The sequence below is a fragment of the Vitis riparia genome, unplaced genomic scaffold (genome assembly GCF_004353265.1).
Source record: "Vitis riparia cultivar Riparia Gloire de Montpellier isolate 1030 unplaced genomic scaffold, EGFV_Vit.rip_1.0 scaffold804_pilon_pilon, whole genome shotgun sequence".
Lineage (NCBI taxonomy): Eukaryota > Viridiplantae > Streptophyta > Magnoliopsida > Vitales > Vitaceae > Vitis > Vitis riparia.
This window is the reverse complement of record NW_023269792.1, coordinates 1-72089: the sequence shown is the minus strand read 5'-3', so window position 1 is coordinate 72089 and position 72089 is coordinate 1. Positions and strand designations below refer to the sequence as shown.

The following is a 72089-nucleotide window of genomic DNA, read 5'->3' as shown; positions in this document are numbered from 1 at the left end:
CTCATCTCCAATCTCTTATAATTGTGGATGTTGATCTGTATATGCCATCAAAATATAACAAAGAAGAAGAAAAAGGCGAAAAGATGCTGGTAAATCTAATTAGTATAGATTTTTTTGCAAAGAAAATTATGTATTGTATTGAAGGTCATGATTAAGGGAAAATTATATTGACTTTTATCCTATATAATTAATATTTTCTATTGTACAGCGGAAATGTTATCTCTTATTCTTGAAGGTAGATATAATTTGATTGAACCACATGTAATTTTGTGTGTTATTTATTTTATTTTTGTATTCTTCTATTAATATGTTTGCATTAACCTTTCGATAACACAACATGTTGAGGCTGTTAGAAACTCACCCATTAATGAAACACTTATAAATAGAAAATCAAAGCTCTCAATTTGACAACTGAAAAGTCATTCTCATATTAATTAAATTCTCTAATAGTGGACCTTAGTAGCTGGAAACAATTATGGTTTTTGGAAAATTTAGGTGTTGCTAGCTAGCAGTCAAAGCTCATGGATTAAAAGGATCGATATCTTCTTGGGTAAAAAATTCGCCCACCAAACTCCAAATAAAGAAAATTTGAGTGAAGTAATGGTTTAATCACATCCAGAATTTGATCTCTAAACAAACGTAGATTAATCAATTATGGGTTATGTCAAAACTGAAAGGTATAACAAAGACTCTCATTACCACCAGTTATAATATTACTGATGAAGAGCTGATGATGAATATATAGTAGGAGGCTTAGAGGTGAGTATGAAAGCTCTTTGACAAACTAATATCCTGGAGCAATTTCCTGGGTACCATTGATAATTGAGTTTTTGGCCCAAAAACCCAGATTCTTAGACCCTGGTCCGAACCATCTACCGGTTGAACCGGAAATCATTGATTTTCATGGAAAATGGCCTTTTACATGGAAGGTTTAAAGGAACTAGTGGGGTGGCCGCCCCCTCTGTCAAGGAAAGTTCCTCTGTAGACTTATGGGCAGGTCGCACCGTCCATGGTTAGAGTCAACAAGAAAACTAAGGTATAAAACATGGAATACAAAGAATAATTGTACAACAAACGGTAGCTCCGGGGACATCAGAGTTCTTCCGTCCATCATCCCAGCAATGTCCCAGCTGCTCCCACAATCAATAACACCGCAGCTGCCGGCGCCACCACCACCACCGACAGAAGACGTGGAAAGGGCAGCCGAGGTTGATGCCGGTCATAAGCCCTACCCTTCATCACCACTGGTGCAACATAATCTCAACTGGTCCAAGCTAGTTATCGCATTTTGCTTTGGATCAGCACTTGAAATAGCTCACCAGTCCCAACAATATTCTCAGTCTCAATTGAGTCAATTCCCTTCAACCTTGTACTTGGTGCTGTGCTTTGCAATCTCTGTTTCCTTCTCCTGTATATTTGTTGCCATATTTATTCGTTTCAAGTTCTCCATGGCAGCACAAGTGCTGGAATATGTTGGTGTCTTCTCTGCCGTCACAGCCTTCTTCCTTGCCATCACATCTCCGTTTCCACTGTACCTCAAGTGCACCATCTGGGCCCTCTATGGCGTCTCCTTGCTGGCCATAGTCATCTGCAATCTCTTGTAATCATCTCTTCATATGTCATCAAAATGATGTCGTAATTGTTAAAGAGCATGATGTGCATTCTAAGCCCAAATCCTACAAGCATAAACTCGTAAGGAAATGGGTATTTCAACATGGTATCAGAATTTCATTTGAAGGGTGGGTCTTTCCGCAATTTGTATATTTGTTTCTTCTTTTACATAGTTGTAAGTCCAAAAAATGACCATTTTCAGCTGTTTACTTTCGGGTCCATGTATCTTTCCACAGGCCTGTGTAGGAAAATGTCTAGGAATTTATATTTCAGAATTAAGAAGATATTAATATAGTTATATGTTTTTTATTAGAATCAAGATGTAGAAACTTGTATTCATCGAATAAGGAAAGAGAACTACTTTTTTTTTTTTACTTTTCTTTTTTTGTATGTGCTTTGCTAGATAATATATTTGGTTTTGCAAACCTGGGTTTGTAAATTAGATTATATTCCTATTACATTTGATTTGGATTGGAGCTTTAAATTTTTAACTGGTTCATGCCATGAAACCAAAGAAAAAAAAAATACTTGACTCTTTGATTATAAACAGATGTAATTTACTTATAAAAGTTAATGAAGAAAAATTAGTTTTTATTAAAATGCACTTGTAAATGGCTTGGCAAATTGAATTATAAAGTTTGAATCAATTTTATTACGTTTTATTTAAAATGTCGGGATAAAACAATTTGATTAAATGAAGCCCGAACAATTTTATTTGTTCATTTTAAATGAACTCTCCATCGATTTGGTTAAAGAATCCAATATGAAATTATCACCCATTTTAAAGAGAAATAATAACGACTCAAACAAAAATTTTGTTATCCCTTAATTATTAATCTAGATTGCGTCCCCACATACCCTTATCTAAATTCCTGGGTCCAAGCAACCTTCACTGATCTTTTTCTCAATCTTTTCTGCTTATATCTCTTAATGTATCTTTTGCCTCTCTAAAGTTCCACTAATGTAAAAATAATAATAATAATAATAATAACAACAATAACCATAATAATTATAATAATAAGTTAAGCTTCAAAGTGTCGTATGGAGGAGCTTAATTAGGACCTAGCCCGTGACGATCCGAGGCCGACATGTCCGTATCAAGTGTCAACTTTCAAAAATCATGGCTAGTTGTGGATAAGGTGTAAGTATCGCGGCACCTTGTGGATCAGAGCTCTTGAAGATAAGCTTCTCAAAGTCGGGTTTTAAGTCAAAATGAGAATTGTACGTAATATGTATTCCGCAACATCATTCATCCTATTCTAACCCATGTCCATTGTGGCATAATAAAGGTGTCGGTTTGAAATTCTAGTCCAATTCCCCTACATGTTTATATATATATATACCACTTGGATTTTTCTGGGTAGGGATGAAAAAGAAAGAAAGAGACAATTTTTTTTATATAATTTTATTCTTTCATTTACCTTAAATCATCTTTTTATAAAATTCTATTTCCTTGGTTATAGATATTGTCCACCATAATATCAATAGACTCTCACAATTTAAAAAACATATATGTATTTACATAAAATTAAGAAGAGTTCAATTATATATTTAATGTTGAAAACTTCTTCTTCCTATCCCTATGTACCTATGTGATGTCAAACAAACAAAAAGTTTATTCTTATATAAATATTATCCGTTTTAGGTACAAGAGCCACTCACACTACTAAAAAGTATTTATGTAGGAGTTTATTCCCCTATCTAATGCCTAACATTTAAAAGTTCACATAAAGGTTAAGAATGCTCTAATACTATTTGTAACAATCCATAATGGCAATTCAATAAACGTCAAATACTATTTGTAGGAATCCAGTATGGGGATTCAATGAGCTTTAAAATGTAACGCGACCAACTCCCTCTTTAAAAAAAATATATATAAAGTTAAAAAGAGTTCAAACATGTGTGTATATATAGGGTTCTTCTTTGGTACTCACTCTTCATTTTGGGGGTACCTACCCACATTTGACCCCAATAATAAAATGACGTGTAAAGTACATATCATTAAAAAATTTATAAAAACTTATCAAACCGATAAAAATGACTTGTTGGTAAGAAATAATCACATGCATTTCATACATATCTAAATATTACAACTTTTTTCATAATTTATTATTAAATATCAAATATAATTTGTTATTTAATGAATTACCTAACTCTATCTAAAAAAAGAAAATCCTACCAACTACTCTTATACTCTCATTATTCATATATACAAAAAGGAATAGTAATTTAATATGAAAATTAAATAATTTCAACTATCAAATTACAAAATATGTAAGATGTATTTTGATGAATCAAATTTGAAGATCAAGTTTAAAACTTTTTGAGAGAGAGAATTTAAAATTTGTATTATATGAAAAATATGAAGGATTTCGAGTGATTATAAGTGTCAAAGGTAAAATTTGATATATTTTTTTTATCCAAATATAATTTTTGTAGGAAGAAATGTGATGTTAAATAACAATTTTAGAATTTTTATGAGGTTATTATAAAATTTTGTTATCAAATTGTTATTAATATTTTTATATTGTATTTTTTTTGTTCATAGATTAAATTTGAAGATGAAGTTTTATATGTCTTGAAAAAGATATTATACGAAGGATGTCAAGTGATTACAAGTGTTAAAAGGTAACATTTGATTTTTTTTTTTCCATTTACATATAATTGTTGTAGGTAGAAATGTCATGTTAAATAACACTTAAATATGTAATGATTTATAACATCTAGATTTTTTAATTTTTTTATGAGTTATTATTAATCAAATTGAGAGAATTTAGCCATTTGTTATGAAATTGTCATCAATATTTTTATATTATTATTTTGTGTATTCGTAGACTAAATTTGAAGATGATGTTTTATATATTGAGAAGAGTTACGAAAATTGTGAGAGAGGATACGAACTTTGTAAGAGATGGTACGAACTTTCTAAGATAAGATACGAACTTTCTAAGAGAGGGTATGAACTTTCTAAAAGATGGTACGAACTTTCTAAGAGATGATACGGACTTTCTAAAAAATTGTACAGACTTTCTAAGAGAAAGTACGAACTTTGTAAGAAAATGTACAAACTTTGTAAGAGAGTGTACGAACTTTCTAAGAGATAGTACAAACTTTCTAAGAGATAGTACAAACTTTCTAAGAGATGGTACGAACTTTCTAATTAAGAAATGGTACAGACTTTCTAAAATATTGTATTGTAAAATATGGTACGAACTTTCTAAGAGATTGTACGAACTTTCTAAGAGATTGTACGAACTTTCTAAGAGATGGTACGCACTTTGTAAGAGATGGTACAAACTTTGTATGAGATGGTACAAACTTTGTAAGAAATGGTACAAACTTTGTAAGAGATTGTACAAACTTTGTAAGAGATTGTACAAACTTTGTAAGAGATAGTATAAACTTTATAAGAGATGGTACGAACTTTCTAAGAAATTGTACGAACTTTGTAAAAGAGGGTACGAACTTTCTAAGATATGGTACGAACTTTCTAAGAGATTGTATGAACTTTGTAAGAGATGGTACAAATTTTGTAAGAAAGTGTACAAACTTTCTAAGAGATGGTACGAATTTTGTGAGAGGTGGTACGAACTTCCATCATTTCTTTAAGAGAAATTCTTTTAATTTCTTTTAAGAGTAATTTTCATCATTTCTAAGCTTAATTAGTATCAATAAATAATATTCTTGTATTTCCATGTGGAAAAAATTTTGAAAAGTTTGAAAATTTGTAAAATTTTTTAGGGTAAAGAGAATGTGACGAAGGGTGCTAAGAATGTGAGGATTCCTCACATTCTTTGTACCATTCCTCACATTATTCGTACCTTCTACAATTACTTAATGTTTTAATTTTTTAATTTTCTTGAAAATAATTTTCATCATTTCTAAGCTTGATTAGTATCAATAAACAATATTATTTGTATTTTTAAGTGGAAAAAAAATTGAAAAATCATTAAATTTCAGGGTACAGAGAATGTAAGGTAAGGTATGAAGAATGTGAGGATTTCTCATAATCTTCGTACCTTTTCTAACATTTTTCATATCCTCTCTATTTTTTTACTGTTTTAATTTTCTAATTTTTTTTAAAGATAATTTACATTATTTCCAATTTTAAACATTATTTCCAATTTAAAATTTTTTTAATTCTTATTTTTTTTAACAATTCTATCAATAATAACTCAAAATAATATTAGTAAACTATGTTATTGTTATTTCAAGTTAAAAAGTAAATCTGAAATTTTAAAAATATAAATAATTTAGGGTACAAAAAATATGAGAACGGTACGAAAAATGTGATAAATACATGTTTGGTACTTTCATCACATTTTTCATATTGATTTTTAGTTTTAAAATTTTTGAAATTACAAATTTATTTTCGAAAATACTATCATTAGTAACTCAAAAGAGTATAGTAATTTATTTTATTGTAATTTAACTTTAAAAACCTTAAATTCAAAAAATATAAAACTTGGAGAGTATAGAAAAAAATTAGGACGATCTAATTACCTAAGCTTTACATATGATTATCAAAATGTTACCTAAGTTTTACATATGATTATCAAAATGTTGAATTTTAATGAAAATACTCATTTCATATTAAAATGTTACCATATATGATGATTCTTTTTTGTTAATAAATATGTTTTCAAATTTTATATCATTTTTATTTTATTTTTTTCCAATTCTATTTTTATCTCATATTTATTTTATTTAAACCCAAAATTGTTGAGAATGGAGGAAGAAAAAAGGTCACAATCGGTTCTTCCCTTAACTGGTTAAGTGAAATTTTTATTTCAAATTTAAAATGGATGGCCAAGATGTAATCTTTGATATCCAATGACTTGAAAAACTTTTTCGATAGGTACGAAAGAGGTACCCTAGAATTTTCCATATATATATATATATATTACTAAGAACATCTTCTCTGTGTCCCTATGTGATGCCAAACAAGCAAAAACATGTATATCGAACTTTTTTTTTAATATTGATATTGTCTGTTTTAGGATCAATAGATACTAAGTTTTAAAGAATATTTACATTAAAGTTCATAAGTTTGTTCCTCTATCTTGATCCCTATGTGATATCAAACAAATAAAAACAATATCGAGCTTCCTCTCAAGTAGACATTGTCTATTTTAGACACAATGGACACTCACATCTTTAAAAAATATTTATATAGAAGTTCATAAGTTCATTCCCGATCCAATGCCCGATATTTAAAAGTTTACATTGAGGTCAAGAATGCTCTAATAGTATTTATAACAGTCCTAAAAAACCATTTGCATAAAAGAAGAGTTCAAATATATGTGTGTGCGTGTATATATATATATATATATATATATATAGTGTAGTATCCCTATGCGATGTCAGACGAATAAAAAAATACATCAAGCTTCCTCTCATATAGATATTCTCCATTTTTAAGTATAATAGTCACTCAGTTTTAAAAAATATTTATATAAAAGTTCATTCGTCTACCTGATGCTTGACATTTAAAAGCTCATATCTAGGTTAAAAATGCTTGCTATTTGTAACAAACCTAAAAAACCATTTACATAAAATAAAAAAAATAAAAAAATAAAAAAGTCCCAAGCATATATATATATATTTCTTGTCCTTGATGTTTGACAAAAAAAAAAAATTGCATAGAAGTTCATTCCTATACTTGGTATCCAATATTTAAAAGCTCACCTCAATGTTAGAAATGCTCTTTTTAAAGAACTTGATGTCCTTAAACACATCAACAAAATTAAGACAAGTCTATATACATATATAATGTTAGGACCTCTCCTCCATCTAGATGGGATATCCCAATATTTGTAATGACTCATTCTCTTTATATGGATATTGTTTGCTCTAAACTTGATGGACTTCCATCACGACATTAAACGCATTACTTAATTAAAAATAATTCATACATATATAATAACTAGATTTTTTTCCCTAGGATATTATATTTTCATTTGCTATATATGTTAGATTTGCATACCATTCAAGAATTTTTTTTTTTTTTTCTTTAGTCCAAATATTGATCTGCGTCTACTTACTGCATATCCAAAATGAGAACTAGTTTTGTTTTTAAAAAATAAAATAAAATGAAAATGATATTAAAATATATATTTAGTAGCACATTTTAAACACCATGTGGCAAAACAAATTCTAAAAATCGATTATTTCCTGATAATGTCAAAATGTCAATCTCATGTTTTTTGTAAATATTAATATTTTAATAATTGTGGACTGATTAAAAAATGATATAAACTTCTTAAAAGGTGAGATTTTTTTTAGCAAGTCTTTTTCCCAAAATTTAGGCTTTAGAGGGAATATTCTTTTTCCCAAAAGTGAGTTCATGAGTGTGTCAATTTCTTATTTTTAAAGTGGTTTAAAAATTAGAAATTAAAAAATATATTACTTACTTTAAAAAAAAAAAAAAAAGCGTCACTTTTAAATTTTAAAAATAAAAATTGGAAAAGAAAAACGCATCAGAAGATACCATAATTCACAAGTAGCTAAAGTAGAGCTACGGCCATAGCAAAGAATCAATCATATAGAGGGTTTAAGAGGGATTTTTGAAAGATTTCTTTTGTTTGTATCTTGCAAGCTGGCCATAGATGCCTTCTGTTTAAATGAATGGTCAATTTGATTCTATTTTTGTTGTCTCATGTTACAGAGCTGGACGTTAACCACCATCTTTTTAAGGATAAATTATGGAAACCCATCTCATCTCTTGATCTTGTAAGTAACTCGAGCCAAAAAATGACCGAGTCCGTTAGCCTGGGACTCAACTCTAGCCAAAAGTCTTCCACCAGGAGCTCAAATTTCTCAACAACATCCAACCAAACAAAATCAAAACATGTAAAGATTTGTGAATCCGATGCATGAACTCAAAACCTAATAAAAATATAAAAATAAAAATAACCTTGTTGGACTTGGGTTTGTAGAGTCCTAGGTCGTTCATGCGTATATCTGAGTGGGACTCAAATCGAGATGAGACAGCTCGGGGTGGAAACCAAAAATCCCATTTTGAATAATCAAGAATTGCAAGAAAATTAAACTTCCTAAGATACTGAATTGGATGAAACTACTTAAAACCCATCTTTGGACCTAGACTTATAGACCATGGATGCTATGGCTAATCATCTGGGCCATGTTGTGGAAGGTAGGAGTTTATATAGCATATGTTTTTGGCTTACTTTGAAAGTTAAAACCTGCATTTAAATGGAAAATTTTTCAATATTTAGGGCGTAATGTATGGTTTACAACAAAGCTCACTATATATTTGAACTCATATTTGCCGGAAAATTTTCAGATTCGATGGAGTCTTTTGTTTGTTGAGAGATAGGGAGTTTTTGTTCTATACTCCTATACTTGTGGAATTTCTGTGAATATCTCATTTTGGCTACCTCTTATTTCTCCATTTTTCCACCGCAAATCGTTGCTATTCTTCTGTAAAGCCTCTCTCACCAAATCGCCCCCTTGGTGTCTCAACCATCTCTCTTCCCTTCACCATGTGTGTAGAGCAGTACTAGCTTTGGACTTGGGTTTTGAGTCTATCCCCTGGCCCATCTAGGGCATGGAATTTTTGCGTCCTTCTGCCTCTTGGAAGCCCAAGCCCGAGCTGACCCATGACCTAGTTCGCATTCCAACCTTTCTAAATACAGCCAACCTGCATGTCCATATCAATCTTGAAATCCATGGCAACTTGTGGATGAGGTGGTAATGTCGTGGAAACTTGTGGATCAGAGCTCTTGAATCTTCTCAAAGCCATCTTTCTAGGCTCCAAAATGAGTATGTGGTACAATATTTTTAAAATATATCTATTTATATATACCAACTATGGCTTTGGAGCGCTTGAGTGGCACTCAAAGCTATCCTCTCATTTTACTACTTGCTGGGGTTTTGGTGCAAAAGATTCAATAGATGGTTACACGTACAAGTGAAATGAAAAAGAGAATGTTGTATGCCTCTACCCTACAAGTGAATTAGAAATAAATAATTATTGAACAATGATGATATGAAAAAGGGCATATAGATGGGCATGTAACTAACGACTCAAGAATTGAATCATTCCTTCATAATGGGGCCATGGGTTGGGGGGTGCTGCAGCTGTTGAAGCTAAGGGGCTATGCATACCCTACCTTCATGGACATGGACATCTCAAAAAATGAAATAAGGAGAGAAGAGAGCAGCAGCAGAGAAGATTCCAAATCAGACCCTGCAAATTTGATAGCACGTAAAGGTGTTATATCATTCTATCACCATAGGTTAACCTAAAGGACAATAATCTATAGGGTATAAAACAAAGCTATATTATTGAAAGGACAAAGGTGTGAATGGAGGGAGAGAGAGAGAGAAGAGGGTAGAAAAGGAATGTAATAAAAGAACCGTACAGAGAGAGAGGAGGGGAGGAGAAAGAGAGAGAGACAAAGGAGAGGGGTGTGAGAGAGGGGCAGTTCGGATTTAGAATAAGTGTGAAAGGCACGAGACAGTGAGAGCAACAATAAATGAGAGAAAGAAGGTGATGAGGCTTATGATAACCCTCATGATCGTCACGTCGTTTTTCATTCGCTTCTCCCGATAACTCCCAGAATTCCACGCTTCCTCTCTCTTCTCTTCGCTTCTTCTCCTCCTTGCTTTTTTGCCTTTGCTTTTTGTCCATTTTAGACACACACACTCTCTCTCTCTCCCCCCTTTCTTCTCTCTCCTGATATAGCCCAGTCAACCTCATGTCTTCCTCACTTTGTTCCATTTTAAACCAACACCATTCTCTTTCTCCCATCCATTGGTCAATCTTCATCTCTGAAACCCTGAAACTCAAACGCTCTCTATTCGGCTCACCTCTCCCATTTCAACTAAATCACTTTTCATTACCATCAAATACATACTACTTGTGACCCATTTCTGGTTTCTCCTTCCAGAGTAAAAGACAGACTTGGTGGAGCATTATATATCTACAGTTGTAGACCACCTCCACGCCAATCCACCATTGCTTGCTCCATTCCCATTTGATCTGCAACTCAAAAACCTAATATTCAGCCCAATATCATATATCATATGATTATATGCTAGTTGGGAAACAAAAATCATTCATGATTAGACTCTCCTTCTTGTTCATTACTCATCTCTACACCCAAAATCCTTTCCTCTAGTTTGGTGCTCTTTACCCTCCACCTTCAAAGCAAAGCAACTTACAATGTGGATGATGGGTTACAATGATGGGGGAGAGCTGAATATGCCTGATTCATTCAATGGCAGGAAGCTTCGGCCTCTGATTCCAAGACCAGCTACTTCTACCAACGGCACTGCAACTACCACGTCTTCTTGTTTAAGCCGCATCCATGGGACTGATCTTTTTGGACTGAATCACCATCTGGGTATGTGTTCTCTTCCCTCTTTTTCACTCCCATTATTTGTGTCTTTCTGTGTTTTCTGGCCTATCTGGGTGTCGTAAGTATTTAGATGCATTGGCTCCATTACTTGATTTTGTTACATGTTGCATCAACTATGACAGAGCAAAGCAACATTAGAGAGTTCAATACAACTCCAGTCATAGTGAGCTCACGTTGGAATCCAACCCCGGAGCAGCTAAGGACCCTAGAAGAATTATATCGGCGCGGGACTCGAACGCCTTCGGCTGAGCAAATTCAGCATATCACCGCACAGCTCCGCCGATACGGCAAGATTGAAGGCAAGAATGTGTTTTACTGGTTTCAGAACCACAAGGCAAGGGAACGGCAGAAGCGGCGCCGACAACTTGAACCAGATGAGCAGAATCGGGATGTTGAAAGCACAGAGAGGAAGGAATCAGGTAAAAGCCACAAAAAATAACTTATATATTTTCCCTAATTTTTTATCAGAAAGTACTTGATCTCATGCAAGAGAGACAAGAGTGGGGGATGAATGATGAGGGAGAGGTGTTTGATCCAAAATGCTTTTTTTTTTCCTCCCATTTCATTTGTTGTTTTGAGATGTAAAGTTGCGTTCTTTTTGTTTTTCTTTTTGTCTACAGGAGGAAGTAGGACAGGTTTTGAAGAACAGACCAAGAACTGGGCACTCTCTACAAACTGCAGTATACTTGCAGAGGTCCATTTAACTTGCTTTTTGTCTTTCTCCGTAGACTAACACTCTTTCTCAGCTAAGATTACCTATGATCTCTAAAAGCCTATTAGAAGCAATTAATCAGAGATAATAAGCATATGATTACAAGTTTTTCATGTAAGATTTGTTTAAAAGCTGTGTAGGATGAAATGTAGGGAACAACAAAAGCTTTGTTTGTTGGGAAATGAAAAGGGTCTAAAAGCTGCATTCCTTCCTTTCTGTCGGGGCTGCTGTTTTGAAATAAGCTAGGTTTTTGGGTCTTGTGCTTATTCATACACATCTCATTCTTACTCTAAAGCTTGTTGCAATTCCCTTTGATGCTCATGAAAGGACAATGCTCTCCTTATTATAGGATGTACGCATGGCTTCTCATTTTTTTTCATGGACCATTGCCCTCATGAGTTTGGGTTGATTAATAATAAAATAATATCTCATATGGGGCGCCCATAATGGCTTTATTTCAGCTGCATGTGAGTTGGGTTTTCATGTTTTGCATGCCCTTTTGATTTATCAGGAATCTCTTTCAATACAAAGGGCGGCAAAAGCAACAGCTGCAGCAGCAGAATGTAGAACAGATGGATGGATCCAATTCGATGAAGGGGAATTACAGCATAGAAGAAGCTTGGTAGAAAGAAATGCCATTTGGCAGATGATGCAGTTGTCTTGTCCTTCTCCCACCACCCACCTCATAAACACGACTACTACTACAAGAACCAAAGAAGCTGCAGCAGTTAGAAGAATGGACCCAAAGCTCATAAAGACTCGAGATCTGAACATCTTTATAGCTCCCTACAGATCAGAAGGTCATAATCACTTGGCCGGTGTCGGCGCCGATCACTCCAATGAAGAAGAGGGTGGAGAATCCCAAACCCTTCAGCTGTTCCCCCTCCGGAGCGGCGATGGCAATGAAAACATTAATGAAAAAGAGGGCGAGATATCAGTTGCTGCCATGAATACCAACCTCACTCCTCACCAGTTTTTTGAGTTCCTTCCACTGAAGAATTAAACAAGGGGAAGTTAACCCCATGTGGGTTGCAGGCCTCCTCAGCTTACTATGTATGCAACATGATGATGGGTTGTGCTAGATTTTGTATTTTTGTTGGAAACTGAGACTGCTTTTATTGCTCTTGATGTTACATTTCATGGAAGCCATGCAATGTTAGCAAGTGGGTATGAAACAAGGTTGCCTTAAACTGCATTTGGACCATGTTGGCTTAATCAATGAACAGTAACATTAAAGAAAAATACCACAGAGGTTGTGGGTTTACAGAAACAGGCCTCCTTTCAGTAACCAGATGTGTCCTCATGCGTGTGAAATGTTGAGAGAGAGAGAGAGAGAGAGAGAGAGATGAGATGGGGAGATGGGTCCTCCCCCATGAAGGGATCTGAAATAGAAGCAGATGTGAGAGTTTGATGTTGAAATAAGGGATTGAAATGGGAAATGGATGTGAAAGACTTCTGATGTTGAAGTGACTTGGAATATGGCCTTTGAGCCTTCTCTTGTTCTTCTCTTACATATTTGGAATTAAATCCAAAGAAAACAAACTTGTCACGTAAATGACAATGGAAGAATACATAAAAGAGAGCTTTCCTTGTATCCTTTCTTAGGCATCCTATATACATCCTCTGCCTATAGTTTTGAGAATTCCAACACCTTGGGGGAATTCACACTTAAAACCTCGATGCTTTTAAGTTCATCCTCGTGAGGGAATTTTTGGCACAAAAATTCATTCCCTGCAATTCATTCTTCAATATATAGTAAACTCTTTATGCATTCATGCATGAGATTATAGAATATTTTGGATGAGCTGCCAAATGGATATGGAAGACAACTGATAAAGAAAAGAGTACAAGATGGACCTTACTCACTATTAGAACTTTCTTACTCCATGACTGTGTCAGCCATTGAGGAATAACCCTAATAACAAGTAGAAGAATATATTCTCATTAATTAATTAAAAAGTGAAAAATATATTGATCACTTGGCATTTATGTTCTATAACTAAAGCACTATCCCTTGCTCTCCAATTATGAAAATCTCAAAATTTATCCCATTACATATCTCCCAAGTGGGTTTTAAATTAATTCATATGTTGTATATAACATGTACAAAATTTATTGAGATGACATGAACAAAATTAAAAATAAGTAATACAAAATTTCAACATGAAATAATAAACATAGCTCATGAAATTTAAAAATTGGGTTACTTGATTAAAAGGGTGACTAAAAACTTAATTTTTGAAATTTAATCTTCTATCGTTTTCTTGTCTCATTTTAACAAAAATGTCCTCGTTATTATTATTATTTTTTTTTTTGTAAAATAACCTTTTATTTGAAAATTTACATATAAATACTTAAAATAGTAAATGACATTTATGTCAAAAATGGATTACTTTTCAATATAAAAAAAATATGGGAATGGTTGAATTCATAATTTGAGAATTATTTTATCCATTTTAACCAAATATTTCTTAAAATTTTGAAACTACACATTTAATTGAAATTCTTCGTGGGGATCATTAATATATAAATTTTTTTCTCTATTCAAGATTAACATACATGGGAATGTGATTGTAACCCAAGACGGCATTCATGAAAAAAAATCACTTGATCATCAATTCCCCGTAAAGGGAAAGCTGTCGTTCGGTCATTTACATGTTTGGATTCTATGATTGAAGTCACCATTTTTTGAATAAAAACTTGGCTCCAAAATTTCAGTGGCATTGTGCTTTAGGTTTCTATGCATGTGTGTTGTGGATTTAGATATCAAAATGAGTGAATTTTTGTACTGAATATAGGTTTTTACTCAGCCACGCACATACATAAAGAGGTTTTTATGCAGCTGTCGGGTTGTCTGGTCAATTATTAATGCATGTGACCTTCCTCTACTTGAATGAAAATAATTGTAGGGTGCCCATCTGCGACCTCTATTATGTTTTTGCCTCTTTGGACTTTCAATGCCCTTTGGGACCGCGATGCTTTCTGAAAAAGTTATGAAACAAATGCATGCATGGAGGGAAAAAAACATGACTCAACAGAATGATTGATCCAGAATTCGATTGATGAGTTTCACAATTTCAAACTTTTATGTCAACTCTAACTTTGTAATCCTGAAACTTCAATTTCGTGTAAAAGTGGAACTTTATTACCAAGACTGTTTGGTTTCAGAAAACTTGAGGAAAAGATGGGATGGAAAGAAACTAAAAAGGGAGATGAGGTTAGGGGAATTTGACCCCAAAGGAAAAGGAGAAGGAAGGAAAAACAAAAGAAATTTATATGTGTCAATTAATTATTTTTATATATTATTTCAAACTCATTTCATTTATTTTAACTCTTTCTTATTATATTTTATTTTTTCAATATTTTTATATTAAAACCAAACATAATAAAATAATTTTTTTATTTTTTCTTTTCTTTTCTTTAGAACTTTTCAAAACCAAAAATGGTCCACATATATTTTGCCCCACTATTTTTGTTAGCTCATAAATACTAAAACTTTTCAAAATGAAAACATGCATGTTTATATTTACTTATATTTCTCAAACTAAGCTCTTCTTTTCTTTTTACTCAAGTTTACTTGTCATGTGTTTAGACGATGGAAAGAATCAAAAGAAAATTAAGGAAAGACAAAATATAAGGGAATTCAAATCTATTCTTTGATTTACTCAGGAAATGAAATATGATGAATATAAAATACAATGAATATTATTTAATTTGAAAATTTATATATTTTAAAATTCTTCCTTCTAGAAGAAAAAATGAGAAATAATTTAGAAAAGCATGCATGAGAAATTTATTAAATTTTATGCCTCATGGGAAATATTAAGCAATAAAAAATAAAAGGAAGAATATTTGGCTTGATTTAAAATGAAAAATATGATCTAAAATAAAATGTATTTACAAATTTATATAGTTCAAATCCTTATACATAATAAAAGAAGAGAAGAAATTTGAAATAGCCATAAAAATTTATTAATTTTAAACTTCTTATTTTTCCTCCATTTTATATATATTCTCTCAAGTTTTTGAGTATGCTTGAACTAAACAATTCACTCATTTTCTATTTTGAAAATGAGTTTTTTATGTTTTTGGTCTGTCCATCATCTCAACTTTTCCGATCTTCATCTTGTCTCTACACGTCAATGAGATCGTGGAACTCAAAATATTCACTCAAAGTTAGTGATGGATTGACTTGATACCATTATAAACTCTCATTCAATAGATCTTCACAACTTTAAAATATATCTACATAATTAAGAGAAACACCCCACATAAATAATATAAAAAATTTCTTTATTGTAATTTATAAGAAAATTAGCTTTTATAAAATAATTATATAAAGTAAAAAACCAATGTGATAATTATTTTTTGTAAGAATATAATGTTAAATTACTAACATTTAAATCTTTTTTACGGTTGTGATCATTTTTATTTTAAATATTTGAAAATAGATTAAATTACATTTTTGTCCAATTATTAGTTTCTAATGTCTTATCATAATTATGTAGGATAAAAACACACATAGTAATTGTTTTTTAGGTCTAAGGCATCTAATTATCAATTTCCATATTTTTAAGTACTTAAAACCAAATAGACTTAACACTACAACATTTAAATAGAATCAAAAAAACATTCAGACTTAGGATTCAGCTCCAGTCAGATTTAAATTAAACTTAACACTACTAAGATTTCAGTAGAAAAAGGCAAACAGCACCTAAAAAAGAAGATCTTTAACAACTTGATTGATCAGTGAATATATTCCATGAAAACTAGGAGATACATAATATGGAATAATAATTAATTAATTAACAGTTGACTTACTTAATCTGCAATCAATATTGGAAGTACTACTTTTTATAGTAAGTATTAAGTACCACGATTATGATAATCAGAAAGCTCCCACTACCATTCAATCTTCATTCTGCAATGGAGTTGAAGAAATCAAAAATAGTACTTTCACTGAATGTACATCCCAAATATCCTCACTGTAAACCAATCACTTAACTATTCAATGTAAGATGAATTTGTGAAAATCCCAAGAAATAATAGTCATTAACTTTTTCCCCTGACCAAGATAAAACGAAAAAGCTTTTCAATATAGGGTTGTATATTAGTTTATTACATCTGAGGAAGCAGGGGGTACATTTCAAAGTGTGAAGAAAAGGACATGCAGGCATGAGTGCAGAAGAGAGAGAGAGAGAGAGAGAGAGACGAGAAGAAGAAGAAGAAGAAGAGAGACAGAAGGAAGTGAAGGACGAAGCCGACTTACCTTTTCAAGGGTGCAATCAATGCTTAACATTGAGAAACCCTAGGCTTTGATTCTCACAAGATCACTGTCGGGTGGCTTACCGATCTGGTCACCTCTTCTCTTCTCTTCTTCTCTTCTCTTGAATCCATGCATGACATATATGTATATATATATATATATAAGGGCTGATAAGATAATGCCTTTTCTTCTGCTATCTTTGCTTGCTTACATATGCATGTTCTCAAGAGTAAAGAGCTCTGCCTTTCTTCTTTCTTCTTTCTTTCTCTGTCTTTCATGCCACTTGTTCCACCTGTCTATGCATTGAGATTAACACAAGGAATCCTCATCCTCTCCACCTGTGAAGTGGATAACGAGACTTCTGCAACAGGTAAGCTCACAGTCATCCACCTTATGCCCATCTTGTACCACTTTCCCTCATTCCACCACCTTATGGGCCCTTGGACTACACTGATCCCCATCATAAACAAACCAAAGAAAAAAAAAATTCTATATATATTGAACTTGGGTTCTCCAACACCCAATTGAATAATTCAATCCAACCATTAAATAAATAATAATTATGTTAAAAATATAAATTTAAGGGTTTAATATACTTTACCGCTTAACCTATCCCGTGTTTTGCACATTACCCCTTTAGGTTTAAAATTAAACACATTACACTCTAAGCTTCTTAAATTGCAACATTTTGTCTTTTCTGTTAGACGGTGTTAGTTTAAGTAGATGGACATGTCATGTGTAATGCATGTAACTGACTAATAAAAGATAGATTTGTAAATTCATAAACCTAAGAAGTCGTTCACCCTCCCTTAGTCTTTGTCTTCATTTTAGCCAGTAATATATTGCACCTCTAACCTCATTTGGTTATTAAGAAAATGTAAAAACAAAACAAATCAAAGTTCTTAAATTATAATATCCATCGATCTTACTACAATTAGTTAACATAGTTGAGTAGAAATTTCAATTTTCTTATAAAAACTAGATCAGAAAAAACTCATAACAACCCAAAATTCCAATCTCCCTTATTTTTCTTCACTTTCACAGCAACCAAACAACAAGAACATGTAAAGTCAAACCACCCAAATCCCACCTTTCAACATCCTAAGCAAAAACAAAAATTGTGTAAAAGAGAAAATGAAGGATAGCTTATAAGGTGGAGAGGCCCTTCCATATGCTTCTTTGAATCAGAAAACAAAATATATAAATGTTAATTGTTAAATCATGAATTAATCGTTAATCAGAAAATAAAAATAAAAAATTGACACCTCAAATGACACGCGGGTACAGAAAGAGCAAAGAGGTCAACGAAGAAGTGAAGAAGTAGAACCCTACTAGTCATTATTGGAAAAGGACAAAACATGATACCATGTCACTTCCCCCCTGGAAAATAACATTGTCTCTTCTTTTATGATAATAATTTATTAATAATAATAAATTATTATTATTATTATTATTATTATTATTATTATTATTTATGGTGTTCAACTTCATAAATATAACAAAACTATCCTTCCTTCCATGGTTCAAACATTTATTTATTCCGTTATTTAGTATGTTAAAAAATATATTTGCAAAATCCTTTTACTAAAGATAATGATAACTATAATGTTTTTAAAAAAAATTAATTCAATAAAAATATGTATTTAAAGAGAAAAATGATTTCTCCGACCTTTTTTTCTCAATTTTTTTTTAATAATTTTTTCTTAAACTCTGTTTTGGACATTTAAAGAGAGCATTAACTTAGAAGCCTAAAAGAAAGCAGGAATGTAAAAAGGAAAAAAAAATTCCAAAAAAGAATTATTAAATTCTTTATTTTTAAAATTTCTTCTTATTGTTTTTGTCATATTTTCTATTGTAACATGCAAAACAGTCCAAATATATTTATGTAGGAGAGAGGGAAGTTAAAAGGTGGATAGAGAAGGAATGAGAAATTGCATTAAACATAGAGTAGAAAAGTGAATTGGAAGGATGTGATTGGCATATACATAGAAAACAATGGAATGAGGAATGAGGGGAGGAATGAAGAAGAATGAGGGGGAATGGCGGCAATGAATTTGATGGGGAAGGAAAAGGGCCTTCTGAGGCCTGCAACCAGAATTGACAATACCTGAGTGTGTAAGACATATGAAGACAGTGAGGACACCCAGAAGTTTCCCTCCCCTTTATTATTATGACCTCATCATGTTATTTCCCTACTTACCCAAAAAAAAAAAACCCCAGATAAAAACAACACTAAACAACAAAAAACTTGCATTAAAAGCTGCCCATGTGACTCACTTTCCATCCTTTTTTTTTTTAATTTTGACATGCATTTTCATCTCAAGTTTCACTGTTTCCCATTTTCTAATTAATGCATTTACTAGACCTCCCTCTCTATGTATAAGTTATTTGCTCCATGCTTCCAACTTTTAATCAAAGCCCCCCCAAACTCCCCTGGTCTGAGGTTGGATTCTTAATACGTATATATAAGAGAGAGAGAGAGAGAGAGAGAGAGAGAGAGAGAGAGAGAGAGAGAGAGAGCAGGGAGAGGATATAAAGAATTAGAACTTTCTTGACTATATGAGTAGTGAGTACTATTAATTGATTGTCACTTTCCCGTAGGACGACCAGAAATGTATGAAAAAGAGCAAATATGTCACTTCTACATAGCAATTTCTTTGGCCATTTCTTCAAACTAAGAAGACTTTGCGTTGGAGTGTCCCAAAAGTCAATATGAGCAGAAAGAAAATCCAATAATTCTAGAGAGGTACCATACCAACTCCACTCATTGATCGTACTATATGCTCTAGTTATTAATATTTCACTCAATTTTTTATTTTTATTTTTTCCATTTCCTTGTCATATTATTTATATCTAATCCTATTCTTTGTATCATGATAAAATCATTTACCCAACTGCAATAATTCACCCCTGAAAATTGTTCTTTTTTTTAATGTTATGTTTGGAAAATGGGAACAAAGGAAATTAAGAGGAAAAGTAAGAAAAAAACAATAAAGAGCATAATTAAGAGATTTAAAGTTAATAAATTCTTTGTATATGCTATTTTAAATTTATTTTATTTATTTTAATTCTCATATATAAAGATTAAATAATTTGAAAATACATAAATTTTATTTATTTTTAATTATATTTGATTTTCTTTTATTTCATTGTAAAATCAAGAAAATTATTTTTCTTTTAACATTTTTTTTCCTTTCCTTAATAGTTATATAGACCCAAAGAAAACGCAAATGCTACATTTAGATGGTTGTATGAGATTCACACGCTTCTTTCAGTGGGCAGGTCCCATTCGTGGGAGGCCTAAGTTTGTAGATAACCCACTAAGCTGCAAATTTGGATTGGGCCGTCCCAGGGCCCTATTTGCCTTAATTAATTCTTTGGGCAGTTACCATTGGGCTGAAAAGACGGAGCCCAAAAATATTGGGTCTAAACTGGAAAGTCCAAGAAGGCCTGGTTTGAAGTATTACGGGTATTGAAAGTAATATTTATTTTAGAGAAAACCGATTAAAGGTATGGAGTCTCAAAGCATTTGGGATACTATTAATCTAATATTGTGGGTGGGAGTAGAAGTAGTTCCACATGACTGCCATCCAATAGAATTATTCACTCTCCATATCTTTCAATTATTTAAGATTTATTTGGTAATTATTTGCAAAAATATTTTTTGCTAATTATTTTATAATTTACAAAATCTATTTAGAAATCTAAAATGTTTTTAACTATTTTAAATATAATTTTTATACTTAGTATCTTATTTTAAATCATTCTATATATTTATAAAATTATTTTTTAATTCTGTCTTCAAAAAATAAGTAAAAAAAATTAAAAAATGTTTTTTAAAAAGATATTATTTTCTATTCTTGAGATTACCAAACAAGTCCTTAATTTTGGGCTCATTGGTTTCAAGTTTTTGGTACAATAAATAAAAAATTGTACAAGTTGAACTTTTCTAACTTAAAAGAAGTGGGTTGGGGGAAATAACCAAAATTTACCAATAATGTTAGCTTTCTTTTTTAAAAAATAATAATTAAATTTGCAACATAAAATAACATATCTTAAAAAAAATTAGGAATAATGATAGCATCTTCATAGTTTTTTTATATTTATTTTTGTATTAGGTGGGAAAGTATGAAAGCAACTTCTTGTAATGTGATTGGAATAGAATTAATTATAAAATAATATCAAATATTTTACATTTCTCTCAATTTTTTGACAGTAACATTAGAACAACTTCCATTCCTATCCTCAAGGAAAACAAGCAGATTTTTTTGTTTAATATATGATAGAATATAAATTCTGAACCTGTTTCTATAGTCAAGTGGAGACACTTGCACCCAAACAAACGAATTAACAATATATATTATTATTTTTGAAAAATATAATAAAAATAAAATAATAAAACTCAACTTTTAGACTCCTCGGTTCTAAAAAAATGTATTTCCAACACGTTAATTAAAAAAATTATAAAATAAAAACTCAAATTTATAAAATTCAAACTTCATATATTTATTTAAAAATAATTAGAATTTTATACATTTTTTAATTAAAGGTATTCTCTTTGAATATTCAGGTATTACCTTTTAATGATATAAATATTAATTTTTAATATACCGTATATGTTAAAAGTATTTAATATATGATTATATTTATCACATGATGTGTTAAAAATTATTTTTAAAATATAAAAAATAAAAAATTATTTCTACTTATATAGATAATGTCCGTTTTAGATTCAAAAGGTCCTCACGATTTTAAAATATGTTTACATTATTAAGAGGAGTTCATACTTAGATAATAAAGAAAATTGAACACGACATACTTCTTATAAGAGAATTTTAAAAGGAGGACATGTTATAATGTCGGGTCTAGGAATGGGCAGAAAGGAGGATGAAACTTTCTTTTTACGGGATTACATTTTTTTACTTTTTTCTTTTTTAAAGCTTAAATCCATATTTAATGTTATATCAAGGTTGAGGGGCAAGTGACAAATAGTTTAATAGCATAAGATCCTAAAGTCCATTACAAGACAAGAATTCCAAGGGAATCTCATTGGGGTTGGGTCTTCTAAATGGGTCACAGCAGAGACTGGACTAAAATAATTTCATGACGTCTTGTTAACATGTTACCCTCGATATCTATATGGAGCCCACCCAATATCTAAATTTTCAATCATCCAATTATTATATTCGTATGGGCCATATATTCATGGACATTAATATTTTATGTAACAAATAAATGGGTTTATACTTAGGATTCTTTGAGGAGAGTAAATTATATAGTAAAGTGTCCTTATTCGAGGGTAAGCGGAACCTTTGGTCTCTTCTCCAAAATAAAACACTTTTATTTCTCCTAAAAAAAAAATTATGATTTTAAAATCAGAGTGTTTTTAAAAAATATTTTTTAATTATTTTAGCTTACTTTTTTAGGAATGTATTTTTTAAAAAACAAGTGTATAAATGTAAAGAATTATTAAAAATAAAATATTACATATAGAAGTTATTTTTTAAAATATAAAAAAAAAATAAGTTAAAAATATTTAAGATTCTCAAATAGACATTTATTTTATAAAATATCATATATTAGTTTTTAAAAACTATTATTGAATACTGTCTTAGAACCTAAAAATTTTAGCTTTTTAAATGGTGACGATTGAGACCTATTTATAGGAAATTTTGGAACAAAGGTAAATTATATAGGTGTGTCAATTAAATGAAATTATATATATCAAATTGGGGTACTTCATTAAGGAATTAGCATCCATGGTTAACTATATATAGCCTCTCTGAGTTGTGTTTAGATATAGAATGGATAGGTCATAAGTAGTTGCCTCTTATACTACCAATTGTGTGGACGACTTATCTCCCTTTCATTTTGGTTCTACTTCATTCAATATTTAACAAGACAGTACATGTAAGACAAGATGTCAAATCAATAAAAAAAAAAAAAAAGTGGTCCTAGTATAAATGAAAATTTTTTTTTTCCTGTGAAAAACACTCGAAAGATACAAGACATAAGATTATCGATCGAACTTCTTAAAAAGAAACCGCTACAAAAGCCAATTCATTGAAAGATGAAGACAATGCTAAATACAGATGCAAATCTATAGGATTCTCCCTTTTGTTAGGGGGTGATGTTTCCAAATTTTTTCGAATATAACTCACCAAGGGATCTCCTTTCACTCAATTGATCAAAATGAGCCTAGTAATGTTTAAATTAGTTTTGCCTTAGCAAGTTTTCAACTCTACCCATTAAACTAAAACCCTTATGTCATCTAATTAAGCTCCCAAAGTTGTGCTCCCATCTAGACAATAAAATACACTTTACAAATGCAATATAGGCGACATTCAACATCATGACACCAAATTCAAGCAACTCCCTCTAGCACGAAGGTGGAGACATGTGTTTGAAAGGACCTTTTAATGGTGTGAGACTGACCAAGTAAAATTTGAGAAGATGGGAAAGTGACTTCTGTTCACTCAACTTAGCACATTAGGAATAACCTCTACTTTGATTCAGTCTTAAGTAGATGTTTTTACCCAGGGAGGGAAGGAGACTTCCTTGACATCCGCTAAATTAGAGCATCTTATTCCTATGAACTCAAAACTTTAACTATCGGACAAAATAAATATTTGAAAATTTTGTTTTACTTAGAAAAATAAGAATAGTTTTTTAATATATTTTTAGCATTAACGGACTGTATTAAAAGCACTTAATTTGGTAAATGCTTTCTAATATGAGCTAAGATGATAAAAATGAAAATGAATACTATCTTTTTATTTTTGAATAAGCTTCAAGAGACTGTTGGTATTTCACTCATCTTGCTGCTATCCACCATTATTGTTCTCATCTTCTCTGTAGTCTGTACCCACTAACTCCCTATGCTACTATTTATGAACTATGAGGTTCGAAGTTCGAAGTTTGATTGATAAAAATGAGAATATATAGAAGCCAAATAAATATCCTCAGAAATTTTCTCCCAAAATAGTTCTCTCCATTAAAATATCAATGCCCTCTGCCGCATTACCACACGAAGATGTAGTAGAAGAATAAAAAAAGTATTTACTTTACACAATCACAAGGAGGATTGATAGATAACAATAGCAAATGGCAGAGTACAGGGTGCAGAGTCATAGGGCACTGAGCACCACACTCATCAGTCATGAGCCTGCTTACCAGGCTGATTGATTCCTTCCAACATGTGAACCCCTTATTTCCTTTTTCTTGGATGCAGACAACGTCTCCCCCACTGTAGTCTGACACCCACCCTCGAGGTTTGAGCTACTTTGTCATCATCACTCTCTCCATTTCATTATTTTCACCCGGGGGCTAAAGCTACAAACTTAAAAAGAGGGTTCCCATTTCACAGTGAGAGTATTGTACTGCAGCTTTCACTCGCATCTCATTCAATCACAATGGTACAGTGGCCCCACCCCCCGCCCTCTTTTTTCCTTCACTCTTCTCAAAAATCCACATCAACTCCGCCTTCTTACCCCCTTCTTTTCCTATAAAAAGCCCTTTGATACTGAGTTGTTATAGAGGGGGAGGCCACTTGAGATCTTCTTCTCCTTTCCTGTCTTCAACCTAGCTTTCTCCTCTGCTTCAGCCATGGGGATGCTGCTCAGGTCCCTGCTTCTCAGTCTCGTCTGCACCTACATTGCGGGTATTTTTGTTTTTCAACTTCCTTTTTCCCATGGCTTGGTTTTGAAAACCTGAGTTTTGAACTACTTAGCACACACTACATGGGCACATTTCAACTCTTTTGTCATGTTCTTTTAGCTGGTCTATGTTTTTGAACTTTTTCGTTCTTTAGTGGGTGAGACTGACTTAGCAACTCAAGACACACTAAGTTTCTAACTAAAATCTAACTGTTTCGTGTTTTGTGTGCTTCAGGTGAAGTATCGGCCACAACAATTTCACTATACAACAAATGCTCACATCCAGTGTGGCCAGGCATACAACCAGGCGCAGGCAAGCCCATCCTTGCTCGTGGAGGCTTCAAGCTCCCACCCAACAAGGCCTACTCCCTCCACATCCCAGCGGCCTGGTCCGGCCGCATCTGGGGCCGTCACGGCTGCTCCTTCGACGCCCACGGCAGGGGCCGCTGCGCCACTGGAGACTGCGGCGGCTCCCTTTTCTGCAACGGCATGGGCGGCACACCTCCGGCCACCCTTGCCGAGATCACCCTGGGTTCAGAGCAAGATTTCTACGACGTGAGCCTCGTCGACGGTTACAACCTGGCCATCTCCATCACCCCCTTCAAAGGGTCAGGCAAGTGTAGCTACGCGGGATGTGTGAGCGACCTCAACACCATGTGTCCGGTTGGTCTCCAGGTGAGATCCCACGACAACAGGCGGGTGGTGGCCTGCAAGAGCGCATGCTCTGCCTTCAACTCGCCCCGCTACTGCTGCACTGGAAGCTTTGGGAGTCCGCAGTCCTGCAAGCCCACCGCCTACTCCAAGATCTTCAAAGCCGCATGTCCAAGAGCTTATTCCTATGCTTATGATGATCCAACTAGCATTGCCACTTGCACTGGTGGCAACTATTTGGTCACTTTCTGCCCTCACCACTAGTTTCCCAATCCAATATTATACTTTGTTTTAGACCCTTTTGCTCTAGGCTTGTTCTTCACTATCTTAGTATACTTACTGCGTTACTCACTGCCCCCATGTCATTTGGTCTTGGACTTATAATATAGAAATTAACTTATTTTATATGGGTGTTTTTTGTTTTTTTTGTTTTGTTTTTGTTTTTTGGGGTTGAAAAATGATATGACCTCTCACATGTCACTTGTCACTATAGCATTTTGGGAGACGCGTTATGCTCTTATTTCAAAAAGATCAGTGCCTGCTGGCTTGCTCCACTCATCTCATTTGAGAAATTCTAATTTGATCTCGTGATGTATAAAACGTTGAATAAATATATTAAATCGGTCACCCACTGATAAAAGTTAAAAAGAAAAAAAAAATTGCTATTGAAAGAGTTAGAAGTGGGTTGGTGATTAATTTCTATTAGATGTCATGTTTGTTAGCATAAAGAATGGGATTTATTTGGTCATGGTCATTTTCGGATGGCACTAAACCTAATAGTATATATATGAAATAGGTGTCACAACTTGGCCTTTGATTTTATAAAAATAAAACATGAAACTATAAAATTTTAGATTTACTTGGGTCGGTAGATAAAATCAGACTACAATCAGACAAATTCATGAAAGCATATGATGGAGTGTAGGAGTTGAAAGAAAAAAAAAATTCAATCTAAAAGGTAAGAGAGTAGGGGGTTGAGGGAGGAGGGTTTAAAAGTGAAAAAGTGGAGATGGAATTTATGGTTTGATTAATGGTAAAAGAGAAGGGCTTTAAGTTTTAATTAGTATGGGAAGTAATAGGATCAACCATCAAGAGCGCAACAAGACTATAATGTGATGAACATGGAAAATTGATAATTTTTTAGCGGACCATAAAAGTTTGTTACAAGGCGCCAAAACGAAAGCAAGTCAGCCTGATAGAAATAAATGAATTCTAAAGATTTTCCACTCGAACAACATGACAGTTATTTAACACCTCGAATCCAAAAGCTTAAAGTGAAAACGATACAAATATTCATATTGTAATTGAAAATTTACCGATTATCAAACTCTTATTCCAAGTAATATGATAAAATTCTCCGAGTATCAACTTTAAAAAAACTAATACATCAACTAAATTGTTATTATACAAATAACTTCAAATTCAAAATAATTAAAATGAGAATAAAGTTTTAACATTTAAATAATATTCAAAATAAAGAGAGTTTAAATAAATGTCTTAATAAAGCCAAATTTCTCTCCTAAACGGTCACTCGCTTGAACTGAAATTATCTGAAAGATTATCAACAAATGGGAATGAGTTCAAAGCCCAATAAGGAATATTAATACAGTTTTATGGATTAAACATTTTCACTCATGCTTGCAAATAAAAGATATAACATATACTTATTTTCATAAAAACTTTTGAGTTTAAAATACTAATACACTAAAAAAAATTTAACAAAACTTTCTCATATCCATTTCAAAATAATTTCTTATCAAAACCAAATCGAATACATTTAAAATATTTTTACTATGGTTATCGTATGACAAATGGTGCCCAATTAGATGAGACTTCATAATTGAGTAACTAGTTTCATATTTGCTCCATTTAAGGTGAACAAAATTAAATGTCAACAATTATAACATGTTGATGAGGGCCGAAAAAGTCAACAATTATAATTCGTTGACTAGGGTCATAATCCAAAGTCAAATACTTTATTTCATTAATTCAAACTTACAAAACAAAATATCATATCTCCTCAATTTTTTATTTTTTATAAACAAATAAAATTCTCAAATATGCGTTTCATACAAAACGCATATTTGATCCATGCGTAAAAAGAAAAATAATATTTTTACACATTTCAAAATACAATATAAAAATAATAATTCTTTTATAAAATCTGCATTAATTTCCCTTATCTTAAAGAAGCACTCAAAAACTTGAAGTATTTAGCTTAACGAATTTATTCATCACCTAACATAATATCATACACCACATTTATTATTGATCATTTATTTAGAGATATAAATTTGACATTCCTAACAATATTTTATATAGTTCTCAATGATTCTAATTAATTTCCTATATTAATATTATTGGAGAAAATATTATTTTCAATTTCCTAAACAATAATAAATTAATTTAATGAATGTCTAGATTTTTTATAAACTCATATTTCTTCCAAATCTTATTATAACTATTTATTTCTTTGGTATACTTAAACTAAATTAAAAGTTTTATTAAAAATAATTACTATTATTATTACTATATTTTTTCAATACCCTACAACACTCAACACTCAAACAACCTTACCGTACATCACTCACAGACATCCAAATCACACAATTTTTATTAAGATTATTATTATTTTTATTATTACTATTATCATTATACTTACTAATTCCAATGTCTCTTCTTAATAAAATACCTCATGCGTTTTTAACAACTCCAACAACCCCACAAACTCTATTTATTAGTATTATTTTAATTTATTTCACTACTGCCCCTTGCCTCTCACAGTTACATATTTTTTTTTTTTTTTATCACCGCAACACAATGCCTCAAATCCAAAATCTAGATCTATTCATCTAAAAAAAATTTCGAATTTTCCTATTTTCATAAATGAAACAACCTATATTCATAATTTCAATATTTTGATCTTAAAATAAATTAAATAAACTAACCCTAATCTAAATTAAAAATTTCTAAAAAATATCTAATGTGTTCAAAACTAACTAATTAATATAATATATTAATGTAGGGTTAGAATCTTACTTGAAAAAATATAAATTTCAAATTCTAAACCTCCAAATATTTAACCTTATGCTCTCCAATTCTCTAATTATTGGTTAATAGAGTTTTCCGGAAAAAAGAAGATAAAAGGAAAATCTAATTTATACTTATTTTTAATGAATTTAATTAATTAATAATTTACTATTTTACCTCTAAAGTTTATTTTGGGTGTTACAGTTACAAAATATTTCTTTGATTTCAATACAGTAATACACCCAAAACCCCAGAAGCACAAGCTAGAAAACATAATATTTGTCCAACCACACTTTTGTAACTCCAAAATTTTGAATTCATTACAATCGGTCTGTGATACTCCAATTGTCCCATGAATTGATTATTCCTAAATGAGTCATAAAGGGTATTACGAACATATCTTATCTCCACGCTGGATCAAGAACAGGTCAAAAGATAAAAAAATAAAAAAATAAAAAAGAAATAAATAAAAACAAAAAATTAATTTATATAGTCATCAAATCAGTCCAATTAGCAACCAGAATTGTATGCATTATAAGGATTCTATCCATTGGAATTATTCAATACGAAAGCATGAAACACAAGTAAATCAACAGTGCCAAGACTCAAGACCAATCTAAACCATGCTATTTAAGATGGGATTTAGCCCCCAAAAAAATAGTATTTTTTAAAATATATTTATTAAAATACAATAAATTTAAAACTATTTCCAAATTTTCAACATTTTTTATGACACTGGTTGAAAGTTATCTTTTACAAAAAAAAAAAAGAAAAAAAAAAAAGAGATAACTCCAATTTAAATATAAAAATAAAAATATTTTTAAAAATTATTATGTTTTAAAAAAATATTCTTTAAAATTACTATATATATTAAGTCCATATGAAAGACCAAAAAGAATGCCCAATGGGCCAGAGTAGCTGGGGACTGGGGAGTGCCCCTTCTCTATGTCCCATTCTTATTGTAAAAAATTAAAAATGCTTCAAAAGCTGGGAGATGGATGGAATAAGAATTTTTTGATGGAGAAAAGTAAAGTGGCACCCGTGAAAAAATATACTGAACGAATAATTTTCTAATCATCAGAGTACATTTGCCATCCTTCTACGTCACTACAAGCATTAATTTCTGATAGCTCTCTCAGACCTAACAACGTCCCTGGCACTTGGCAGTGTCATTAATGTGGACAAGACTCAGGATCCTTGAAAAGAGTGTAAGTAATTTTAAAAATAAATTGCAAAATTAGTAATTATTTCAAAACACACTTTCTTTCTCACTGTCTTGTGCCCATTTCGAAGTATTTTTAATTTATTGCATTTTTATCAATAATAATTTTATAAATAAAGTTTTTATGAATAATTAGTTAATATTTAAAAATCCAAAGAAAGAATTTTTATATTGTACATATTTTTTTAATGTTTTACATAATGAAAAAGTGATTTATGAAAACTAATCCAAACATTATATGAGTGGTATAGAAAATACTTTCAAATATTTAAAAACACTTTTGTGCTTTTACTTTTTAGTATCTCTCTCTTTCTTTATCATCACCAATTACGTCAATAAATAACAAAAATTAAGTGATAAAAATAATAGTATATGAAACATATTTCCAATTCTTGCTTTCCAAGACTCACTAGCAATGGCTCCCTTGAGGATTTTCTCTTGAAAGTCAAACATTTGACTTTAAAATAGTACATATTTAATGAAATCACAACCAAGGGAATGAACTTGATTGAATCAACTAGGAGAGAAGACTATTAAGTTATTTCTAGTACAACTTTTGTGAATTGATTTGAAAAACGTAAGACAAGTGGGAATCGAAAAAGTAAAATATACTCTTACCAAAGTTTTAGGTTTGGAAGTGAATCATGTGATAGTGGACTATGATGAAGAGCAAATAGGTAAATCATGTAAGTTTATACTGTTTCCTTGTTTTCTTTTGCATTCTCATTCAAGGTGGCCAACTTGCGATTTGATTGGATTCATTTGGAATAAAGCAATTGAACTTTAGATGGAAATCAATTTGGGGCATGTACTTGATTTCACTCGTCTCATCTTTCTCGGTTGAAAAATGATAAGTGATGAAGACTTTTTTGTTATTCGAATCGGGACAAATTATATCAATTATCAATCGATGATATGATTGTGTTATATGTTAAAGCATCCACTATCAAGAATTTTAAACTTTCTTAATTTTAAATGGACTATTGTTTTTACAACTTTGATAATTCAGAACGTATAGTATAAATAAATTTTATTTAAAAAAAAAAAGTTTTTCCTTGACTTGCATATAAGTATGTAAGGATATGATAGCATATATTTTTGAAGTCATGTGATATATCATAGTTGTCTCGATATAGTGGTGTCTTATTTATGGTGGATTTTGAGTCATTAATTTAATTTCAAATTTACTTATTGAGAATGATTAGTTATAACAAAACGTAGAATGTAGATAATAACGGTTGTAGTTACTAACATATAAAGCTTGATCCGATTATGATTAATTCAAGGGTGCAAAACAATGAATTTTATAACAAATAATGTGTAAAACTTTGATTTAGGTACAGCCTATTAGAAGATGCAAATAATAATTATTATAGGTTCATAAACATCAAACTAACTACTTAATTTATACTACCAACTTTAATTAGTTATCTCTCTTATAAACCCATGTATACTAAAGGAAGGCCTTTATACCATGCATCTATGCACGTAAATAATGCATGAAACTAGTCTTATACGAGCTCTTAGCATAATGTTCTAATATCTGTTTCATAACATTTTTTAAAATGATTTTAAAAAATTTATTTCATGATATTTTGTAAAATTAATTTTCATTTAAGAACTTAAAATATTTTTGATATATTTTCTTTATTTATAAATTAAAAATAATTTTAGTACAATTATTTTTTATACCCGTTTGTAGTAATAAATAAAAATAATTAAAATAAATTGTCAAAAAAACATTTTATTTAAAAATTTTCTCAAATTTTTTTTTATGTCAAAATGAAATAGAACTTGATTTAGAGTTTTGGTGTTAAAAACACCTCTTACACAAACTTTAAGCTGCCAACAACCAACTCTTTTCGGTTTTGGAAGCCCAAGGAGTAGTAGTACATACTACATACTACAAATGAAGATATCGAGACAACTCTTTTGGGAAACCTGAACTTGTCTCCGCTTTGCACCTCTCTCTCTCTCTCCCCTCCTTTTCCTAGTGCTTCCCACCTGGTGAAAAAGCAGGGGAGCGGCTTGATTTCTTTATAAGAAAGTGGGTCACCGCCATTGAATTTGAGCATTGGAGGCCACATAATGTTAGCTTTAACTCATCATCTTCCTGTATTGGTTTCCCCAACTTGCGTTCATGTCTTTGACCCACAGGCCACCCCACCTTTTTGAGTTTTTTCCTACGGCCTCAGACCAACCCCCTGTGATTCCTAGATAGCGGAAAGTTAAGCTAGTGGCAAGTTAATGTGACTCACTCTCCGCAATTCATGCGATTATTAATCAAATTGCATGTTGATGTGTCAATCAACCTTACCCATCAAAAGATGGTGGAGTGTTAGTGATTATAGCGATGAAGTAAGGTGGGAGGAAAACGAGAGAGATCGTTGGTTGAAGAAGAAGGGTCTTTGGGCTTGGAAGGTTGGATATAGGTGTTAGTGTTTGGGCTTGGTATCTTGGGCCCATTTAGTGTTTAGGGTGGGCTCAATTTTTGTACTTAGTAAAAATTAGAAAAAGATAAAATATAGGGAACTTATTTATACAATAATTAGTAAAATTAGCACAATTGGGAACTTATTCAAGAAACGACTGTCACAGAGACAATAGGTTTTAGGTTTTGAAAACAAAAAACTTAAAAATTATTAGAGCCGTTGGAAACATTTTTTTAAAGATAATAATTTAAAAATTATTTTTAAATTTAGAGCCGTGGGAATGAATTTATCAATACTTAAACTGAAGGTCGGTTAAAAACTTTGAAAATATCATAAATTTTAAAATCGTTTCTTCATCTGCAGGACTGCAACACACCAGAAAATAGGACAAATCGATTAAATAAGTGGTTGTTGTTAGCATTATCATCACTTTTTTGGTGGTCAAACAAGAAGGTTGATGATAGTAGGTGGAAATGGGCGGCCCAAATCAATGTTCAGCCACCTGTGTCCCCTATTTCCTCCATAGCATATGCCTGGGAATCATGTGGCATAATGGGTAGGTATCAAATGCTCCAACTAGCCTCGTCTTCCCTCTTCCTTCTTTCTTCTTCTTCTTCTTCTTCAGTCTTTCTCTCTCCATCCCAATCCTCAATCCCCTCTTTCATGAAAAAGTCAATGAAATTTCACCCGTGAAGTAAGTATTCATATATAGGTTTTGAAAATTTCACCCCTGAAGTAAGTATTCATATATAGGTTTTGGAAGGATGTAATGAAAACAAAAAAAAAAAACCTAGAATTCAAACCTAGATTTCATTTTATTCAAATGGATAGCTTGCACAATTCAACGAAATCAAATTTATGGTTATAAAGAAAGTTGAAAATTCAACTTTAATGTAAAAGTTCCAAACCCCACAAAAGATAGAATTAAAAAAAAAAAAACAAAAAACAAAAACACTTCAACTCAATATGATTACCTTCAATTCATAACTAAAGATTAAAAAAATTAAGCTTTTTGAAAAAATCTAAATTAAGAATCTAAAAATTCTAGTACAAATATCATCAAAATTGAAGTTTTTTTTTTTTATGGGTACTACTATCATGGAAGACTCACATCACATAATTTTACAAATTTTTTGAGAAAAATCTTAACAAAACCAAATTTTTTCCTTCGTGGGTATCTTTTGACAATAAAAAAAAAGATGCCCAAATACTTAGCATTGACTCATGCTTTTATTATGTGGAATTTTGGAGGAGAGAGAGTGAAGAGAGAAGAAGAAGAACAAGGAAGATGAGGGATAGATAAGATTTTGAGGACAATGTGCAAAACATGGTATAGGTTAGAGATAAAGTATAATAAACTAAAAAATAAATATTTTGTTTTATTTTTATTAAAAACAAAAAAAATAAATTATTTTTTATTTAATTATATAATTTGAGTGAGGGAGGAGAATATGACAAAAGAAGACTCAAATCCAAGCTTAAAAGGGGTGTATGTTTTTTTCAAATCCATTTAGTCAGAAACTAAATAAATACACATTCCTAATTGCAATAGATTGTATTTATACCTTTAAAATAAATGAAAAATCTAGATCCTATTAGATTGGAAAACATTTTTGTTATACAAGACAAAAAAAAATAGGAAACACTTTTAAAAACTAAAAATTCATTTTTTATTTTTTATTATTAAAAATAAAAAATATGATATTTTATATAACATCTTTTAATTATTTTTTCTTTGTATTAAAATATAATTATATAACATCTCGATTTTTGTTTTTGTTTTTTGGGGTTGAAAAATGATGTGACCTCTCACTTGTCACTATAGCATTTTGGGAGACGCGTTATGCTCTTATTTCAAAAAGATCAGTGCCTGCTTGCTTGGTCCACTCATCTCATTTGAGAAATTCTAATTTGATCTCTTGATGTATAAAACGTTGAATAAATATATTAAATAGGTCACCCACTGATAAAAGTTAAAAGAAAAAAAAAATTGCTATTGAAAGAGTTAGAAGTGGGTTGCGTGATTAATTTCTATTAGATGTCATGTTTGTTAGCATAAAGAATGGGATTTATTTGGTCATGGTCATTTTCATATGGCACTAAACCTAATAGTATACATATGAAAATAGGTGTCATAACTTGGTCTTTGATTTTATAAAAATAAAACATGAAACTATAGAATTTTAGATTTACTTGCAAATTCATGAAAGCATATGATGGAGTGTAGGAGTTGAAAGAAAAAAAAAATTCAATCTAAAAGGTAAGAGAGTAGGGGGTTGAGGGAGGAGGGTGTAAAAGTGAAAAAGTGGAGATGGAATTTATGGTTTGATTAATGGTAAAAGAGAAGGGCTTTAAGTTTTAATTAGTATGGGAAGTAATAGGATCAACCATCAAGAGCGCAACAAGACTATAATGTGATGAACATGGAAAATTGATAATTTTTTAGCGGACCATAAAAGTTCGTTACAAGGCGCCAAAATGAAAGCAAGTCAGCCTGATAGAAATAAATGAATTCTAAAAATTTTCCACTCGAACGACATGACGGTTATTTAACACCTCGGATCTAAAAGCTTAAAGTGAAAACGATACAAATATTTGTATTGTAACTGAAAATTTACCAATTATCAAACTCTTATTCCGAGTAATATGATAAAATTCTCCAGGTATCAACTTTAAAAAAAACTAATACATCAACTAAAGTGTTATTGTGCAAATAACTTCAAATTCAAAATAATTAAAATGAGAATAAAGTTTTAACATTTAAATAATGTTCAAAATAAAGAGAGTTTAAACAAATGTCTCAATAAAGTCAAATTTCTCTCCTAAACGGCCACTCGCCTGAACTAAGGTTACCTGAAAGATTATCAACAAATGAGAATGAGTTCAAAGTTCAATAAGAAATATTAATACAATTGTATGGATTAAACATTTTTAATCATGCTTGCAAATAAGAGATATAACATATACTTATTTTCATTTATAAACCAAAAAATAAATATTATAAGTTTTTATAAAAATAAATATTTTGCTTTATTTTTATTAAAAAAAAAAATATATTTTTTATTTAATTATATAATTTGAGTGAGGGATGAGAATATGACAAAAGAAGACTCAAATCCAAGCTTAAAAGGGGTGTATGTTTTTTTCAAATCCATTTAGTCAGAAACTAAATAAATACGCATTCCTAATTGCAATGGATTGTATTTATACCTTTAAAATAAATGAAAAATCTAGATCCTATTTAGATTGGAAAACATTTTTGTTATACAAGACAAAAAAAAAAAAAAAAAAAAAAAAAAAAAAACACTTTTGACAACTAAAAATTCATTTTCTATTTTTTGTTACTAAAAATTCATTTTCTATTTTTTATTATTAAAAATAGAAAATATGGTATTTTATATAACATCTTTTAATTATTTTTCCTTTGTATTAAAATATAATTATATAAATATATAAACTATTTAAAAATAAAATATTAGATATAAAAATTATTTTTAAATATATTAAAAATATTTTAAGTTTCAAATAAATTTTTACTTTACAAAACATTAAACAATAATTATAAAAAATTACTCTCAAAATTACTTTTTAAAACTATTTTCGTTACAAAACAAGTTAGGTTTTAATGAAACGTTAGACTCTTAGGTTATGATGGAAAATGTCAATCGCACTTGGACTTATTTGAGCTACAATTCTCACCATATGTAAATTCAATAAAGAAAGAAATCACTCATATCTCACACGAAAATCACAAACTTAAGTTGTCTTTCATAAATCATGATGATCAAAAGAAGTAATAATTATCAATTTTTAAACGTATATGAAATGATATACCAAAAAAAAAAAGAATATTAATTATAATTTAAAAATAATGTTTTACAAGCATAATCATCATCAAATCTTTATTCTAACTTCCTAATAAAATAATAAAAATGACATTAGAAAAAAAAAAATCTTCTATCTATCAATTACACCCTCAAATAAAAATTGCAATCATGGGACTTAAAATTGGAAGTTTACAAATATAAAAACTTATTTATTGGCAATGAAAAGAAAATAATTTTATTTTTAAAAATAATATATATATATATATATATATATATATATATATATATATCAATCTCCATTATTTAGATATGTAAAAGAAGTACATGAGTAGATGAAAACATAATTATTCGATGTGGGAAAGTGGGAACCGTAACAAAAACGAACATTCTGTAGGATGTTGCACCAAATGGCAACTTGTAGCCTGTAGGTGAGGACGCCACTTGGACGGCGATAAGCCCTTTGTCCATTTCCCAAAGCAACAACACGGTTTCTGTCAACGTGTAAGGTACGGATCTTAAGAAGCGCGTAAGGTCCGCGTCTGACGCCCGGCACTCGGACTAATGCATCATTCATCTCGCCGGTCCCATCTCCCCTTCTACTATATTACACATGTAACACATCTCTTCTCATCTCCAACACTCCAATCTTTGGATTCAGTATCCAGATATCATTTTTCTCTCACATAATCCGCTCCATTTCAATGACGAGCAATTCTATTTCTGAATCCACCAAGCCCAATGTCTATCCTCAGGATAAGGATGAATTGCAGAAGGTCTTCAACCGCTTCGACGCCAACGGCGACGGCAAGATCTCCAGCTCCGAGCTCGCCGACGTGCTGCGGGCCCTCGGATCTGAGTCGTCGCCCGAGGAGATGAGCCGTGTGATGAAGGAGATCGACACCGATGACGACGGCTTCATAAACCTGGAGGAGTTCGCCCAGTTCTGCAAGTCGGGGAGCAACGTCGACGCCGGAGAGCTGATTGATGCGTTTAACTTGTACGATGGGGATAAGAACGGGTTGATCTCGGCGGTAGAGCTCCACCAGGTGTTGAAGCAGTTGGGGGAGAAGTGCTCGGTGCAGGACTGTCAGAAGATGATCGGATCTTTTGACTCCGACGGTGACGGCAATATTAGCTTTGACGAGTTCAAGGAGATGATGACCAAATCCAGCCCTAAACAGCGTGCACAGTGATGTACGGTGATTCACTGCTGAGGCGCATGGATTCTTGGTAGCCGCCACCACATGGGATCCCTTCGCTGCATCGCACGGTCTCAAACTGTAACGTATCAGTGTTAGATTTCTGGCTTTTGCAATAATATTCAACGCTAAGATTACAAATGCCGAGTAGTTCCCATTAGATATGGAAATTTTGGATGTTTTTCTTCTCGCTCATGTGCGTTGGAAATATGAATTTACAAACAAAAACATCCACAAACTTTCCTAAAATAATTAAGACTGTTAATGTTTTTAATTTTGTTTCAATAATCTATGCTTTTTAGATTGTGTTTGAGCCAATATTAAATATTGTCAATATTTATTTTAAACAACTATTGTAGGAAAATCTTTATAATTAATCACCGTAACCCAAATTTAAAATTTTAAAAAAAATTATAATTTTAGGAAATTTTTATTTACTATAATTTTTCTCATAAAAGCCAAAATTGTCCGAGTGAAATTAAGGAAGGGAAAGAAGAAAATAAGGAAAAAAGGGACTCAAAATCGACATTGATGTTGATTTTAAGTTAATATAATTTTTTTAATCAATATTATGAATATTAATTTTAATTATTTTTAATATAAGCTTCCAACATTGTTATGTTGGTCCTACCACATACATCAAAAAATAATAATAAAACTTTTAAAAAAAAATTGAATATTTAACGGTTATCAAAACTTGATTTGATGGGAGTCATGACTTGTTTGGTATCTCTCTAGTCTCTATGCGCAAGTATGGGACCGCAAAAGTATCCATATTTAAAGCAGGCTTTTGAAAAGCCTTAAGTGGACAATTAACTGTGCAAACAGTTGATTTGGACAGCAAGCTGCCATGAAAAGAGGAAGAAAAGAGACTTGTGAAATTTATGGAAGCCCAAGATGCCTATAATGATAGTATTATGCATTTTGTAAAAAAATATTTTATTTATAATCACTTTCTCTAAAAACGCAAAATTTTAAAAAATAAAATAGTAAAATATATAATAAAACAAATTTGTCATTCATCTCATAAAAAAAAAATTCTCCAATGATGATCAATTGCTCAATTCCAACGAGTTAAGCATAGAACTCATGATCGAGTAGTTCAACTCTCGTTATCTTGAACAAGGTACAATAAAATTGATTCAAACTTCATAATCCAATATCTACAACTTATGTTTAGTGTTCACGAAGATTTGCCCAATAAGATTAATAAAATTATTAAAAATAATAATTTGCTTCATAAAAATATTAAGATGATTATCTAACTAATTTTAGGTACACATTCAACTCTTAAAAATGCTATTTTATAGATATGATTACATTCTAGTTGAAATAAAGCCCAAAATCTTTTGGCTTTTTTTTTTTTTTTTTAATAAGAACTTCTAACAATTTTACCCTAAATACTTTTGATTTAAGAAATAGTTTAATATAAAATTAAAAAAGAATATTTGCTTGTAGAAACATTTTTTTTTTTTAGCTTATGTAAAGAGGTCTTTTGTATTTATTTAAATATTTATAATATTCACATCCATTAAAATAAATACTTACATAAATAAAAATAGAGTTTACATATGGATCTACAAAAGGACAAAAGAACCTCTAAATTTGATAAATAAATCCAAACAAGGCCTGTGATTTCTTCCTTGAAATTATAAATTTTGTTAAAAAAATTAAAAAAGAAAAATCTCAACTTAATTTTATTTTAAAAAATTAATACAAAAGAAATTAACAGATGTATTATAACTAATAAAATTATGTTTGATAGTGATTATAAGAAATATTTCTAGACTTTATAATATTTAAAGGACTCAAGTGTTATAAAATCCAAAAACACTTTCTAAAACCTACCAAACATGCTTTTAACTCAAATTAAAATGCTAAAAACGTTGAATTTGATGCAAGCCCTTTATCGTATGATGGGTAGGTTGTCACGTTCAATGTTTGTTATGGCAGGCACCTTTAAAGTATGAGTTTTATCTTGTTTACAAGGAAGTGACACAACAAAGAAGAACCAGAGGATTCGATTCTATCTTTTTCTCTCATTATTTTTTCTTTTTGTCATTAAATTATTTGCAATACCTCGAGAAAATTAAGTGCTTTATCAAAAGCAGGAAAGGGACTTGACACGGAGGACTGTCAAAAGGTGTGAGGACATGTTCAAAGATTCTATACGTGTGAAGGTCCCGAATCTTATTATTTGTTAAAAGCCTAACGCACCGCCCATGGGATGGAAGAGAGTCTCGTGATAATATTTTAACATATGGGTTGAACTTACTTGACTTGAGCAAGTTCTTATTTAGAAAACTAAAATGTTATTAATCTATTTTTAATATTTTTAATTATTTTATATGATTATTTTTTAAAAGTAAATCTTAAAAAACAAACAAAATAACTGAAAACAATAAAAATGTATATTTTTAAATTTTTTATTTTTATTTTTAAAAACCGAAAACAAAAACCAAATTTTTTATTGATAAATATATATTTTTTATTTTTTTAATTCTAAAAAATATAAAATTATTCTTACAGAATAGCCCTAAGGCTCCCATGAAAATGAGACCTACCTTATAGACTAAAATATTTTCATTTTAAGAGAATTAATTTGCCTTATTTCTTATTGTTGATTGAAATTCATTGGAATACGAATGTATATTTGAGATAAGAGATTTTAATAGGAAAAATGATTGGGATGTTAGGGATGAATAAATCTCGTTGGGTAGGTTCCAAATGATTTGTCCTAACAAGTTGTGGATGAGGAGTGATTATCGGAATTAAGGTCAAATATGAGAACAATTTTAAATACCTAACTCGAAGATGGAAGAACATGGGATGCGAGCTTACTCACATGGGTAATTATTAGCATAAATTAATATGATGATTCATGAATAATGACAAACATGACTACAATATCAAAAATTTAGAATCCCTAATCAAATGGCCACGCAATTTGTACTAAGGAGACATGTGTTAAGTGTACCATGGATGAATTATTTATTTGTTTGTAGTGATTCACAATCATGAATGCTAAATATGTATCATGTAACCGATAATAATGGTTGTTAATCTCTTATATTTTGTGTGTGTGTGTGTGATGTATGAATGGATGTACTACCTTTTTGTTGAGTCAATAACACGTGGGTGCCTTGTAGATAAGGAGACAAAATAAACTATTTGAAAATATTTTTTAAAATTAATTTACAATATTTGGGAAACATTTTTTTTAATCTCTTGTATTTTGTGTATGTGTTAGATGTATGAATAGATGACTTGTTAAGTCAATAGCACGTGGATACTTTGGATAAAGAGGCATAGATAAGGACATATAAGAGAATATTTGGGAATATTTTTTAAAATACTTTTTAAAAATGGTTGGAGTTGGATTTGGATGTCCAAGTGGGTTCACCCGATCCAATCTAATAAATGAGATAAATAAGGAAAGTAATTTATGAGAATTTTAAAACTATCCTAATATATATAGTAATTTATGAGAATTTTAAAACTATCCTAAAGTAATTTAGAACTCTTTCCTTACAAATAAGAAAGTGAAGACTACATTTTTTCTTCTCTTATTAAAAACAAAAAAATGATATATTTTTCTTTCTAAAAAAACCAAAGTCTTTTTCTAAAAACAAAAGTTTGTTTCAAAAATTCATCTTTAAAATATCCCTTCATGTTTTGATGTTTATTTGTTGACATCAATATCAAGGAACAAGTGGGCATAATTAAAATTACTATTTTACAACATTTTTTTCATAAGTGATGTGATCATATTATATGATTTGGTTTTTTTGAAATTTTATACATACCTAGCAACAGAATAAAGAAAACTCACTTTGACATTTTGTAATTGTGTCATTCTTCTCTGTTACTTGATGAAATAAATTTGGTTATTAGGACAAAAATGCATGAAATAATAAATATAAATATCTACACATCAAAAAAAAAATTAATGATTAAATTATCACTAAATTGATCTTAACAAATATGATTTCTCAATTCAATAAAGTTTAGGTTCAATAAGTGATGGAACACACACTCTTATAAATAAAATAAAATCTTTTAATTGCAATCAAAAGAGATTTTAAAAAATAAATATTCCCTACAAATTTCGTTAATGAAGGAGATAAGTTATCAAGATTAATGAACTAAATTTTTTGAATTAACTAAATCTTGAGCTTTGAGCCAAAAAAAAAGTAAGCACCTACTAAGAAGGGGTGGTGATGAAGGACTCATATTCAATTGGAGAGACTCATACCTACTTACGAGCTTTACATTTTTAAATTGCAGATATAAGTTAGCTCTATACTTTGACGATCATCCCTCAACCCCCAATGACTTTAAAATGAAAAAAGTAGGCAAAATCTCTTTTGTCACTTTTTTTTCCCACGGGATTTCAACAATCAACAACTATAGATTATATCTGCCTACTTGATTTAATCCACTAGAAAGGAAGACAACTTGAATTTCAAATTTAATTCTTTAATTTCACTTATAAATAACACTAACTTCCTTTAATGGATAAAACTTTGGATGACAAAAACAACTCACGAGAAAATAGACTTCACCAAAAAAGAAAAAGCTTTTGAAAAATAGTAAAAAAACTATATACGTATTCTTCGTCTTTTAATAAAGTCATTAAAAAATAAGCCACTTTAGGTCATCGCTTTCAAAAAAAAAAAAAAAAAAAAAAACAAATCATCAACATCATTTGTTGGAAGTGATCAAAGCAAAAGAATCAGAGATAAAAAATTATTTTATAAAGAATATTATTATTGAATTTGTACCTCATGATCATTAATTTTAATAAATTTTTCTTTAGCATTTTTTTTATTGTTTTGCTTATATCATTGGATGTTACGCCAACAAAATCATTTGAAATGATTATTATACTTTTTTTTTAAAGTAAAATGTTATTTTAATAAAAATTTATGAATTAAAAAAGACAAAAGGTAAAGCATAAAAGATGAAAGGGACAGGTTAAAAACCAAAAAGAGAGGGTTGAGACAAATTTCCATCTTTTTACCTTTTTAGTATCAAATAAATACATAAGAATCCAATTTTTTTTGCTTTAAATATAGTATATGTTTGTTGCGAAAGATTTGGAGAGAGAAAAATAAAAATAAAAAAAGACCTAGTGTTGAAAACTTGAAAGCAAGTTAGATGCATGCATGGGGTTGAGACGTTGAGTGGAATTGGAAAAAGTAGAAAAGAAAGAGATCCGTGGCTAGGCGGATTTTTTATAATTGTACGGTGAATTTAAAATACAATGAAAATTATTTTCAAATTTACGACACTTTTTTCTTTTTTAAAAGTATTTTTTAAAAAGATATTTTATATCATTTTTATATAAATGATACACGTTAAAAAAAAATTGAATTTACATTAAAAGTGTTCATTCAAGAGACACCTTCCATAATTTTTATATCAATAACACACGTTAAAAAAAATTAAATTTACATTAAAAGTGTCTCTTCAATAAACACCTTTTATAATTCTATAAAATCGAATTTATATTAAAAATGTCTTATAAATAGATATTTTTTTACAGTTTTCATATAAGTTACATAATAAAAAAATTAAATTTATACTAAAGATGTCTTCTTAAGACACACTTTCTACAATTTTATAAAATTAAATTTATATTAAAGGCTCCACAATTCCATAAAATTAAATTTATATTGAAAGGTTTTCTTTTAAGAGACACTTTTAGTATAAATTTAATTTTTTTTATAGGTGACTAATATAAAAATTGTGGAAAGTGTTTCTTCAAAAGACATATTTAGTATAAATTCAATTTTGTGGAATTATATAGACTCCTTTAATGTAAATTCAATTTTTACCAATGTGTGACTAATATGAAAATTATCAAAGATATCTCTTCTAGAGACACATTTAGTATTAATTTGATTTTATGGTATTGTGGAAATTATATTTCTTTAGTATAAATTCATTTTTTTTTTTAACATATATGACTAATAAAAAAATTATGAAAAAGTGTCTTTTAAAAGACACCTTTAACATGTATTCGATGTTATGGAATTATGAAATGTATCACTTCAAAAGACACCTTTTGTATAAATTCAATTTTTTTTTTAACATTTATGGTTGATATGAAAAATATAGAAGATGTCTTTTCAAAAAACAACTTTCAAAGTAACAAAAATGCCGTAGATTTGAAATTATTTTTCAAAGTACCATATTTTAAGAATTATTTTTCAAAGTACCATATGTTAAGAATTATTTTTCAAAATACCATTTTTTAAGAATTATTTTTTAAAATAGCCGTACAAGTTAAAAAAAGCCCGTGGCTAGGCGGTGGCTGCTGATGGTTAAGTAGCCAAATTTGTAACAACATTTAAAAAAGAATCGATGTGGGATAAACTTGTTGGAACAATTCCAATAAAGTGGCTAAGCAAAAATAGAGAATTCATAGAGATTGAAACTGTGAGGCATGGTTGGGCTTGGGCCTAGTGTATGGACGAGGGGCTACACTCTCTCTTTACAAGCCCATGTGGCTAAGAATGTAAGATTCAGCATAAACCACGTTTTATCTGTGTCCTTTTTCTATGTGGAAACTTATGCAATCTTCTTATAATCTACCCAATCTACATAGCTATGCATTTTATTATTTTAAAAATATTATATTAATTAATTTATATTATTTTCATATTTATTGTTAATAATTATTATAAAAAATTGCAAAGAGCATTAATATAAAATATTATTACCTATATTTAATAAAGGAATTGTGTAGTATGATGGTTGTCTTTTTTTTTTTTTTTTTTTTTTTGTAAACCTTAGATTTGAGGTTCAAATTCTCACAATGCAACGGAGTAGCATTTAATTTTTCTTTATAATCAAATCCCACATCGAAAACTCACAAATTTAATGAGCTTTATAAATAACCTGCGCTTGAAGGAAGAGGAAAGTTGCTCAATGGGTTGCCTGGTGGGTGGGAGACATGGAAGATTTTGGGTTTAGTGTGGCAAGGCCCAGAGTGGTGTTTTGGATGGGTTGGTTGGCCCACATGTTGACCGGTTCATAGAAAATTGTGCATCAATCCAAAGCTCCTTTTGGCTCACAAGCTGAATAGGACCAGACCCCGGTTCATAGAAAATTGTGCATCAATCCAAAGCTCCTTTCGGCTCACAAGCTGAATAGGGACCAGACCCTAAATTACGCAAAACGGATGAGTTGATACACACACCCAGGAGTACGACGCTAAAAGAACATGAGAATCCAGTCAAAATTAATTAGTTATGCGTCACAAAACTTGAGTTAGATACGTGATAGACCAAAACAAGCGTTTGGTGAATTGATTTCTTACTAGGATTGAGCTTCTTGAACCCAAAGAGTCGAATGTGAGGTGGGATGAGTACAAGATCACTATAATCCCCATCAAAATATCATTAGACCAAGCACTAGTAATTTCCTATTCGACTAAGAATATCATTCTTCTTCGAATTTTAATTTTTTTTTACTTTAAGTATTAAGGTTGTTCAATAGAGTTAATTTAAAATTTATTTTAAATCATCAAATAATATATTTATCCTTATTAATTTTAGATAGTATTTATTTTTACTAATTTGAACTCATGTTTAATTAATTTTAAGTAATAAATTTCTTTGTAAAACATTTATATTCAAAGTATTGTAAATATATAAGAAAACCATAAAGTATTTATTATAAAAATAAGACATATGTAAAAATTATAATTTTAAAATATATTCTAATTAATGGAGACAAATAAGATAAAAAAGCTTTAAAATTAAGAATAAGTTAATTATTTTGACTTAATACTTAAATTTAAAAATAACTTTAAGTTATTTTATCAAACATATTTAGTCTACTTAATGACTTAAATTAAGTTCTTAAATCATATTAAGTCATTAAGTTGATTTATCAAACACTCATTTAGAATCCATTTGGTAGTAATTTTAGGAAATATTTCTAATATTTCTAGTATTTAAATTTTTTTATCAAAAGAGTTATTTTTAAGTGTTGTAAAGATCAAAACATGCCCTATAAACATTATCAAACATGTTATTAATCATATAGGTGAATGAATTTAATATGTTATTCCTAAACCAAAAACCCTATCAAATAGAATAGTATGTATTAAGTACATTTAAAAATATATATATATATTAAATGAATATTTAAAAATAAATAAAAATTGGGAACCCTATTTTCCCTACTTTGTCGCATGGTTTATGCTAGCATAAATAATATATAAAAGTCAAGCTTGGCTGGTTGGCTAAAAGCCCAGGGTCCATCTTGCCAGGAAAAAAGGACCTGGGCCATGTGATGTGACTGGGGAATGAGATGGCCAGTAGGCCCAAAGCCCACCCAAAAGTTTTGTCCCATAATCCGGCCCGCATCTAGCCCAAAAAATCCTAAAACATTCCAATAAACATTATTTCTTTAATATTGTTTAGGTTGCCCTTGGCACAAATTTTTATCAAATATGAAATTTATAACTTAAAACACTCTGAAATTGAGAGAAATTTAAAATACTCTAATATTTTAGTACGCAAGAGAATATGATTTTTTTTTATCACACAAAATTTTCTTCTTCCCATATATTTTTTTGAAGTCTACTTTGTCAATGATACCAAATATTATGATCGTCATTTTAATTTATTTTTTAAAATTTATAAAAATATTAATATATTATTAGAAGAAAATCGACAATAATTTTTCACATTGAAGATCTTGTAGGACATTTTGGCAATAGTATATGGCCCAATTCTTTAATTGCATCATCTATAAGATTTGAGACACATGCTTAGTGAGTTGTCACAACTGTACAATTGTACATCCATTTCATCCAAAGGAGAATTTGCAGCGTTCTCAGTTGGGGTGTTTGGTTGTAGGGTTCAACAAGACCATCCAAAAATTTGAAGGAATTGCATGTACTTTGTTGTAAACATGGGGAAAATGTTTGAAATGCTTGAAAAATAATTTACATTCATTGCTATGTTAAAAATATTAATTTTTTTTAATAAAAAGTTTCCTTAAGAGATTTTCATCTTGTATTGTATAACAAATTATATTGAAACATGAAGTATTCCTTGAGGCTATGTTTGATTCCCCTAAATTTTGTGGGAAAGAAAATAGAGAGGAAAAGTAGAATGAAATAAAAAATAAATTTAAAATTAGTAAATTATTTTTATATGTTTTTTCAAACTCATTTCACTTAATTTCCTTAATTATATAAAGATTAAATAATTTTAAAATATATACATTTCTAATTAATTTTAATTATATTTTAAAAATTTGTAGTAAAATCAAATATAAAAAATAATTTTCCTTTACATTTTTTTTCCTTGGTACTTTCTAAGAATCAAACAGAACCGAGGGTTTGTGTTGAAATCTGAAATATTCCTCGAGGGTTTGTGTTAAAATTTGAAACATTCCTCGAGGGCTTGTAAAAATATATTAGAGTATTGAATTCAAGTGTAAAAGAATTGAAAACTTAAGTATAATGTAAGGAACTCTTCAGATTCAAATAAAAGCAAGTGACCCATCAACCTAAATAACCATTAAATCACTATGAAAACTGTATTTGCCTTTCTCTTATGTTATTTTTATTTATTTTGCTTATATTATATTGTTTTATTATTATTATTATTTGCACTAAAATTTATTGAAATTAATAAAAAAATTATTGAGATTAGTAAAAGAGACCAATATCCAATCAAATTACCCTCCTTTTGGTGTCCGGTAACTTTTTGGTACATCTAACCAAACAAACTTGATTTGTAAAAGAGATTAATATCCGATTCAATTTACCATCCTTTTTGGTACATCTAACCAAACAAACTTGATTTGTAAAAGAGATCAATATCCAATTTAATTTACCCTCTTTTTGATATCCGATATCTTTTTGGTACATCTAACCAAACAAACTTGATTTGTAATTTTTCAAAAATTCTGTGTCTTTTTATAGGTGTTCATATGATGACCCAAAACATCATAATTACTTTTTAATAAAAATGGATGCATCACAGGCAACATTCTCACCTTATCCTTTTGTTTATAAAAAGAAAAAAATAAAGAAATAAAAAAATAAAAAAACCCATCATTACTGTTATCTTAATCGCTTTGCAAGGCAGTCAACATTATAATGTGAATGGAAATGGTCCCACATAAGTTTCCAAAAGTCTCTTGTGGGGTTAATCCCAGAATACCTTCTTTCATATACTTAATCCTTAACCACTAAGTTGCTTTCCCAATAATCCTTAACCACTGTCTGTTTGTTTTGAGGGAAAAGGAAAGGGAATTAGGAGGAAATTCTCAACAAAACTTGTGATCCCATCAATGTTTTTCTGTCCAAGAAGTTAACCCTTAAGATGGACCTTTTTTTTTTTTTTGTAAATTCAAAAATTTTAAGTGCTTAATTAAATATTGAATATCTCTTTCTTTACCAAATTTAATAAAAAAAAACTAATTACAAATATTTACAAAATATGAATATTTTTTTTTCTCCCTTTATATTATGCATTATTTTTTCTTTTTAAGAAAGGAACCAATAGTGTGGGTTGTCGAATATTGTGTGCCCTTGCTTATTTTTGAAGCAATAAAATAAAATAAATAAATACATAAATAAAATAAAAGGTTAGTTGCTTTCTTTTGGTACTACTTCGAAGTTCATTACCAAACATATATCCCAATCACCAACTACTTGTCAAACCCACACACAAAACCATTATTAGCTTACTATAATTTTAAGGCACTTAATTAAACTAAATCTTGATAACCTAGTTTTTTTGTTATATAGAATTGAGGAATACCCAATCAAGAAATGCCACATAAGCATGTGAAAAAAACCTAATTACTTTGACTTCTTCTTATTCCATCATAATTTTTATTTAGATTTATGTTTATAAGGTTAAAAGAATTTTTTTAAAAACTTAATAAGAGTTTTATCCTTATGTAAATAATTTTATCAAGAAACTTGATATGAATATTAATAATTCCTATTTTAATTTATAAAAAAATTAATAAAACTTTACAATATCAAATAGTACTCTCTTTTTAAAAAATTTAAGATCCAATCTAGTGAGAGCTAAAAAGCTACAAAATAAAATGTCATTTAAGTGGAAGAAGTCAAATCACCTTTCAATAGAAAATGTATCGGGTTCATTTGATTTTAAAAAATTAAGTTTAAGAGAAAAACATGGATAATTATGAAAGGGAAATACCACTTAGAGGGGTGAAAAGTGAGGTGATGGTTAAAGAAAATAAAGTTCGACATGATTTGTTAATATGATATGAATATAAACACGTTTCTTTTAGCAAAATTAAGTTATGTATAAATGAGTTTAAACTAAATTTGTATTGACCAATATAACCCATATAATAAATAAGTAATTTTTGGATTAATCTACATTCCACGATTTGATCCATTTAATAATCTCGTAATTAATCTAACTATATATTTAAATTATTTAAACTCATTTTAAATTTGTTTTTAAATACATTAGTTAATTGATTCATAAATATATTTGATTGAGACATTAATCATATAGATATGTACAAGATTTAACTCAACCTAATTATTAAATAGATTAAATGAGTTAATTATGCTATATTTAATTTATTTAGACATATATACTATGTGTTACCTATTTAATAATTAGATAATATTTAAGTGTGTGTCTTTTTATGATTATTATTTGAGTTTTGATTGGATTATATAGTAGAATATTTAAGCTTTGACACGAAACTAAGGATGGGCCAACAAGAATTACCATCCTTAATGGTGGTATCATTTTAAAAATAAAATATATATGCTTTTGTGAAAAATGTTAAAAATTATGGTAGGACCATGACATGTGGAGGAATATGATTGGACAGTGCTGGGGAGGGAAGTCATCAATAATGGAGTAGAGGTTGGCTTTTCAGCTTGATCATATCAATTTGTAAAAACTTCAAAGTCCAAGGAACACCCATCATGTCTTTATCACATGTGATCAATCAATACCTCCAAAGCCAAACACCGAAATACCATTCCTGTTCTACTTCTTCTTTTGAATTTTATACATATACCACCATGCCCATCTTCCTCTTTTCTCCAACCTATTCTCTTCTTCCATTTTTCCTCCTTCTTCGTCTCCTTCCTCAGAGACCAAAGAAGAAGAAAAAAAACCCAAGTATATATACCGTTGTTTACATACATGGCTGCAGATTCTTTCGATGATGAGTGTGATTACCTCTTCAAGGCTGTTCTAATTGGGGACTCTGCAGTTGGAAAATCTAATCTTCTGTCCAGATTCTCCCGGGATGAATTCCGATTAGATTCCAAGCCCACCATCGGAGTCGAATTCGCTTACCGGAATATCAAGGTCGGAGACAAGCTCATCAAGGCTCAGATTTGGGACACTGCTGGCCAAGAACGGTATGCTTCCTTCTTCTTCCTTCCTTCCTTCCTTCCTTCTTCCTTCAGCTTTATTCTACTTGATCTTGATGTTGTAGAGATACAAAAGTGGCTTACATGATTAGGGTCTTCATCCTTTATATGATCATAGAGAGTTTATACACAGTACAAAGCACATATTAGGGAGATAATTGATTAATTTTGATAATTTCATAATAATATGGTGCTCATTTTTGGTCTTTTAATTGGGTTGTCAAGCACTTTAGACAAAAAAAAAAAAAAAGTTGGTGAGATTTTATTGAGACTGGGTCCTCCTCCTCCTCCATTTCAAAGTTTGAATTATGTGAAGGGTTTAGTGTTTTTATCATTATTGAATTGGAAGGAAAGAAATATTATTGGAATTAAATAATGGTTTTGTTCTTTTGGGTGGGATTTAGATAGGAACGCCTCATTTATTACTTTTATAAATATAAATGAAATTGAAATATAAGTTGATATATATATTAAAAAAAACTATAAACAAACCCATAGGTAATCTTTCTAATTTCTCTATATAATATAATTTAAATTTTTTATTCATGGATAAAAATGCCTAATCTTGGAAGAACATAAAATTAAAATTGATTATTAATTAAAAGAAACTTATGTAATTAAATCCCTTTATGTGTATATATATATATATATATATATATATATATATATATATATATATATATATATAATATTAATTTAATCTAATTCAATTAAATATTAAAAGTTAGTATATCTAAAATGCCCAAAAGTCATAAAATCAATATTATGAATATTTAATATTCGAAGTATTTGGATCATTTAGAGCATGTCGGTCATATATTTTAAAAATAGTTTTTTATTTTTAAAAGCAAAAAATTACTGTTAAAATTTTTTAACATTATTTTATGGTTGTTTTTTAAAAATAAAATGAAGTAGATAATAATTTTTAAATAATAAGTAGAATTTGTTTTTATTATTTTAAAAAATAAAAGGTCAATTTGACTATATTTTTTAAAACTTATTTTTTAAAAATAAAAAAATAAAAAACAATTTTTAAAAACACCTTTCATACTTCCTATTCTTATAAAAATTAAAATCCACTTTTGTTAGAATATTCCTTTCCTAATTCACCTCTATATTCACTACTTTTTTATTATTATTATTTATTATTATCAAGCACATTATTAAAGTATTAATATCCTCAAGCCTTTAGAAGGAAAAAAGAAGCATGAATTAACAAAACGGTACAAACTTTATATGCTTTCTTGATGAACATTATCAACTTTGAAACTAAACAAAAGACTTTAGCAAAGACAGGTATCATGGAGACTATGGAGTCATAGTGTGGGACCCAAGAATGTGATGACTCTTGTCCTTAATCCAATTCATATGATTTGAAAAATGAAAATTATCTCTAAAAAGGGGTTCACGAGAAGAATAAACAATTAAATATTCCATAAAGCGAAGCACTCCTCCACAAGAAAGATAGTTGGGCCTCTTTTTCTTCCATGCTTATATGCTTTAACTTTGTGTCTTGTTTGTTTATGTCACAAGGAAGCATTAGAAAAAAGTTCATTTTCTCTTCATTTTGTCTTCTCAAAGTAATTTAATTTGGTAGTTCCTATGTTCTTCATGTGTCCCCTTTGTGCTACAACTATTAGTATTTTCAACTTCCAAGCAAAAGGGCTTTTTTGTTACTTTCCAATGTGATTCAATTCTTATATGTCTTTGAGTTACGAAAAATAAAGGATTTTAAAGATCTTTGAGGAGGAAGCATGGAGTTTGATGAGTATGATTGAAAGTTATTGGAAGTTAATTTTATGATTCAACTAAGGTGATGGTGTAAAATGACAACATAATGGGAATTATTGTAATAATTGGTGGTTTAATTTAGTTGGATTTGGTTGAGTAGGATTATGCAATAAATTTGATCAATCGGATCATTCTTAATGTCAAAAATATTCAACTTGAAATCAATTTAGGTTAGGTTCAAATAATTCCAAATGTAAATCAAACCTGATTTTAGGATTAACAGAAGGTTCTAAATGTTGATACAAATAAGAAAGCTACTAAAGATTTTTAATTGAGTCTTAGAGAGTCGTTTCTTAATCCAATCAGTTTTTAAATATTTGAGAGAGTTTAGTTAGTAATGTTTTCAAAAATAACTTTTGAAAACAAATCTTTCTAACAATTTTGAGATAAAAAATGTTTTTTGGAAACTCATGAAAATTTCTTAAATGATTTTACATAATTTCAATTGTTTTCCAAGCAATTTAAAAAAGAAACATCTAAAAATGTCTTAAATTTGTTCACATAAACAACTTCTAAAATAAATTCTTAAAAAACTGTTTTTAGTGAAAATTTTATTAAATGTGACTTTTTAAATTGGAAAAAAAATCTCTCATTTAAAACTATTTTTAATAATAGTTCCAAACATGACCTTTGTGACTCATATATAAAAAATTTGGTATAAAATTCGAATAATATCGATTCTTTTAAATTTAAATTAGTAATAAAGCCTACATAAAATGGGGACAAAAAGGGAGATAGGTTTAATTTGAAAAATATTGTATTAGGGTAACCATGTTAAATTCATTTTGTTTTCTTTATGGTACATAAAGAAAACAACCATAAAGAAAAACAAAATAAAGAAAACAACCATAAAGAAAAACAAAATTCATTTGTCTTACAAAATTCATTTGTCTCATGTACACTCCCATAGCCATGTGGTACTCTATTTCATCACATCAGTTGTCTCATTTCTTAAATTGAAGTAGGAGACTCCCCCACTTCCTGCCAAGCTTAAGACATTTCATGAGGCTCCACATGCACAAGTCACAACCCTTCACTAATGCCTTCAACCCACACAAAAATATTAAGGAATGCCTCAAGTAATTAGGATAGGAGGCGAGGCTTTAGTTGTTATTGTTTTGTGCTTAAGGTTGATACCATTATTTTATATTTTTATCTTATTCTTTTATATATTGATTTTGTTCATTTATATTTGCTCTCATATATTTATATTTCATTCAATAATCTTAATTTTATCATATACTTTTAGACTATGTTTGATTTCTAGGAAATTTGAGGAAAAATGTAAGAAAGAAAATACAAAAGAAAAGTAGAAGGAAAGAAAAAATAAATTAAAACTCAATAAATTATTTTTATTTATTATTTCAAATTCATTTTATTTATTTTAATTCATTGATATGAAAATTAAATAAATTTATTGGATTTTATCAATAACAAAAATAAGAATTCGTATGATACAAAATCTGGTAAGAAAAAAAAAGAGTATATCTAGAGTTATTTTAGATAATTTTAACTTTAATTGAACATCATTTTCCTCCCACTTAGACAACTTTTACATAGAAAAATTAAAATAAAATAAGTTGTCTATAAAGATGGTGATTAGTACCCCATGCAACCCATGAGAAAAAAAAAAGAAAAAAAGAAATAGTAAATGTCATCTAAATAGTTGTATGATATGTTTAAACAAGATATTATTTAATTTAAGTATTTTTTTTTAATTTAGCTATTTTTGTCATTGAGCTTTTGTAAGGTATATAGCCAAAGAAATTGGTACTTGAATAAAGTTAAGAATGTTTGTGATACGTGGATATTTAAGTTAGATCTTTCCTTTTCATATGTAAATGTAATTTGATTACAGGTTTAGAGCCATCACAAGCTCATATTATCGTGGAGCTCTTGGTGCCCTGTTAGTATACGACATAACACGACGTGCGACGTTTGAAAATTTGAAAAAATGGTTACGTGAGCTGAGAGATTTTGGTAAACCTGACATGGTGATTGTTCTAGTTGGAAATAAATCGGATTTAGGTCATTCTCGAGAAGTTGATGAGGAAGAAGGAAAAACCCTAGCAGAAACGGAAGGCTTATGCTTCATGGAAACATCAGCTTTAGAGAATTTGAATGTGGAAGAGGCATTTCTTCATATGATTACTAAAATCCATGAAGTTACTAGTCAAAAAAACTTAGAAGCAAAGCTCAATGAACCGGTCAAACCTCTTATAATTGGGAAAGAAATAATTCATGTTGATCATGAAGTATCTGCGACTAAACAATCAAGTTGTTGCTCAAGATGAATGTATTTTTATTTCTCATAAAAGCTTAACAGCTAATTTTGGATTCAAATTTGACAATATCCATGTGTCTTATCTTTCTTTCAAATCTCTTTTATATGTTTATTCTTTCATGATCATACAAAATGAATAAAATCGTGCAAAGAAAAAGGAGAATATTGTTTCACTTTACAACGTATCTTGTTATGGATTATATTTTATTAATAATACGTTTATATTCTTAACATCAAGAAAGCATATCAAAATGTTATATTTCTTTATCTGTTTGGACATATAAAATAATTAAAGGAATTGTTTTAGCATGAATTGGTTACAATAGAAGCAAGAAAATTAAATATTGTAGTTCATTAAGGCATATTTTTTATTTTCTCAGACTTACTATTACTATTATCATGAAAAATAAAAAATTAAACATAATTGAAATTAGTTTAAAATTTATGTATTTTAAAATCATCTAATCCTTATATAATTAAGGAAAATAAGTGAAATGAGTTTGAAAAAATATATAAAATTGATTTATTGATTTTAAATTTATTTTTATTTTTTATTTCCTTTTTTACTTTTCCATTTTATTTTATTTTCCTCGTAATCATACTTAAATTTTCCATTACCAAACATAACCATAATGTATTTGGTTAGGTTAGATTGATTGTAAGCCCAATATATATATATTTTGGGGCTTTTGAGCTTTCATTTAAAAAAAAAATATCATTTCAAGAGCTAGGTTTTCAAAATTTATAAAATATTTATCTTTTCAATCAACAAATGTAACTTTTGGACTCTTAAATTATAAAATTTCACAAGTACATTTTTAAAATTATTGGAATATGTAACAAATAAGGCCTTAAAGAAAAAAAAAATTAGGAATTTAGACACACTAATCTAAATGGCATAAAAATAGTACAATAAAAAAAGTCATATGAAGGGTCATATTTGTAACGACCCGTACCCAACTGTGTAGATATTGTTTTAAATCTACTTAGTTAACCGATATGAGACATTACAAACACCCTCCCATGCAGACACAACTTCCTTATTGTGTCCCATGAGATTGCGGGGCCAAACAAACAAACACCCCTTACCAGGGTAGGTTTGGGCCCAAGGGAACCCTCACGGCTTTAAAACATTCTCCCCTATCCGATGTGGGACATCACAATATTGGTTATAGTTAGCTTAATTAGAAAAAGTTATTACTTCAAAATCGAACTAAACTTAAGCAATTAGGTAAAATTTCAAATCAAATCTATCCAAAGAAAAAACTTAATCAATTGAGTTGGTCCGAAATTGAAATGATGTAAGTTAATTTTATTAAAGAAAAAACCTAACTTAGTTCTAATTTTGATAAAAAAAAAATATTTAACTTGAATTTAAACACAAATAAGATAGATAATTCCTTATATTAAACCAAAGAAATGAAAAAGACTTTCACAAAGCTAGGCAACAAAATTTGACCATCTTAACCCTGAAAAAAATAGGCAAAACTACTATTCAAGAGAGGGCTATCCCTCCGTCCCATTTACGACTTGAGTAATCATTGCAACCAAACACCCCGAGTAATGCTGTTCGTTGGAAGGTCATAATCGTAAATAAATTTCTTGCCGTGCAGTTATCATCGCTCCTCTCCACCAAAGCCACAGTACGGATATTATCTCACCACAAAGATCAATGTTGTATATGCGTCTGTGACGAAGAATTGTTGCACTGTTATGTTATTCTAGCATTAATTTCCATGGTCTTCCTCCTCCATCTTCCGTTATCAACTCACAACTGCACTGCATCAAGCGCTAAAATGCGCCATGAGCGACTAGTGCTCACATCCGATACGCATCTCGAGGACTGTTGAATCGGACGGCCATGGCTGGATGGATATCATCGAAGCTCAAAGTTGCAGAAACCTTACTTCAACAGGCAATTTCAATTTCTTCTGTTACCATTTTTGTTTTTTCAGTTTCTTGTTTGGTCCCCAAGAATAATCGAGAAAATCAATTAATAAAAATTTGGCTAAAATGGAAAATCTAGGGTTGTAATTTTTGAAATGGATCTGTCTTTGTTTTCTCTTTAAATTGATTCATTGAGTGTGTTGAGTTGACCGTTCAGATCGATCAGCAAGCGGCAGAGTCTCTGGGGAAGAACGAGAGGCCGCAATCAGATGAACTTGATGAGAAGATTCCCGCAAAATCTGGAGGGGTTCTGCCTCTGAAAGATCAGCTGAAGAAAAAAACACAAGAAAGCTATGATTTCCAGGGGAAATTGCACAGCGATCCCAATGTCAATGTGCTTAATAGTCAAGATCGGGACAAAGAGGTTACGAGTCCATCAAAACCTTTTTCGAGCCCTAGGTCTAATCTTACGGACAGTGACTGGACTGAACTCCTCAGCACGCCCAATCAAGAGACCCCATTTGGGGCGAATCGGACTAATGGAACGTCTGGGATTCGTGGTCTGCGGAAAGATGGGCGGAGGCAGGCGAGTTCAGGTTTGAATTTGTCAGGACTGGAAGCGAAGAGGAATTATAGGAGTAATAATAGTGCTTCGAAGCCTCAGCGAAGGTCTGATGTTGGACCAGGAAATAGAGAGAATGCAGGTGGATTGGATAGGAAATTGAGTGATGAGAAAGAGTTGGGACGTTCAGACTCAGTGGATAGAACATCGAGGGCTGAGTTGCGAAATGATGGTAAGTGTGTGGAAGCACAAGAATCGGAACTTGTGATGGCGGTGAGAGATGACGCGAATCCAGAAAGGAGTGTTGAGGATGGAAGGAGGATTATATCTAAGGGGCATTCAGTTGATAAAAATCATCCTTTGGAAACAAAATTGGTGGCTGAAAGAGGTGATAGGATACCTGATATGAATAAGGCAATCAATGATGAGCAGAAAAGGTTAGGGGAGTCAAATGCTGGCTTGGGGAGTTCAGTCTCTCTTGAGTTGAAAGGAACTACTTCTGTAAGTGATGAAAGGTCTGATTCAGATACAGACTCTGCTTCCTCGTCTGACTCAGAAAGTGCACGCATCAGGGAGGAAAGGAAAAGGAGAAGAAAGCAGATTCTGGCCGAGAAACAGGCAGCTAAAGCTGTTGCGGCAATCAAAGAACGCGAGAATATGGTTGCAAGGTTGGAGGGGGAGAAAGAAAGCTTAGAGAAAATACTTGAAGAGAGAGAGAAACAGCAAGCACAAGAGGTCATTCCATACATTTTTTTATTAATTTTGTCATTCCTGTTATTGTTTTGTTGTTAATGTTGATTTTAATAGAATCTTGTTCTGTTTGGTAGAAATTTCTTACACTCCTATGAATTAGATGTACAATGGATTAATTTGTTTTGGAGAAAAGGAAAACCCAAGTTGTGTTTCATCCTAGATTATTACTTGTACTAGAAACCAGGCTAAAGTGTAGATAGAAAAAAGTTAAGACCTAAGAACACCTCTGCATTTCTATTGGAGATTATGAGGTGCCATAGTTCTTGAAATTATGCATTTATTAGTACTGAAATAAACTAACTCAATATTCCTTATTCGTCTTGAACATGATGGCTTTCTTCTTAAGCTCAATTATTTAACGAAACTCTTCCTTGACTGACCCAACCTCCAATAATGTCTTCTTTAGACATTAGATTTATTTATTTTTTATTTTCTAATAAAAGTTTCTAAATCAAAGTAGGATTAGAATTTTGGAGCTAATCATTGTTATTGTTTCCTGAGCCTTGCTTAAAGAAGCTTCTTATTTTGAGAGAGTTCATTTTTTTTAGTTAGTGGGATTTTGTAATATACTTTTTAAATAAGCAAGAAAGGTAGTGGTAATCCAAGAATTTTAATTAAAAAATAAATTCAACAAATAAAAATCTCTACATACATCCTGTATACCCTCCTTTATCTATAATACATTTTCTTTATTTATCCAAAAAACAAATAAAAATCTCTGCAGAGTTTGCACTCATTTATTGGTGGGAGTCCATTAATTTCTTTCATAGTTGAGATTCTTAGGAGCCTTTAATTAAATTCAAGGTTTATATATATATATATATATTTTTTTTAATTTACTTCCATTGTTTGGTATGCACTCTGTACACGCGAAGAACCATCCTTCCTCAAACCCTGATTTTATTCCTTAAGACTGCACCTTTTTTAATCATAAATCCTAATGTCACTCTTACCCCAATTCCTTAACACTAAAATCCTCAATTTCCCTTGCTGTGTAGAAACTTCAGCAAGCTTTTCCTTTTAAGTTCAGCTAATAAGATGCCCTAAGCCATACCAATCTGATGTTTATCTCATCCAAAAGCCTATTTCCTCCTTCCCCTCCTTAAGGCCTAAAAAACTGAATTCATAACCCACCATTATTTGATTTCAGCACTCTGTTACACACACAATCATCCTTCCTGCAACTCAAATTTCATTTCTTAAGTCTTGCCTTATGATCTTAAAACCGAATACTACTTTTGCCCTGGCTATCTTAACACTAAAATCCCCAAATTTCCTTTCTATGTATAAATCTCAGCAAGCTTTTCATTTTAATTTCTGAAAAAAATGCCTTGAACAGAAGCCAAAACACAAAAGCCCTGGCCACCATTACTTGATTATAGTAAGTTACTGCGTGGATCAATCTGCATCAAGTTTCCTCACCTTGGACACCCCAATTCTGACACTTGCGAGAATAACACCATGTATTGATATTGACATATTAATTTCATGTTCTCTTTCTAGGATATCTTTACCTTTTGTTAGCCACACTGGCTTTATGAAAATTGATGGTTCAGGAAAGTTGATAAATTATCTTGTGAAGTGAAATACTTCTGTCTTAATTGCTAATTATTTATCTATTATTATCTACGAACTAGTTTTTAACCTGTCTAGTACATGGGATGTGAAAGTATTTGAATAATTGTTTATACAAACAATTTTTGAAAGTTGATTAATTCAGTTTAAATAAGAAGGTCCAAAGAAGAATGCAATGCACTACAAAATCAAAAGTCCCTTGAATGAATGAAATTTGCCATAAAAAATCTAACAAGGCAAATATAGGAATCGAATGTAGATAATGTTGGTTACAAAACATCTTAAAGCCCACTAAACAATAACTCCACACACTTTAGCATAACTAATTGTCTTGCTGAATAACTGAAAGCCCTGAAACAATAATAAATTTAACATGCTTGCTTTCCATCATGCTTGCTTTCTATGTTTATAGAATCATCTTTATTGTACTTTGCTTTAGACTCTTGCTTGATTTGTATGTCCAATTTTATCTTCTTTCTGGCTTCAGGCTTCAGAACTCCAGACAACAATGATGGAAACAATGGAAGCTGTTGAGTTAGAGAAGCAGAAACATAATAATACTAGAATGGAAGCCCTTGCAAGATTGGCTAAGCTTGAGGTATTGCAAACAATTTTCGATGCCTGATCTGCATTTTAGTTGGAACATTATTAATCCCCTTTTTATTTGCCATAATTGGCACCAAATATTTTTTGCTTCATTGAAGTTTGAGCAATACATATATTCAGGTCATTCTTTTTGTCAACTAAAGGTGAAAAGTTGTTACAGACTGTCAATGCTGAACTTGCAAGATCCCTGGCTACTGCCCAATGGAATCTTGAAGTAGAGGTATGTTGAGATTTTTGGTTAATCTTCTCCCACGTCTTCTTAATTCAAGTTTCTATTGGCAAGAAAAATGTCTGCTTCATTCAATTTCTTAGATTTTCAGATAAATGGTAAATGAAGGTACAATGAAATTGTTCATAAAAGATGGTCCTTCAACGTTAGTTGGTTTCATTGATTGGTTGGGCTCTCATTGAGGGTGGGGTCTTTTTTTGTACCTCCTTGTTGACAGCTGTTTTTGTTCCAGCTGGGTGGGGGTTGGTGCATCTTTTTTGTTTACCTTGAGTCACTGTTTTAGCACCTCTTTTTAATATATTTTTACCTCTCTTTACTTATAAAAAAAAAAAAAGGTACAATGAAAATGGCCATTATCGAAATTAGGCACAATTTTAATTTATTGAACTTCAGTGTAACCTCTTTTTATTGACCAGTCTTACCCAGAAAGACGGGGAAAAAACAAACAATATTAGCTATCACTATATACATATAGAAAAATTTGCTTTTACAAATTTTCAAACTATAGTATTATTTGGGTGCTTCAGAAATATTAGAGCCATATGATTTTAAGATTCTGGGTGTTGATGTCACAAAACTGTGTTGTATGATAACAGGATGAAATGGTTTCCACTCATTAACTTGACTGTACTGAGGCTACCTATAAAAAAAATTAAAAAAAACTTGACTGTAGTGAGGCTGTTTTATTAGTGTTCCTTTTCAGGTTCAAATGACATATAGACAGTCAATTTTTTAGGTGGCTGAAGTTGCAATGCACTTTTGGCTTTGTTGATTGTTTATTACTTCATGAGACAGTGCATATGTAATTCTGGACATCTTCATGTTGGAATTCATGAAATTTTCTTGGACATCTTCATGTTACAATTTATGAAATTTTCTCTCGCACCTATTGATAAGGGTGTTAAATTTACATGTCTTTGTGGACTAGGTTAATCGGGTGGCAGAAATCCGGCAACAAATTGAATTGAAAGAAGTTGCCCTTGAAGGTAAATACTTTTTCAGATTTTTGTGAAATAACTCTCTCAACTTTTTATATGTGGTTTTTTTTTTTTCTCCCTTCTTTTTTTCTTGGTTTCAGCGGATGTCAGTACTATTACTCACCGAAGGTAGTGGTTTGGGGATTTTAATATCTTATGAACTATCTAATGAGGATTATATATTGTTGAAACATAGCAAGAAATATCAATTTAATACCAAAATCACTTAGGCTACGTTTGGTTGGCAGGATAGGATAGGATAGGATAGGATAGGATATGTATATCCTAATATATCATATCCCATTGGATGGGATATGATTTCCAATAAGATATGATATTCTTGGATATACATATCCTACGGACATGATGTTTTAAAATAGCATATTCTATACCATATTATATTTATATTTAATTTGTGAAATGAATAAAAAAAAAAGAAATATATATTATTTTTAATATTTAAAATAAAAATTATATCACATTTAAATATTTTCGATTTAAAAAAATGAAAATTTTGTTATGTTTAACAATATTCATGATTAAATTATTTGAACTTTACAAATAAATTTTTTTATATTATGCTATTTAATATATAAAAATAATTTATATATGATATATTAATATTATTTTATAAATATTTTTTTTTCGTTTTTCTTTTTTAATCATAAATTTAATTTATAATATAAAAAATTATTTTGTAAAATGAGTATTTTAAAAAATAAAAAATTGATAAAAAATAAATTTATCATACATGGAATATGCATATCTCATATCTTACCATGGGATTAACATATCCCATGTAAAGGGATAAAAAAAGAAGAGAGGGTGGATAATATATCCCATTACTTATCTTATCCCATAAGCTAAAGAAGAACACGTTGGACATGCTATCAAAAGGTCAATAGAGTTAAGGAGAAAATTAAATGTCTGAAGTTGGATATTTTGTAAGCCCAAGCAGCAAGGTAATGCTGGGGGAGAGCTCTGTAATAGGATCTGGAATTAGATGCTGTAATTTCCTTTTCCTGATGCTGTAATTTCTATAGACAATGGTGATGGTTTTGTCTAGAGGAGGTAGGAGTCGTTTTACTGTGGAATCCAAAGCTTTTGAACTTGTGATTGATGAAGTAGGAGGAAAGCTGAGAGGTTGTATCTGGGAGAGATGCAAAGGGTTATCATCTCGGATCAGATTTGGAGATGCAAGTCTCAGTAGTTTGTTGGCAGGAGTGGAGACTTGCTGTAGAGATAGAGATGAGAATAAATGGTCCCTCGCATGGGAGGAGGAGGGAAGGAAGTATAGATTGGAGCGGCGTACAAATGTGGTGGGTAGATTCATTCTTTGTTCTGTTCGTGATTTGGAGTCAAAAAGGTTTTGCTTAATTTTTCCAGAAGGAAAGAGGCTTTCTGGGGGATGGAATACCTTGGCTGAGAAGTTGAGAGAGGCTGGGGTAGCTCCATCTAGAGGAGCAAAGGATCCTCTTTCTCTTGAGGTGCTGAAGAAGGAAAAGGAGCCTGATCAAAGGACATATGCTGATGTAGCAAAACTGAGAGTGGGGAGACTTGGGGATAAGGTTTGGATGGAAGCGGGAAGGAGGGTGAAGCCTGGTAGATTAGAGCAGCTGATTCGTTGCTTAGTGGGTAGATGGGATAAGGTGGAGAACCATCCCCCTGCATTGGATGCTCTGAAAAACTGGGCTGTCCATGCTTGGCTCCTCCAAGGCAAGTTGGACTTAGTTGTAATGGGAGGAGGGCTAATTCTCTTTGAGTTCGAATTGATTAGTGAGGCAGAGCGGGTTCTTGCTAGAAGGAAGAGAATGGTTCTAGGTAGTGTATTATTGATGGAAAGATGGCACCCGGAGGTGGGGTGTTTTAGCAATGGAGCTTCTGCTAGCGAGGTATGGGTGAGAGTGGTAGGTCTGCCCCTTCATTTATGGAATCGAGAGGTGTTTAAGTTGATAGGAGATGGATGTGGTGGGTTCATTGCTGTGGATAACAAGACGGATTCAATGGCAGAGCTGCAATGGGCTAGAATGTTGGTGAAATCGGCGGGTAGGGACACTCCTTCCTCTGTCCAGATTGTGGATGAGATGGGGTGCTTCTCAGTCCAGCTGTGGTGGGAATCACCACCTTGGTTCTCTCAGGTGGTGCCGGCGGGAAGTGGCCTCGGGATAGGGGATGGAGTGGCTGCTGAAGTTACAGGGAGTAAGGCTTGTGATGAGTATAGAGGTGGCGTGCGGGAGAAGGTTGAACAGTCGAAGGAGCAGAGGGGAACAGTTGAGCCGCCCTGTGGTAGTTCTTCAAAAGGGGCCTCAGATTGTCCATTTGAGCTGGCTGAGAGGGGGCTTGGAGAGGAGGTGACTGATGGAGAAGACAGTTGCGGGATCAGAGCTCGAGGTGGAGGGAAATCAGCAAAAATGGGAGGTTTTAAAGCTGGGCCAGCAGATTGCGTGTTTGGGCCTGATTGGGAGGCCCAAGTCAGGAAAGGGCTTGGAGAGGATGGTAATAAGTTAGATTTTGTGGGAGCCCAGATTTTTGGGCCAGAGTGTGAGCCCAGGCCCATCACTTTAAAAGGATGGGTAATGGGCTGCGAGGAGAGGCCTTTCCTCTTAAAGGGGGTGATTGCGGGCTGCGAAGGGAGGGCCGACATGGGTCTTGAGCCTGAGTTGGGAGGGATAAGAGGATTTAGGGCTCCTCCTCGTGCCGAGGCTGGGGGGATGGAACTTAGGGCTTCGATGGAGGCGTCGGGGGTCCAAGTTATGGAGGATGGGGGGATCGCGTGCTTCCTAGGAGGAGATTGGAGGGATTCGGAGTCTCTAACGGCGAAGGCGAGAGCGCGGATGACTGAAGAAGCGCTGTCGGCTGAAGCATCCAGGTACGAGCCCGTTACCGATGTTCTTGGGGGGGATCGGGGTTTATTCTCTTCTTCTTCTCTTTCTGGGTGCGATCGGGCTATGGAGGTGGGGGGTGTTAGGGGAACGTTAGTCATTGACGAAGGTGTTGGGTTTCAAGCTCCATTGCGTGCCATGTTGACTGATGGTAGTCTGTGGGAGTCGGGTTCAGAGGGGGGAAAGAACAGGGGTTTCGGAGCAAAGGAGAGTGAGGATCTGGAGGAAGATGATGGCCAGGGTTGTGGATGGGATGACAGTAGCTTGGCTAAGTTCAGTAAGACTTTGGGATTTTCGACAGTTGGTGTTGAAGGGGAAGTCCTTAAATTATTGTTAAGGCTGAAATCAAGGAGGGATCAAGGCAAGAAGAAAGGTATTGCGGGGATGACTAGGTTTGATAGGGAAGTGAAAAAATTGGAATGGTCGATTAATTATGAAGGAGAGAGTAGGAAGAAAGGCTCGGATAGAAGAAACGGGGATAGAGCTCTGTGTCTTAAATGAAAATTAAAATCCTATCTTGGAATGTCCGGGGGGTGAATGATAGGAATAAGAGAAGTACAATTAAGGCCTTAATCAGATCCCAGAAAGTGGACTTAGTTTGCTTGCAGGAGACTAAAATGTCTCAGATGTCTTTAGGGGTGGTGAGAAGTCTCGGTGTGGGGGGATTTTTAGATTGGGGAGTTCTGAATGTGAGGGGGGCAGCTGGAGGGGTGTTGGTTTTTTGGGACAAAAGAGTATTGGAGCTGGAAGGGATGGAGGTGGGTCTATTCTCCGTATCCTGCAGTTTCAAGAACTGCGAAGATGGATTTAATTGGGTTTTTTCAGGAGTGTATGGCCCTACCTTAAAGAGATATAGAGAGCTGTTTTGGGAAGAGCTAGGGGCCATACGTGGACTATGGAGCGATCCTTGGTGTATCGGAGGCGACTTCAATTTAATTAGATTTCCGAATGAGAGTAGAAGAGGGGGAAGATTGTCTTCTGCAATGAGAAGATTTTCGGAAGTGATTGATGACTTGGATTTGAGGGATCTCCCCCTTCAGGGGGGTCCATTCACCTGGAGTGGAGGACTGAATAATCAAGCTATGACCAGGATAGATCGTTTTTTGGTGTCGGAGGATTGGGAAGGTTACTTTAAGGGGGCGGTGCAGTGTACTCTTCCTAGGCCTGTGTCCAACCACTTCCCTATTTTATTGGATGGGGGAGGGGTTAGAAGAGGTCCTACTCCTTTCCGTTTTGAAATTATGTGGCTTAAGGAGGAGGGATTTAAGGATCTGTTGAAGGGGTGGTGGCAGAGTCTAAGCTTTAATGGCTCGTTTAGTTTCATCCTTGCTGAGAAGTTGAAGGCTTTGAAGGCTATTCTAAAGTCGTGGAATAAGGATGTTTTTGGGCAGGTGGGTGTTAATAAGAAAGTGGCCCTGGATAAGGTGAATTTCTGGGATGGTCAGGAGAAGCTTCGCCTTTTATCATTGGAGGAAGTGGAAGCTAGAAAGGTAGCAAAGGGGGATTTCGAGAAATGGGCTCTAATGGAGGAGATTTCTTGGAGACAAAAATCAAGAGAAGTTTGGCTAAGGGAGGGTGATAGAAACACAGGTTTTTTTTCATAAAATGGCTAACTCCCACAGAAGGAGAAACTGCCTGTCCAAGATTAAAGTGGATGGTGTATGGTTAACAGAGGAGCAGGAGATAAAGAGAGGGGTGGTTAGAGCTTTCAAGGACCAGTTGACTGACCCGGGGGGCTGGCATCCTTCTATGGAAGGTCAGGTCTTTAATAAAATTGGAGTTGAGGATGCAGTTAGACTGGAGGAGGTTTTTTCTGAGGAAGAGGTCTTCAAGGCTCTTTCAAACCTGAACGGGGATAAGGCTCCGAGTCCAGACGGATTCCCCCTTAGGTTTTGGCAGTTTTGCTGGGATGTTGTCAAAGAAGAGATCATGGGTTTTTTGCTAGAATTTCATGAGCGCGGCAGATTCGTTAGGAGCCTAAATTCGACCTTCCTGGTCCTAATCCCAAAAAAAGCCGGCGCCGAGGACCTTAGAGACTTCAGACCAATCAGTTTGGTGGGCGGCTTGTATAAACTGTTGGCAAAAGTGTTAGCCAACAGGCTTAAGAAGGTAGTGGGCAAAGTGGTGTCTTCAGCTCAAAACACTTTTGTTGAAGGAAGGCAGATTCTCGATGCTGCCCTTATTGCCAATGAGGCAATAGATTCTTTGTTGAAACGAAACGAGAGTGGGGTGTTATGCAAATTGGACTTAGAGAAGGCATACGATCACATAAATTGGAACTTTTTGCTGTTTGTATTGAAGAGCATGGGATTTGGGGAGAAGTGGAATGGGTGGATCTTCTGGTGCATCTCTACAGCTACGTTTTCAGTATTGATCAATGGCACCCCGGAAGGCTACTTCAACAGCTCAAGGGGGCTGCGTTAGGGGGACCCCCTATCCCCTTACCTTTTTGTGATAGGAATGGAGGCCCTAAGTAGGCTGATCCATAGAGCAGTGGGGGGAGGGTTCCTATCAGGCTGTAGGGTTAATGGAAGGGGCGGGAATGGGGCTTTGGTCTCTCATTTGCTGTTTGCCGACGACACGTTAGTGTTTTGTGAAGCTTCTGAAGATCAGATGGTCCACCTTAGCTGGTTGTTGATGTGGTTTGAAGCCATATCAGGCTTGAGAATTAACTTGGACAAAAGCGAAATTTTGCCGGTTGGTAGAGTGGAGAATTTGGAGAATTTGGCTCTTGAGGCTGGCTGTAAAGTGGGCAGGCTGCCTTCTTCTTATTTGGGGATTCCTTTGGGGGCGAATCACAAGTCTGTGGCTGTTTGGGATGAGGTGGAAGAGAGATTTAGGAAACGGTTGGCTTTGTGGAAGAGGCAGTTTATCTCCAAAGGAGGGAGGATTACTCTAATTTGGAGTACATTGTCAAGTATGCCCATATACTTGATGTCTTTAATCCGAATGCCTAGAGTGGTTAGTCTAAGGTTGGAGAAAATTCAAAGGGATTTCTTGTGGGGAGGGGGCGCTTTGGAGAGGAAGCCTCACTTAGTTAATTGGGAAACTATTTGCATGGATAAAAGGAAGGGGGGTTTGGGAGTTAGACGCCTTTCCATCCTTAATAGGGCCCTTCTTTGCAAGTGGAATTGGCGTTATGCGGTTGAAAGGGAGAACTTTTGGAGGCACGTCTTTAGTAGGAAGTTTGGGGAGGAAGAAGGGGGTTGGAGTTCTAGAGAAGTTAGGGAGAGTTATGGAGTTGGTTTGTGGAAGGAAATAAGGAAGGAAGGTGCCCTTATGCAAAATAATGTTGCTTTTTTAGTGGGGAATGGTAGAAGGGTAAAATTTTGGAAAGATATATGGTGGGGGAATCTCGCCTTATGCAATTCTTATCCCTCCTTGTATGCTTTTGCCTCCTCTAAGGAGACTTGGGTTGAGGAGTTTTGGGACACTTCGGGAGGGGAAGGGGCTTGGAGTCCTAGATTTTCTAGGCCCTTCAATGATTGGGAGGTGGAGGAGGTGGAGAGGCTTCTTTTGGCAATCCGAGGTGCAAGGCTTAATCCTCTTATGGAAGATAGACTGATGTGGAAGGTGAATTCGAATGGGATGTTTTCAGTTAAATCGCTCTATAATGTTCTTTCTTCAAGAAGAGCTGGTCTTTTCCCTCACGGTGTAATATGGAACCCTAGTGTGCCTTCCAAAGTGAGCTTCTTTGCTTGGGAGGCTTCTTGGGGTAAGGTGCTCACTATGGATCAGCTTAAAAAGAGGGGGTGGGCTATTGCTAACAGATGTTTTTTGTGCTGTGAGGAAGAGGAGTCAATTGATCACATTCTTATACATTGCTCCAAGGCAAGAGCTTTATGGGATTTATTGTTTGCCCTCTTTGGAGTGTGTTGGGTCCTTCCTTCTTCGGCTAGAGAGACCCTTATCGAATGGAGGGGCTTTATGTTGGGCAAGAAGCATAGAAAGGTGTGGAAGGCAGCCCCGTTGTGCCTTTTTTGGGCGATTTGGTTGGAAAGAAACAGGATTGCTTTCGATAATGAGGACTTTTCGGTTCATAGGGTGAAAAATTCTTTTGTTTGTAATCTTTGGGAATGGACAAAATCAATTGTAAATGAAGGTTCTCATACTTTACCTAGTTTTATTGATTGGCTAGGCGCTAGATGAGGGTCGGGTTTGTATTTTCTCTTCTTTTGTGTGTGCCTTAAGGGGCCTTTTGTATACTCCCTGTATGCTATTGGGTTTTCCTCTTGGTGCCCTTTTCTAATATATTGTTGCCTTTGCCTATAAAAAAAAAATTACTTATCTTATCCCATGTTTGGTTGAACATTGGATAGGATAAGTGATAGGATAACTTATCCTATCTCATCACCAACCAAACATGGGATAGGATATAATATCCCCTCTCTTATCCTATCCCATGCTATATCCGGCCAACCAAACACGACCTTAAGAAATTAACAATATGTCTATCCAGGATAAAGTGGAGGTGGCCTAGGGTTTAGGACAACTTCTACTCTTTTGGTTTATGAAATTGAGAACTTGAATTTTTAGTGTTTATATTTGCAATAAGGGTTGAAACTGATAAGTTGAAATCAATTCCTTGTGACTTCATATCAGCTTTTTGAATTGCCTGCAAAGATAAGGAACTAGACTCCTTTTGTATGCCATTACTTTGTCTCAGATGCCAAATTGGTTTGTTAAGAGGTACAGATCTTGATAACAGGCTGAAACCCAAGATGCAGATGTACTTTTGAATTAAATTTGCTATTTCCATATTTTCCACCTTATCTTGATGACCAATTACTTCTTCAACAACCCATGAGAACCAAAGTCTTCAGGAACAATGATGTTGATATTTCTTGATATAATTCCTTCATCTATTCACTTGATCTTTTTTCTATCCATCTTATATCAATAAGATAGATTTTTGTCGTTATAGAACATGGGATTCTGCAGGAGCAATAATAAATAGGTATGAATAGAACAAGAGAAAGGGGCAGTAGTAGAGAAAGTTATACAAAGCTATATACGAGTCATCCCCTCGTTTTTTGTATTTCATTGATTGAATTTGAATTTCGTTTGATAACATCCAGCAACCTCCTGCAAATATTTGTCCTGCACCATTTTGCTTCTATTTGGACAACACTGCTTCTTTCTTTGTACTTTCAAGAAATCCTTGGCTCTTCTTCATGAACATGCTTTCAAGCAGAGATATCTAATTCCCCAGCCATTCTCTGCAAGATGGCTAATTTTCTGAGCCTGCCAATCAGAGATAGATTGTAGATCTTTCATTCAATTCCTATATGCCTGTCTGCCAGCATAGCCACCTTACTGTAAATAACATCCTTTTACAGCCAACCCATTGGCCTTTCACATCTCTGTGCACAAATACATCTTTTGCTCTTCTCGAACGCTATGAAGCTATGCCTAGAAGAACTCTAAAACCATCACATAATGGGCAATGTCTTCCTCATCCCTCCCTTGTTTACATGGATAAGTCTGGATGAAATGGTGATAAATTAAGGAAATCTTAGCTGTTTATCTAAGAAACTTTGGATTTAGATTGATTTTTCAATAGCTTATCAATTATAAATTTACTCACTATTTTTATCAACTAATCAGCCATTAAATTAAATAAACGGAAAAAAAGAAGCAGCTAAGATTTTGTTTAGCTTATTGCATAACTGATCACTCATTAGATACTTTTATAAGTTGCGTCTGCTTGTTAAGGAGACAAATGCTATTAAGGATATAGTGGTATTGAATGTCTTTTTATCCCTTGCCAATGAACATATACCTTCTCATGAAACTTTCCATTGACTGCATATATGAAAATCCATGTAGACTTAGTGTCACATGAAGGATGTAAAATGGTTAATTTATTGATACAAGACATATCAGCTTATTTTAGCTTGGTATCTGAGATCTGGATGCTCCTTTTTGTCCTTGTAGAACAAAGGAGGATCTCCAATGCTCATCAGATGGGAACCTCTCTAAGCCATGTAAGTCATTTTCTGGCTGCAATGATTTTATTGAATGACTCAGGTTTAGGGAGGATACTGCTTCTCATTTTCGGCTATGGTCTTCAGCTTGCTATTATTTCCTTTCCACATTGACAGCTTCTTCAATCCAGCTTGTGGTAATATTTGGTTTCTAATGAAAATTTTGCAGTTGGTGGCTGCAAAAGGAGTTGAATTTGAGAAAGAGATACTTGAGGCGGAGTACTCTTTCATTACTGACAAAATTGGACGGTTGCAAGACAAGGTTTGTTTTCTCAGTCTTTTTGATGCATTTCTTTTTTTTTTTGGATAAATCAGTCTTGTTGATGCATTTTAGCACTGCTAATATAATATTATTAGTTTCTGAAAGTCATAATGTTTCTAGATTGCAGTGGTTTTGGTGTTGTAAATGCTTCGACATTAAATAAAAGGAGTATGTTAAAGTACTCTTCTTAAATCTCACGTGGGTTTACCATATAGCTTGAAGATAAGTTGACACACCTCTGATTATACATGGTAAAATCTAAGATGATCAGATGGTTTTGGACCATAAGTTTTGCCATTTAATCTGGTATTGAAGGCACTTAATTCAAATATCTTTCATGAACTACTCATAGTTGTAAGCTCAAGACACAACCACTCCCTTAGTTATAATGCCTCACTTGCTAAGGCGAGTGCCTTGTTAGAGAGGTGCACCTAGTCTACTTTATTATTTTTTTTTAAAACATTTTTATTCTTGAAATTTCTAACCATATATTAAAATTTATATAATTTCATTTTTTTTTTCAAATGCTTATTTTAAATATTTGGAAATTAATTTTTTTTTTATTGATTGGATTAGATTTTAGATCATATTTTAGGGTAAAAAAAATGATAGATAAAGAAATATAGTATTAAAAAAGCGTCAAAAAGGGCACACCAAAGTATAAAGGACATATACAATGATTGCCAAAAGGTGCAAAAAAAAAAAAAAAAAGGACAAGGGATAACAAAAAACTACTCCCTCAAATGCGAACCCAACCAATCAATGAAGTCAAATAAGAACATCGGGCCTTCAACTATATACAACTTGCCCAAGACGACAAGTTACAAGGAAACAAGCTTTTCAATCTTTGGTTAGAGAGTTCCTTGTTATCAAATGATTTTCTATTTCTCTCCTTCCAAATTGTTCAAAAGAGGCACAAATGAGCTGTTTTTTTTTTTTCATTTTCTTCCAACAAAGGAGTCACGTCATCTTAATAAAGTCTCTTATGGAGGAATGTAGTACCTAAGAAACACTAAAGAGAGATAACATAAGCTGCCACAAAACCCTTGCCCTGTCACAATGTAGTAGGATGTGGTAAATTGACTCCTCTTGGATATGACAAAGGAAACATCTATTCTCCACGTTCAACCTCTCTTCTGAAGCTAATCTAGTGTCAAAATTTTTCCCCTAAGACGCCTCCTAAGCAAAAAAGCTCGCCTTAGGTAAAACCCACTCATTCCAAACAACACCTATTGGGAAAGACATTGATCTCCCAGGCTCTAGGAGAAAGTAAAGGGACTTAACGGAGTTCAACCATATCCCCTTATCCTTTCCTTTTCCATTCACCATCTTATCTTGTAGCCTTGACAAGAAACTCCACAATCTCAATCTCCCAGTCATTTAGACACTTAGAAAAGCTAGGAGTTCAAGCACCCCTTACATTGGATTAAATCCACAAATCCACCATTTACACCTCTTTTGAACTAGCTATGACAAATAAGGAGGGAAAAGATACACATAAAGACTCATCACCACACCATTTATCCTTTCAAAATTTTATTCTCCTTCCATTTCCCATAGAGAAGGAGACTCTACTATTGATAATCTCCCACAATTTCCTTATGGACTTTCATAACCCAACGTCATACTTGTTTCTCACTTCCTCAGAACACCACCCCTTTCAACTTCCCCATATTTACCACTTATAATTTGCCTCCAGAAAATCTTCCTTTTCATTGCAAAACACCATTTCTACTTGCAAAGAAGGGCTTGTTGAGTGAAGAAAGACGCCTCCTAGCCCCCCCTCCCTCCCCCTCTTTTCTCTTATCTAATCAAACAGTAACACACTTCACTAAATGAGGCTTTCTTTCTAAGATCCCATCACCTCATAAGAAATCCCTTTGAATTTATTCCAACCTCAAACTCACTATCCTCAACATCCAAAACAACATGAAGTAGATGGGCACGCTAGATAAAGTGCTTTGAATCACAGTGAGTCTCCCTCCTTTGGAAATATGTTGTATTTTCCATATTATCAATCTTTTATGAAACCTCTTTTCCATCCCATCCCAAGCTGCCGGAGAATTATGAGGGGCACCTAGAGGAAGTCCTAAGTAAGTGCTCGGAAGCTCTCCCACCTTAAAACCTAATTCAAAAGCCCTCCAAGTACTCGACCCTCCCAACTAGAATGAGCTCACTTTTGATTAGATTTATTTTTAATCCCAAAATAGCATCAAACCACATAAATAACCAACTTAAATAGGTCAATATTTTAGAAAATTGATATAGTTGGAGTCGGATCGAGGGAGGAAGTATTTTTGTTTTCCCAATCCTTTTTGGCGCTATTTAGCAGTCGTTGTATACACCGTGTACTTTGGTGCGCCCCTTTTGGCGTTTTAATACTATTTGCACTCACCTATAAAAGAAAAAAAAATTTAGAAAATTGATATGTATTACAAGTAGCATTTCACTTTGCTTAGGCACGTGCCTTGTGTTGCACCTTTCTCCTAAGCCATGGGAGACTTTTGCACCTTAGGTGTGGTTTGCATCTTTTAAAACTATGGAAGTACTCATTTTAGCAATTGATACAACAAATAATTCCACAATGTGTACCCTTCCGATGGTTTCACAAACACTTTTTGCCTACCCATATGCGTATAGTGTGTAGGATTTATCTGACTCATGCTTCTGGAGACAGGTAAGTACTGGATTCAATAAGAAAAGAAGAAGACATAAACTGCTTCTGTTCCCATTTCTAGAAACAGATTTAACCAAGATGACTATGCAGAGTGTGGATTTGGGGATCATAACCTGAGCCCAATTTTTGGATGCTTAAAACATACTTGTATACTGATTCTTGCGTAGGAGAAGACTTCACTGGTGTTTCTTCATGCTAAGAAGTGGGATAG

At 32.1% G+C, this 72089-nt stretch overlaps 5 protein-coding genes across 5 annotated transcripts; all 5 read left to right on the top strand.

The window, feature by feature from the left end:
* Positions 1-10239: 10239 nt before the first annotated feature.
* On the top strand, positions 10240-12904 carry LOC117910654 (WUSCHEL-related homeobox 1-like). Its single transcript, XM_034824762.1, has 4 exons — positions 10240-10982; positions 11120-11416; positions 11618-11691; positions 12221-12904. The coding sequence occupies exons 1-4, from the start codon at positions 10802-10804 to the stop codon at positions 12710-12712; spliced, it is 1044 nt and encodes a 347-aa protein (XP_034680653.1). The 5' UTR covers positions 10240-10801; the 3' UTR covers positions 12713-12904.
* An 11620-nt stretch (positions 12905-24524) lies between these two features.
* Positions 24525-25686, top strand: LOC117910659 (thaumatin-like protein). The gene is made up of 2 exons (XM_034824772.1): positions 24525-24635; positions 24866-25686. The coding sequence occupies exons 1-2, from the start codon at positions 24581-24583 to the stop codon at positions 25543-25545; spliced, it is 735 nt and encodes a 244-aa protein (XP_034680663.1). The 5' UTR covers positions 24525-24580; the 3' UTR covers positions 25546-25686.
* A 10733-nt stretch (positions 25687-36419) lies between these two features.
* Positions 36420-37309, top strand: LOC117910658 (calcium-binding allergen Ole e 8-like). Its single transcript, XM_034824771.1, has one exon. The coding sequence runs from the start codon at positions 36494-36496 to the stop codon at positions 36983-36985; it is 492 nt and encodes a 163-aa protein (XP_034680662.1). The 5' UTR covers positions 36420-36493; the 3' UTR covers positions 36986-37309.
* An 11638-nt stretch (positions 37310-48947) lies between these two features.
* Positions 48948-53659, top strand: LOC117910653 (ras-related protein RABA6b-like). The gene is made up of 2 exons (XM_034824761.1): positions 48948-49394; positions 53056-53659. The coding sequence occupies exons 1-2, from the start codon at positions 49174-49176 to the stop codon at positions 53489-53491; spliced, it is 657 nt and encodes a 218-aa protein (XP_034680652.1). The 5' UTR covers positions 48948-49173; the 3' UTR covers positions 53492-53659.
* A 1457-nt stretch (positions 53660-55116) lies between these two features.
* On the top strand, positions 55117-69201 carry LOC117910657 (golgin candidate 2-like; the record flags this gene model as incomplete). Its single annotated transcript, XM_034824770.1, has 7 exons — positions 55117-55396; positions 55586-56665; positions 58746-58856; positions 59025-59084; positions 60022-60079; positions 68890-68939; positions 69109-69201. Coding segments are annotated over exons 1-7 (1506 nt in total), but the record flags the coding sequence as incomplete, so codon positions are not given.
* Positions 69202-72089: the final 2888 nt, after the last annotated feature.

Bases quoted from the DNA above. Each gene is read 5' to 3' on its own strand.
- LOC117910654 (XM_034824762.1), top strand. From the start codon at position 10,802: ATGTGGATGATGGGTTACAATGATGGGGGAGAGCTGAATATGCCTGAT. The intron at 11,417-11,617 runs GTAAAAGCCACA...TTTTGTCTACAG, and splicing joins CACAGAGAGGAAGGAATCAG to GAGGAAGTAGGACAGGTTTT. The intron at 11,692-12,220 runs GTCCATTTAACT...TTGATTTATCAG, and splicing joins ACTGCAGTATACTTGCAGAG to GAATCTCTTTCAATACAAAG.
- LOC117910659 (XM_034824772.1), top strand. From the start codon at position 24,581: ATGGGGATGCTGCTCAGGTCCCTGCTTCTCAGTCTCGTCTGCACCTAC. The intron at 24,636-24,865 runs GTATTTTTGTTT...TGTGTGCTTCAG, and splicing joins CGTCTGCACCTACATTGCGG to GTGAAGTATCGGCCACAACA.
- LOC117910658 (XM_034824771.1), top strand. From the start codon at position 36,494: ATGACGAGCAATTCTATTTCTGAATCCACCAAGCCCAATGTCTATCCT.
- LOC117910653 (XM_034824761.1), top strand. From the start codon at position 49,174: ATGGCTGCAGATTCTTTCGATGATGAGTGTGATTACCTCTTCAAGGCT. The intron at 49,395-53,055 runs GTATGCTTCCTT...ATTTGATTACAG, and splicing joins GACACTGCTGGCCAAGAACG to GTTTAGAGCCATCACAAGCT.